This window comes from Eubalaena glacialis, chromosome 3 (assembly GCF_028564815.1).
Source record: "Eubalaena glacialis isolate mEubGla1 chromosome 3, mEubGla1.1.hap2.+ XY, whole genome shotgun sequence".
In the NCBI taxonomy this organism is placed as follows: Eukaryota; Metazoa; Chordata; class Mammalia; order Artiodactyla; family Balaenidae; genus Eubalaena; species Eubalaena glacialis.
Window position 1 is genome coordinate 92065561 of NC_083718.1, and position 72089 is coordinate 92137649.

The window sequence follows — 72089 nt, forward strand, 5'->3', positions numbered from 1 at the left end:
TTTCTTCAGATACATTCTCTGCCCCTTTCTCCCTCTCTTCTCCTTCTTGGACCTCTATAATGTGAATATTAGTCCACTGGATGTTTTCCTATAAGTCCCTTAAGCCACTGTTTCTTTTTTTTTTGTCTTTTGTTTTTTTTCTATTTGCTGCTCTGATTGGGTAGGTTCCACTGTCCTGTCTTTGAGTTCACTGATCCTTTCTTTACTTCGTCTAGTCTGCTGTTGAACCCCTCTAGTGTTTTTTTCAGTTCAGTTATTGTATTCTTCAGCTCTGTGACTTCTATTTGGTACTTTCTCATATCTCTTTGTTGAAGTTCTCACTGTGCTCATCCATTCTTCTCCCAAGTTGGGTGAACATCTTTATGACCATTATTTTGAACTCTTTTCAGGTAAATCACTTATCTTTATTTCCTTAAGAACTTTTTCTGGGATTTTATCTTGTTCTTTCATTTGGAACATATTCCTCTGTTTCTTCATTTCCCTTGACTTTCTGTTGACTTTTATGCATTAGATAAAACAGTCACCTCTCCCAGTCTTGAAAGAGTGGCCTTGTGTAGGAGATGAACCTTATTGTTCAAACTTGCCCTAGCTCTCGGTTGTCTCTCAAATTTTTTGATTGCCTAAGCAGTCTATTTTTAGTGGCTCCCAGTAGTTAAGGGTATGCCAAGACCTGTCAGTGTCCCAAAGGAAAGGATCTCAGCACCTAGATTCAGGCTGACTGGAAGCCAGACCCGCAGGCAGCAGCTTTTAAAGTATGCAAATACTATACAGTCCTGTGGGACTACAAACATAAGTCCCACTGGCCATTAGAGCCAGGCGATGTGGATATGTCCTCTGGGTAGCCGTTGCAAAAATGGGGGTGCTGGATGATTGTATAAGTTCCTTTCTGGGAGAAACCAGTTACCTGGAACAAGGCAGAGGGAGAGCACAAAGATGGTCTCTATCGTCCCTCAAATGCACCTTAGTGGGCTCCTAGATGTGTGCCAGACCAGAAGTCTGCTTCTCAGGCTAAAGCTCCAGGACAAGAAAATAGGTCTCTTCCTCAGAGGGATTGGGTGTATATTTCAGTCTGCTGTTTGTGCTGTGCCCTGGGGTGGTAGCCAGCCAAACACATTCTCTCTGGTTGTTATAGGCCTGTGGGGCTCAAGGATGCAAGCCCTTCTGGCCATGAGAGCCAGGCAATCAAGGAGTGTCCCCTGGGCACCAGACCTAAAACCTGGGGCACCCGTCATGTGCAAAAGCTCCCCTCCAGGAGATACTGATGCTCTAAAGTATGCAGATGGAGAGTGTAAAGCCAGTGCCCCGTCTTCTGAGATCTCTGGAAAGGATTTCTGTAGGACCTTAGATGTGTGTCTAATTAGAACCCTCAGGCCACAGCTTATAGGCCTCTCTCATAGGAAGACTGGGCTCCTTGGACTGTTGCCTCATGCCGTGTCCCGGAGGTGGTGGCTGTTTGAATAAACTCTTTCTCCCTTGGTTACAGTTTTGTGGGACCCTTGAGCATAAGTCTCAATGGCCACCAGAGCCAGGTGGTTTAAAGGTGTTCCTTGGGTGGCAGCCACAAAAATCAGGGTGTTGGAGGAGGGTACAAGTTCCTTCCCGGGAGATACTAGCAAGCTGGAGCAAGGCAGAGGAAGAGCGCAGATGGTGCCTGCCAGCAGCCTTCATCCCTAGAAAGAACCCTGCAGGCCCTTAGGTGTGTGTTAAATTAGATGTCTGCCCTCAGGCTGATGCTTTAAGGCAAGCAAATACGCCTCTTTCACATAATCTGGATGCCTCTCAATCAGCTCCACGCTGTTCTCTGGGGTAAGTGAGTCCAAACATATGAGCCCTTTAAGAGCTGTTTCTCCATTCACTATAGCCTGTGAGTCTTGTGGACGCAAGCCCCGTTGGTTTTCCAAGCTAGACGTTTTGCGGACTTGTCTCTCAGATGCAGGTCTTAAAGTTGGGTTGCCTTTGCTCCTCAGGGAGAAGCTCTGGATTTTAGATTCCTTCCTGATTGTGGGTCATCACACTGAGGGTAGAGTTTACGGCCAGATTGTGTCTCAGCCTTTCCTCTCTGCTTCAATGTGCTTTGCCTGATGTGTAGGAGTTGCTCAGCTAGTTTTTAGGGGTTTTTTTCAGAGGAAATTGTTCCATATGTAGCTGTAGGTTCGGCATGTCCGTGGGAGGAGGCGAATTCAGGATCTTCCTACATCGTCCTCTTGAGCCGGAACCCGCCCTTCTCTTTAAATAGGGAGTGTTGGCCACTGTACTAAGTGCCAACTTCTCTTTTTAAGGCACTGAACTGAGCACCAGGGATAAAATGGAAAAGAACAGACCAGCTCCCAGACCTCATAGGGCTTATAGGTTAGCAGGCAAAAATGGATGTTAGATTAATTATTACATAATTGAGTAATAAATGATTAGAACTGTGAGTTCTATGAAGAAGCAGAGTACTACTAATCAACTACCTAATAGGAGATTCCAACCTAGTTGGAGGGTGGGAAGGGTTTCTTGTGAGATTATTTGAGGCTCAGGACAGGGATTTGGAAGCTCTGGAACCCAGGCAGGTCCGAGGACCTGTGTCTCTTTCAGTGTCTGTGTGTAGATCTCCTCACCTTGTTTACCTTCTTGTGTCACTTGCCGTGGTCTCCTAGTCCATTTCTGGCCATCCTAATTCCCTCCATGACTCGTTCTTAATACTCTCTGATTTCCAACTTCAGAGTCTTGAGAGATGGGGAGAGACCCTAACTCATAGATCTCTGGCAAGCCTGGGCATGGATTTCCTTTGGGTGGTATCAGTTCTGATCCAAAAACAGAGACTCAAGAGATGAGGGTGAAATGTTAAAAAATATGGCTGCTTGGGCAGCAGAAAAAAAGCCTGGTAATGAGCATGCTTTAATTCATTCAACAAGCACTGATTGTGCCAGATGTTGGGGCGGGTGTGGCCTGATCCATACACTCAGGAACTCTAGTTCCCTGATAAGGGAACAAACCAATAAACAGAGGCCTAGGGGCTAACAGTAAGGTGTGCAAAAACGAGGGCCCATTGAACCTTTCCCAAGGAACAAAGGCCTGAATAGTATCTGGAAAGGTGAGTCGATTAGTCAGGAGAATGCAGGTTGGGCCAAGGTTGGGTTGGAAGGGGGATGCCAAGGGGACTTGTAGGATGGCAGGGGAAGCAGTGTGGAGCACATTTGTACTGCCCAGGAGTTTGGATGGCTGAGCGGAGATGGGTTTCTGTGCTGAGATCAAGGGTGAAGACATGCACGGTGAGAGGCAGCCAAGTGGAGTTTGGAAGATGGCGTAGAGCAATGGTTCTTAGATTTTGACATGCATCAGAATCACCTGGAAGGCTTATTGAAACAGAGAACACTGGTTCTCTCCCCACTCCCCAGAGTTTCTGATTCAGTAGGTCTGAATTAGAATGTACTTTCTAACAAGTTCCCAGGTGATGCTGGCCTAGAGATGACACTTTGAGAGCTGCTGAATTAGAGGAAGGCAGAAAGTAAGGAGACCAGCCAGGAGGCTGTTGCTAATGCCCAGATGTGAAAGGCAGTGGTGGCAGAGGAAAGGATTTATAGTGCCAGCCACTGTGCTAATACCTTTACATATAATCTCACATAATCCTTTTAACAACTCTGAAACACCACCCTTATTCTCGAGTAAATGAAGCACAAAGAGACTAAATTCCGTGCCTGTGGTCAGTCAGTGACAGGGCCACTGTGTCCAGGGTGTTAAGACACAAAGCCCATGCTCTCAGCCACCAAACTGGAACCAGCAGTGGTTAGTGATTGGCAGGGTGGCAGGGCCACAGCAAGGTAGGGGAGAGAAGCCTCACATGACTTCCAGGGTTCTGAAGTGGCAACAGGGCGACAGATGTCTTTGCCTAGAGCATGTTCATTGTGAGGGACCTCAGACTCGGGTTTGTCACTGGGGTTAAGACTCTATAGTGTGCTGTGCTCTTTCTGAAAAAATACAGATGTCCAGGAGACAACTGGATTTATGGGTCTGGGGCTCAGGAGAGAGGACCAGATTGGAGAGTTGGAAAGCATCATGTAGGTGATCTGTTGTGAAACCCCAGGAAGAATATGAGGCGGGAGTGGGTGAGGACCTCCCTGAAGAAACGAGCAGCCAAGGGGCAGGTGGAGATGAGGGGAAAGGTGAGGAGAGGGCAGAGGTGATGTCAGAAAGACACGGCGGCTGTTTCAGGAGGCGTGTGATGGAGTCATAGGTGCTGCAGAGGCCAAGGAAGGACCGGGGAGTGCCCAGTGGATTAACAATCAGATCAGTGACCTCAACCAGGACAACTTCGGTGGACCAGTGTTAATGGGAGCCGGCAGGAGGAGGCAGAGGGATGAAGAAGTGATGGGCACTCTCCTTAGAAGCTTGTCCATCAAAGGAAGGAGGGTGAGAGCTAGAGATAAGGAAGCAGTAAGGACGTTGAAAATGGCAAGAGCTCAGATATCGACGTGGCCAAAGGGGCAGGTGGTCAAAGTGTCAGGAGGGCATCACAGAGGGTGACCAAGAGGGCATTACCCTGGGGATGTCTGGAGGGCATTGCAGGAGAGGGGAGGGTGGGATTCAAGGGGGCTCAGCTGCAGATTTGTGGGGTAGACTGTTTCCATTGTTCTGGAGCAAATTTTAGCTCCTCCTGACAGGGCTAAAGTTAGTGGGTGAATGTAAAGGGGTATGATGAGGCCCGGGCACTTACTCTTGCTGCCTGTAGGAAGCTTGGAAAAATCTGGCCCTTTGGGAGGCCTGGCTTTGGTGCCAGCTTTGCCTGCTGCTTATCTGCGGTCTCTAGATCAAACGTTTGGCTGTAAAACTTTTTATTCAAGGGATTGTCAAACAGAGAAAGGGCAGAGGTATTCGGGTGGAAAGAAGGCGGGAGGTTCCACTCTGCCTTTGTCCTGCTCTGCCTTCCCCGCCGTGTTCCCAGAAGTCCAGGGCTGCACAGAGGCCTGGCCAGAAAGCTATCCGGGGTCACCTCCAGAGTCTATGGTTTCAGGCTGCTTCAAATGCCTCTAAGTAGGGAATACCCATGACCTTCATCAGGGGTATGTTCACTCGTCAGCTGTCAGGCGTGCCAGGAAACAGACGTGTAGGGAGTAGAGAGGCCAGCAAGCCTCCGACAAGGCTGTGCCAGTCTAAGCACGTGGGGCAGCCTCATTCTTGCCCTCAGAGCTATGTCCTCAGGGAGGATCCAGTAACCACCAGCCCTGAGCCTGAGATCTCTGTTGGTTCTGAGCTTTATCCTAGTTTCCTTATGTTGGGCTGAACAAGTATCTCTTTAAAAATGACTTGCCTACAGGCATAGAGATCATCCTGGAAGAAAGGGCCCCGAGAAAGAAGGGAAGACTGGTGGGTTGGACTAAGAAGGCACAGACCACCTGGCCCTCCCAGTGCCCCTAGCAGGAGAGGCTGGGGGCAATGACTGGCTGGTATGTGGGCATCACCCGTTCCCTTCCCGTCTGCACAGCTTGGAAGTGAGCACAAGCGGCATGAGCAATGAATTCAGCTTTTCAGAGAAAAAATACCCGAACCCAATCTATGACCACCTGGCAGATCATGATCATTGGGGCCAGAAGTACTCCTCATCGCATTGGCTTGAAGCAAGGACAGCCTTGAAGTACAGGTGGGTAACAGCACGCAGGATGGATTACTGAGCGATGGGACTTGAGGGGGCCTTTTACACTAACTCTTCGCAAGCCGGAGGTATACTTGACCTTGAAGTAAACAGATCTTTCACCTTGTTTCTTAAGTAGCTTCTGGAACATAATCACTCTCTGAAATGGAGCTGTTCAATGCTAAATTAGGAACAAGTTACGTGGAAGGGAAGCACTTTGTGATGTCCCAACAGACTGGGGTATAGGTGGGTTTCTGCTTCTCAGACAAATCTGGGTCTAGAGACACTTGAGGCTGTCGTGGTGGTGGCGGTGATGATCTGAGAGACCACAGGTGGGGCTGTGACCAGGACGGGAAGAGGAGGCCCTCCCCTGAGGGTCTGAAAATCCTTCTCGTGACAGGTGTGTCCTTCAAGAAGCAGATGTGAAGGCAGCAGGGGGAGTTCCAGCCATACCACCCGCAGTAGCCCATGGGAAAATGGGGAGGTAAGCTCACCTACTCAGACCACAAAAGCACGGGCAGAAAGTTTCCCCTTAATCTGTGGTCCTTAAACTTGAATGTGAATCAGAATCACCTGGAGACTTATTAAACAGATTGCTGGTTAGCGTCTGGTTCAGTGGCCCTGGCTTTGCTGTGCTAACAAACAAGTTCCAAGTGATGCCGATGAAGCTCCTGGCCAGGGACTCGTGCGCTGGGAACCACGGCTCCAGACCGATCACACAAGAAAATCTGGACCGTGGAAGTGATGAGGGCATGAGACCAATTCCATTATAATAGCCATCTTTATTTGTAAAAATCCAGATATAAAATGTATTCTTTCAGTCTTTCCGAGTTTTCCTTTTTACAAAAACAAAAAGGCACATAAAAACCTTCCCCGATGTTGTTCCCACAGACGGATGTTTCTCAGGCAGCCCTCCCCCCTCCCCCCCCATATAGCTACATGCTTCATTCCGGGACATCTCGCTTCCCCACATGCTTTGGTGCTTTCCTACCAGGGTAGAATTCCGAATTCCGAGACTGAAGTACACAAAGAGGGGGTGGGTGGTGGGTGCAGAGTGTGTGGCGTGATGCTCCCCGGCGTGCAGGAGGGGGTCTAGTAGTAGGTCTCCTTCTCTACCCAGCCTGGGGGCCACAGAGAGAGACAGAGATAAGTGACAGTGAGTATTCCTCCTCGGGAGGGGGCAGAGGGAAAGACAGAAAGAATGGACCTCAGGGGAACAAAGCCAATGGGGGGTGGGGTGTTTAACCCAAATTCAGTCTGGGCCCTCAACTGTATTTATTTAAATGCTTTTAAGAGTAACGTGTTACTTGGAAAGATGGTTTAGATTTCTGACCAAGTTTCCACTGCATCCTATTTGGTTTGTATTTGGTCAGTTCTGAAACCTCAACTGAGATCTCCATTCTGAGGACGGGCTGTGACTCAAATCAGTTTACAGTTGGCTTCCAATGGACTTAGCCAAGCAGACTGATTGTGGAGGAGCGCAAACACTTCAAAGGAAACAGAGCAAAAGCCAGTAGACCCACAGGCGCCCCTCCGCAGCCCGCACCCCCAACTAAAAATGCCTGTACTTACCGCCAGGGCGTCGCCTGATGATGAGCTTTCGGACTTCGTCATACACGAAGATGAGAAGAGAGTAGGGGAAGGCACAGAACCACCAGGTAGGTCTGGAAATAGAATCAAGTGACAATTTATCTGCGTACGCACAACTCAAAGGATAAAGACTGCACATCAGCATAGTGATAATGAAATAATCAGCCTGAAAGTAGAAGCCAAGTACAGTCATGGGTAGCTGGCCGAGCATTAACACAGAACACATGATAAAAACAGCCCGCTGCTGTGTGCTCAGGGCCCGGAGAGGCAGAAGAAAGCAGACTGCCACCTTCAGTTGGGTTTTCCTTGAGAACTGGTTTGTAGGTCAGCTTAGATTTTTTTTTGTTGATGATTCCAGAGCGACTGGACATTTTCTTTCTTCCGTTTTTAAAGTATTTAAGAAGCTCACTCAAGTTTATCTGTCTGATGTCCTGGCATCTGAAGATAAAGAACTGCCGGTGTGGGTCACAACCAGTTTAATCATCCCCTGAATGTGGTCTCTGACGGTGGGGCTTGGGACAGTCAGGAGTGCGTTGAGTCCCAGGCCTGGGGAATAAGAAGCTGAACCCTAGCAGAGATCCGAGGCCTTTGGGGGCCCAGGGGCTGCTGCCACAGTCCCCAGCCTGGAGACAGGCTCCCTAGGCGGCCTCCAAAGGAGGCTGACGCTTTCTTGACTACCAGCTTCCCGCAGCAACCACTGGAGGAAGACTGTCCCAGGACAGAGCTCTGGCATCTCTCCTCCTCCTCTTCCTGTCTCGTGTGTCCTCCACATGCTAGAAGATGACCTCGTTTGACCTGGGGACCCTTGTAACTAAGCCACCTTCCACACTGGATAGAACCTATTGGGAACAAGTTCTCTAGTCATAGCAAAAGATGCCCTGAGGCACCACCAGCCTGTTGTAGGCTGAGATTTTGTAGAGATTTTCCATTTTGGCCTTTTAGAGAGCTCTGATCCTCCTAGCCTCCTCTTAACAAACAATGGCCCAAGATGATAGAATTCAGCTTGGATAAGACTTGCCCCTGTTGTGTGCCAGCTCTGTGCAGGCGGCTGGAGACACAAAGTCAAAAAAGATGTCATGGTCCATGCTCTGAAAATAACAATCTATGCAAGCAGAAGTGACTGACAACAATGGCAAAGGAGGGGTGCAGCTGCACACGCCCGGGAGGGTGAGATCACATGCGGACAAGTCCTGAGAAAACCAATCTTGAGGAACTATCGGGATTGATGGGGTGAGAAGGGAACAGCCTTCCCAAATATGTAGGCAGAAGAGAAGTACTGAATTCACCTAACATAAGCCTGGATGGGTATAAGGCTAGGAAGACAGGCTGGCACAGTAGCAAGACCCTGGATGCCAGGCTCCCCTTGCACCACAGATGGGCAGTCAGGGAAGCCAACAGGCTTTGGTTACTTTTGGGATGAGATCAGTGAGAGGAGGTGAGGGGCAACAGGCTAGTCGAGAGAGTCCAGATGGGTCTGAGCGAGCACGGGAAGACTGATGGTTAGATCAAAAGCTTGACTCGTAGGGTCCCGTTTTCTGTGGTTTAGCATATTTTAATAGGTTGCAGCTGCCTAACCTCAACCAGTTAGCAGACACCACAAACACACTCAATGCTTCAAAACACTACTGGAGTTTGTGGCAAATCCTATATGTGAAAATTCAGGTCTATATCAAAAGTGCAGTCATTCACCATGTTTAAGGCCAGTCTGGTTCTGGCCAAAGACTAGTGGTCAGCCTCCTCCGGTCCTCCGCCCATGATCTCCTAACAAACACTACCCGTGCTCGACTGGAAAGTAAAAGGACCTCAGATCTGCTCCACCATTGTCCTTCGAGAGCAGAAGAGTCAGAGGCCCACAAAGGTGAGCCGCTTGCCATGCGACGCAGTGACTGGGTGAGCCAATCAAGACTGGAACCTGTGTCCCCAAACTCCAGGATATCCTCCGCTGGCCTCAAGACGACGGGGCTGAGGCCATGGGGGACCTGAGTGCTCAGTGCAGTTGGCTGGCGAGCAAGCCCAAGGGCCAGAGCTCGGCTGGCCCTAGTGACGGCAAGTCCTAAGCACAGTCTGTGGATTTGCTGGTCTGCATTACTGAGTCAGCCTTTCCTCATTTTCCAATCCAGAGGAACTCTTGTACACATCACCAAAGAGTTCCCAAAATAACAGCTACTAACGTGTGTCACGAGAGGAAAAGCCACACTTACTATTTCCCACTTTCTGGAGCTAGAAGAGGATGGACTTACTTGAGGGGATACATCCTCAGGGCAACACCCATTCCAGGGCAGTAGGAAAGGAAAGCAGCAAGGGCCGTCTCTTCGAAGAGGCCAAATATTAAGATCTTGTTCCTAAAAAAACAAGGAGTGGGGAAAAGTTTAAAAACACAAACAGAAGTGTATCTTCTAATGCTACGTGTCAAATGGCAGGTCGATGTCTTTATGTATTATTAGTTGTACTTAGGAACCTGATTGAGGTCAGATGAAAAAACCTAGAAAACATTTTGCTTCCTCAATTTGCTCCGCAAATAAGTTTCCAGAAACTCTGCCCTGTGTGTCAGGTGCTGGGCTTTTGGCAAAGGGTTTAGACGTCACCAGACCCCTTCTTTGAGCCAGGACCCCTGACTGTGCCCTACTCACTTCATCCCCTGCTGGAAGACAGAATTCCTCCTGGTCTTGCAGATGACCAAGTCGGCCCACTGCACCACCACGATGCTGACAAAGAAGGCTGTGTGGCAGGTGAACTCCACGATCTTCCTCTGTTCGTAGGTCTGAAATGCGTAAGGCAGACAGATGAGCCTGTGTGTCCGGAGGCCGTGTGGCCCCATCCCCTGCGGCTGGAGGAGCTCCGTTCGGCACTGGTCAGGCGGGCAGCCCTCACTCACCCACTGCTGCCCGTAGCTATCTTCCACGTCGTTGATCCAGCGGTCATCCCAGTCTACTCGGATGCCCAGCAGGTGAGTCGGGAGGAAGCCGTTCTCAGCCATAATCACAAAGTAAGTGAAGAAGCCCCCCAGGGCCTGGATCATACCTGAGAGGTTGGAAAGACAACTTAAACGCCAGGGCCTGGAGGAAGGTCTTGATCACTCACAGGCTATGACCGGTGGGACGGACGACCCGGGACACACTCCTTGCTCATGCCTGCTCCACTGTGAGTCACTTTTTAGAGCTTAAAAGACGGTGCCCGGGCCTTGCTCTTAAACACCCATCTCTATTACTCGATCATCTGCTTCTATCAGGGCACGACCCTTGGGGGTAAAAATCCATTTCCCCACATTTTAATTTCTGAAATATTATGACTTTCCCTCCCATGTCTCAAAACTTTTACACGTCGCCTTTCTGCCAGCCACTGTGGAAATCATGAATGTGGCACTTTCTGACCCCATCTTTCTCCTCCCCCACTTTCAGGATCGTTCTCCCCAGGATCCAATCCAATCACTATGCCCTCAACTTCTTGGGGTGGGATTTCATCCCACGCTCTGGACATAGTCTTCCTCCTGCTCAAAATCAGAGGTCTTTCTGGCCATCAGCCAATTACTTTGTTGTCAGCAACTGTCAAATCAATCTTTTCCATATTTCCATAATGTACTAATCTGTCCCATTTTACCCAAGTGTTCACAGCGATGCAACCCATTACTCCAGAAGAACAAGTTGCTGATGGTGGCTTCACCAAGTTTTCCTAAAGGCAGAGGATTTAGGATCAAAGGGTATTTTCACTGCCCACCACCTAGACCATGTGTTAGCTGGTCATGCGCCACTGGTGGAACAGAAATCAAGCACTGGGGGTGGGGAGAGTGGGCGTGCAGAGGAGCCACTTGGCGGTGACCTATCAGCCAAACCTGCAAACTCTGGACAGTGAGTTAGGGTTTGCAGAGTCAAATGAGTGACAGACACTAAGTTTCCCCAGGAAAAGCCGCCTTTGAGTTAATAGTGCAGCTCCCAGGAACTGCGCCTGGCACTGGAAAGGCTCTGTAAGCAGGGGCGTCCTCAGTTCTAAGGCAGACGAGCTCAGTCGCAGGTGCCCAGTCTAAAGAACCACGGTTTCTTGGCAGACAGCAAAAGATTTATTCTCACTTGGAAGGGAATCTAAAAACAATCCCCAGTCTCACCCTAGGTCATGGCTCATCCTAGATTTGAAAGTCACCCAACATTTGAAGTCTCAGAAGGCAGACACCACCCCTACAGATACTTTAAATCTGCTGGCTCACCAATCTGTCCGTAGGCCATGCTGATCAGCCGCTCGTTCACGAGTTTGTCCGTTTGGGGGTTTCTGGGCTGTCTCTTCATGATGTCGCTCTCAGCCTGCTCATAAGCCAGGGAGATGGCAGGAACCTGGGGAGGAGGGGCGAGAAGGGATTTCAAGTTATCAGGAACCAGCAAGCTGATGTTGTGAACCTTTTGTTTTAAAATTCTTGCCCTCCCTTTAAAAAATGTTTTTCATGACATGAGATATTACGAGTCCCACTTTCAAAAACAAAAGGGGCAAAGTTATATAAAGAAATGTCACTACCGAGCATTTCTTTTCCTTACAGTGGCCACGGGGACCCAGAGAGCACAGCGGTGAGTGCTAATGCCACACCTTAACACTGTGATGTGTGGAAGCCGTGACAGTCACTCACCATGTCTGTCCCCAAGTCGATGCAGAGGATGGTGACAGTCCCCAGGGGTAGTGGAATGTTTGCAATAATAAATATCAGGAAGGGGGTGATCTCTGGAATGTTACTGGTGAGGGTGTAGGCAATGGATTTCTTCAAGTTATCAAAAATCAGACGACCTACGAAAGCAAAAGATTGCTTTTACTGTAGAGCTTAATGAGAGGGACCAGATACTGCACACATCCCTTAAGCGTACAGAAACTGACACGGCTCGGCAGCATCTGAATGAGGTTTTGGTGGTCGCTTTACATGCAGCACTCTCACCTTCCTCTACCCCAGTCACAATTGAGGCAAAGTTGTCATCCAGGAGAATCATGTCGGCAGCTTGCTTAGACACGTCTGAGCCAGCAATCCCCATGGCAACCCCGATGTCAGCCTTCTTCAAAGCCGGAGAGTCATTGACACCGTCGCCAGTTACAGCCACGATGGCGCCCTGCCAGAAAAAGGAGGGATGTGGGTTAGGAATCGTGTAGTCTAGCGATGGGTATAAGGGAGGTGCAGCCTCCAGTCGCCTCTCAGGACAGACACTGCTCCTTTCCCACTGAGACTCTATAGAGACGCGGAACCGTCTCAGCCGGGAATGCACACAGCCACAGCCAGAATCCAGGAGTGACAACAAACGTGTCCCCCACCTTGTTCACAAGGGCTACTCAAAGTCATGACTTGGGTGAGTGGCACTTTGGAAAGCCCCGTTCCTTTATGCATCCCCCCACCCCCAGGTCTTTCCCAGGTATGGGATGCGAGTCTCCTGGACATTCACATCCCCAGTGTACACATTAGGACCCTGCTCTGCTATTCCAGGCGAGTGCCGAAGCTCCGACTCTGGGCCACAGCGAAGACCTGTACAGTGGAGTACGTGTCTCGGCTGAACCGTGATCCAGCCACCACCCTTCTCTCTATGCCTGGAGCATCTTACTAGCACATGTACACTGAGACTGAGAGAAACGGGCTCATGTTTCCACCACTGTTGCTTTGTTTTTTGTTTTTACTGGAACTGCCATCACCGAGGTCAGTAGCGCCTGAAAGAGCCTGGCCCCGGCTGTGCGCTGACCTGTCTCTGGCAGCCTTCCACAATGATGAGCTTCTGCTGCGGAGAGGTCCTGGCAAACACGATCTCTGTGTGGTACTTCAGAATGTCATCCAGCTGCTCGGAAGTCATGTCCTTCAGATCACTGCCATGTACCACGCAGGCCTTGGCATCCCTACCATTAGGACCGAAAGACAAGTCACCCGTCTCTTCACCAGCACGATGCTCATCCCCAAGAAGGAATGTTGCCACACTACGCAGAACACTGCGTAAACACCACAAAGCCAGAGGGAACTGTCCCCATTATGTATTATCTGTGCAGTGTTTTACAGGTGACAAAGCATTTTCATGTATCTCATTCAAGACTCACAATAATCACTGGGCAGGCCTGTCTCTCATCTTCCTTTCCCCATCTTTGTAAGACGCATTGAAATAACATAACTAAGTTTTAGGCGGTGACAGAGCTGATGAAACACCAAACCCAAAGTAGGGTCTGGCTGGGGGTGGGGGGGGGGGTGGCCCTAAACCTTAACAAAACATTAAAAACAAAGTTGTCTCAAGTTATCTATTTTACTTTATTACCAAAATCTCCCTTTCTGGCCTGAGCTACCTGGACAATTGTGCCTTGCCCATTTTATCTTGTTAGTGTGGACCTGAAAACGACAAGGTGCTGGGCGCAGGGCAGTATGGCGCAGTGGTTAACAGTGTGAACTCAGAAGCTAGACTGCCAAGTGTGCTGCGTGACTCAGCGTCAGCCTCCCTGCTCTGCAAGGTGGGAGTATCACCTACCTTCGCGGGTACTGTAGCAAGTGCTTAGAGCGGTAGGCACCATCTAAGTGTTGCTTATGGTGACCGCTCCTATTGAAAACCCTCCCTAGGAACAACAAGGCTGTTTTCTGGTACTGGAGGGGCATCCCTAACCTGGAGCAAGCCTAGAAGAAAACTGTGTAGAACCAAGCTGAAGATGCCCAACTACCAGCATCTGCACATTCAAGGCAACAGTGCTCTGACCTTCCTGCCTTACCTGGGGTTCACCTGGCTCACTGGGATGTTGAGGCGGGCAGCGATGTCTTCTACGGTCTCGTTTCCTTCCGAGATGATGCCCACACCTTTGGCAATGGCTTTGGCTGTGATTGGATGGTCTCCGGTGACCATGATGACCTGTGACAAGGAAGAGGACAATTTATTGAACGCAGCTGCCAAGAAAATGACCTTGAGAAGTCTTACAAGTACGCAAGAGTAAGTGTCAAGGATGACTCGGCTTGGAATATCAAAGGGAAAGAAATGCAAATATAAAACCGATAAACATGAACTAGCCCAAAATACAGACATGAGTTCACAGAAGACACAAAGCAATACCCAGTTTTTATCTTGGCACACAATCACACAGAATAAACAGTATCTTTTTCCTTTTACACCATCACAGAAAAATACTCAAATTTACTGAAACCGACAAAAAAAATGATAAAAATCTGATGCTGGTGAGTAAAGGGTCAGCATCCTGAAACTGGCCTAATTTGGAGGGAAAGCAGTAAGTAACAAGAATTCAAATCAGTCACTGCTCTTTTTGACCCCAGATTATATTTAGAATACAGTCGAGGTGGTAGAAGAATAATTTTTACAAAGCTTTTCAGGGCAGTAGTACTCATGAGAATGAGAAAGCGGAGAATCAAACAGCCAGCAACAAGGGAGACTACACGAACTACACTGAACCACACTGTATCAGCGTACCTGAACAGTACTCTGCAACTTAAGACCAATACAGAGTACGCCAAACATTCCTTCCAAAACCAGTTCACTGAAAACACAGAACACATGCCATTCACTGCATGAAGCGTATTAATTTAGAACAAGGCAAATATTTCAAAATAACACTCTATGACATAAATCACAGCAAGATCCTTTTTGACCCACCTCCTAGAGAAATGGAAATAAAAACAAAAATAAACAAATGGGACCTAATACAACTTAAAAGCTTTTGCACAGCAAAGGAAATCATAAACAAGACAAAAAGACAACCCTCAGAATGGGAGAAAATATTTGCAAACGAAGCAACTGACAGAGGATTAATCTCCAAAATATACAAGCAGCTCATGCAGCTCAATATCAAAAAAACAAACAACCCAATCCAAAAATGGGCAGAAGACCTAAACAGACATTTCTCCAAAGAAGACATACAGATGGCCAACAAACACATGAAAGGATGATCAACATCACTAATCATTAGAGAAATGCAAATCAAAACTACAGTGAGGTATCACCTCACACCAGTCAGAATGGCCATCATGAAAAAATCTACAAACAATAAATGCTGGAGAGGGTGTCGAGAAAAGGGGACCCTCTTGCACTGCTGGTGCGAATGTAAATTGATACAGCCACTATGGAGAACAGTACGGAGGTTCCTTAAAAAACTAAAAATAGAACTACCATACTACCCAGCAATCCCATTACTGGGCATATACCCTGAGAAAACCATAATTCAAAAAGAGTCATGTACCACAATGTTCACTGCAGCTCTATTTACAATAGCCAGGACATGGAAGCATCCTAAGTGTCCATTGACAGATGAACGGATAAAGACGATGTGGCACATATATACAATGGAATATTACTCAGCCATGAAAAGAAACGAAATTGAGTTATTTGTAGTGAGGTGCACGGACCTAGAGTCTGTCATGCAGAGTGAAGTGAGTCAGAAAGAGAAAAACAAATACCATATGCTAACACATATATATGGAATCTAAAAAAAAAAAAAAAAAGGTTCTGAAGAACCCAGGGGCAGGACAGGAATAAAGACACAGACGTAGAGAATGGACTTGAGGACACGGGGAGGGGGAAGGGTAAGCTGAGACGAAGTGAGAGAGTGGCATGGACATATATACCCTACCAAATCTAAAATAGATAGCTAGTGGGAAGCAGCCGCATAGCACAGGGAGATGAGCTCGGTGCTTTGTGACCGCCTAGAGGGGTGGGATAGGGAGGGTGGGAGGGAGACGCAAGAGGGAGGGGATATGGGGATATATGTATCTGTATAGCTGATTCACTTTGTTATAAAGCAGAAACTAACACACCATTGTAAAGCAATTATACTCCAATAAAGATGTTAAAAAAAAAAAAGTGCCAATATAACTTTGTTGAATTTGTTAAACCATACTACTTTTAAAATAAATTTATTTAAAAAAACAAACTTACCAAGTCTTCTGCTCTTTTTAATGTGCTACATTACATTTCCCTTAAAAAGTTGATTTTTTTTTTTTTTTCAATCCCTCATCTGCAGTTTACACCAACATCTTAATACCATTTGGTCTTCTCTGGTGGTAACTAAAAAGCTTTGGAGATGAGAAATTGATACTCCGGGTGAGAAACACCAGCTGCCACATGGACCCCACAAGGCAACGTCACTAAGTAGGGCGCCCCGAGCTGCTGAGAGGTGATGCCAAAAAGGGGGGCGGGGCATTACCTTAATTCCAGCACTTCGACATTTGCCCACGGCATCAGGGACGGCAGCCCGTGGTGGGTCGATCATGGAGATGAGCCCCACGAAGCAGAGATTATCAACAGGGAAATTCACGTCATCGGTGTCAAACTGGAAGCCTTCGGGAAACTGTTCATCTGGCAGGAAAAGGTGGCAGAAACCTGCAGGAGGGCGGGGAGCCTGTGAGGACTTCTAGTGACAGAGGCGGCAGCAGGACAGCGGCTTATTATTCACTTAGTTTGGAAGGTTTTTTTAAAGTCTACTTTTATAACCAAGTGAGTTGTATCGAACGTTTATGAATGACACAGAATGCCTGGAAGAAAAACTATGCAAAAGACAGAATCCATCACTAAGCCTCAGAGGAAGAGGCTTTGTTCACTGTAGAGCAGACTGACTCTGGCACCAGGGTTTCCGGCTCCTAGACCTGCCCACTCAGTTACTGAGACGTGGCACATCGTGTAATTATTTGTCTCCACTTCCGTCTCTGGGAAAAATCAAGGCCACATCTCTGCTCACTGTTCATCTAACCAAAGGACACTGCTGAGCACCCACGTGGGCCATCGTGCCAGCTTCTTTGAGGATAAATGCAGATCAGACACGTTCTGCCCAAGGGGTTTATATCTAGTATTATTGTTCACACAAGAATCAGGATATTTAAGATGTTTCTTTCAATGTTGTGTGAAGGTTACAGTGGACTTTAAAGTGGTATCAAGTGGAGCTCATATAAGAGAGGCTGCTTCTACTTTGGGGTGGGAGGTGCAGAAACAAAAATCACTTAAGAGCGAACTTTCAGTTGGATAGAGACCTAAGACACCTCAAGTTAGACGAGAGCAGGTAAGAACATGAGTAAGGAACCACTTCTAAGTTACCCAAACTAAGAACAGAAGAATTACATCAATAATGACTTTTTATCTGTCAACCTACAAGATTATAAATGCCACTTTCTCAGTGACACAGTGGGTGAATATACTTCTAATCCGAGGTGGCTGACAGAGCAGGAAGGACAGGTGGCATCCTGGGCCCCGAGTTTACCGTTCATCTAATTTATGAGCTGGCACACAAGTGCCCGTGTAAATTCACAGCCATTCTGTGGCAGTCAGGAAGTGGCTTTATTCTAGATGCCCGAAGGAATTAATTTTCATTTCATTAAGTTTACAGATCATGGGCACAGCAACAAAAGCCAGATAATAAAACTCTTTTCCCCTCTTTTTTTGAGCAAACAGAACTGACCAGCATGAGACCAAATGTCAAAGTCCGAGTCAGAAGCAAACCAGCAGCATTTTGCCGCCCAGTGTCTCCAGCGCTTATTGTTTTCAAAACAATAGGGGGCAAATAAAGGGAAGTTAAGGAGAAACAGAGGTTAACCCAGTAACTTGCAATCGTCTCCCGGACTTGCTTGCGGCCCTGTTGCCAGGCTATCTGCATACCGAGCACGCGCTCTCCGAGGCCGCCCAGCTCCAGGTAGGCGTTCTGAAAGGCGTCCTTCAGCTCCTCGTCCAGGGGCTGCTCCTTGCCGTGGATGAGGATGGAGCTGCAGCGGTCCAGGATCCTTTCCGGAGCACCTTTCATCACCAGCAGGTGCCGGGGCTCAGCCGTGTTGAGGTTCTTGTGGATGGACAACTGTGAAGGATGGTGGAGATGCAAACGTTGGATGGCTGGGCCGGGCAGCCCAGGGAGGGAATTTTTTTCTTTTTTTGGCCGCGTCGCGCAGCTTGTGGGATCTTAGTTCCCCGACCAGGGATGGAACCCAGGCCCTCGTTAGTGAAAGGGTGGAGTCCTAACCACTGGACCACCAGGGAAGTCCCTAGTAGTTGTTTTCTAAAATATCCAAGATCCCCTATTTCTGAACTTTGAAGTGTCTCACACCTTGTAACACACTTTGAATGCTACAGAAGCAGCAAATGTGGTGAGGTGCTCATACATCCCTGACATGTGTTCATGTACACAATTTTCCCGAAGAAAATTCAGAAAAGGGACTGGCACACATGAGTGCACCTGCAGCCCTACCCAGCCCCCTCTCCAAACACCCACACCCACTCCAACCGACAAATGAGAATTCAAAAGGGCCCGGACAACATATTAGAAGAGGCTTCATTTATCCTACTAATACTCAGATAAATTCGGATTTTCGATACGGAGTCAGGGTAAGATGGAAAGTTAAAGCATTCATAAAGAGTGTGACTCATTCGTTTTTAGAAAGCATTTCAGCGTGGAAAATTCCAAAAGGGAAGATGGATCTTTTTCCAGCGTATGTCCTTCTCTTCTGTCCCCTCGGGCCCCCCCCACAAGGTCCCCAGACCCTCAGACCTGGTACTTGTTGGTGGAGTTGAAGGGTATCTCGACGATCTTGGTGTATCTCTCTCTCATCTCCTTCACAGAACCGCAGCACACCTCAATGCACTTCAGGAGCGCGGACTCGGACGCATCGCCTGCAACGGCCCGCTGCGAACAGAGACGCCTCTGTTAGTCACCCTGAAAGCGCTCTACCCAGGCATCGCTGAAAGCCAGAGAAGACTCAGAATGTCTTCCCACCCGTCAGGAGGAGAGGGGAGCTGGGCGAGGAGGAGCACAGTTGTGGCGAGTGACCACGGCGTCACAGCCCCTAAATTCCAACCTCCTCCTTGCCAGCCTCCCGCCCCACCCAGAGGCCCCCCTCCCCCCACAAACCGGCACGAGAAGGCGTCACCTACGCTTGGGAGAAGCACAAGACACTCTTCCAACCTACTCCGGCCTTTTTTACCTTCCCTGGGCCTGCTGAGAAGTCTCAAAGCCAACCATTCCCAACCACCTATTTCTAGTTATGAATCTGAAAATACAGAATGAGAATGTAAATATTTACGGTCCCCTTCACTGCCCTGCAATTTAAAAAAGAAAACGCCTTGGGTTCTCAGGACGGAGGGCAAGCTGTCTGTGTCAAGGGCAAAACAGGACTTTACATTCTAAACTAATTCAATTGTGCAGGACTGTCTGGGCCTGAATGATGCGAATTGAAAGCTATTATTAGCTCCAACGGTAATGTAATCAGCCACCATTTTAGTTAATGCATACATTTTCGGTAACATATACTTTGTGTGATACACTGTATCACTTATATTTTGACATACTAAAAACATTTTCGGCTACAGCCAACTTTTACACAGATAAACATTTTAGAACTTTGGCATGCCAGGCCGCATGTGCAGATAGCAAGTTAATGCTCACTTAACAAATACAGTAGCCCTGTTTAATAAGAAATGTGGCCAGGTTTGGTAAGAAGCATGAAATAAGTGGGATCAGTTTAATAAAGGCCAGTTACTAAAGCAGAATAGGGCTGCATGCCTTTTTTTTTTTTTTTTTTTTTTTTGATAATGCCATTAATATAACATGGCCCCAACCCCCTGAAATAACTTCTCATGCTACCTTTCTGGAGCTTTGAAATGAGCAAAGACTGGATACTTATGGGTCCCTGTGCTCAAAGCCTAGAAAATTTCCACTTTGAGGGAAGAAAAGCGATGAAGCTGGCATCTCAAGTTTTATCCCAAGATCAACAACATCTTCCTCAAAACAACATCAATTCAATGCCAAGAGAATCTCCTTTAAAGAATAAAGGAATCCTATCTTCACAACAGAAGCCATCTCAGTTCCATCGGAGCCACATTCTCTTCGACAACCCAGTTTCTACCCAGAACCACCACAGGCAGCTTCGGGGAGAGGGAGCCGCCCAGAGGGCCCCGTGCAGCTCCTCTTGTACGCAAGGACCTTGTGCAGCTCGTGACCTTTCTGGGACCAAGTCTTTACTGGGCCACACAGAAAAATCTCTCAGTCATTTCAAATTTCATGCGAATTCCACGAGGCTACGCTTGGCTTATTTCTGCATCATTAGTAGCCAACTAAGAACAAATAAGATAAGAGAAATAGCTGAGCTATTTTAAGAAAATAAATGGCTTAAGGGATTGACTGGAATCTGCTGTATCCTAATAGGCAAATGCCTATTAATTTGCCTAATTTGCAAATTTGCCTAATAGGCAAATTATTAAGTCACAAAAGTAGCCCTCACTGTCTGCTAGGTTAGGTGATCACCACATAAACTCAAGAGTAGTAAAGCTGGATTTTACTAATTAGGTTTTTCACCAGTAAAGATTGCCTCCCACCTCCCCCAACTCCTCTTTGGTCAGTTTTTACTGTATATTCCCCCTTTACTGACCTATATTGACCGCAGGTTACTGAAAGTAGTTTGGGGTCTACAGGCAACACAACTCAAGTTACACATAGCAAAGCATCCCATGGACCATTCCAAGTGTCCCAGTTACTCTACAGCCCCCAAAAGTCACGTGCTATTTAAAGAGAACCCTCAGGTGGTGGTTTTTGGGTGGCATCTGCACACCTCGAAGGCAACCTTAACAGAACTGCTGAGCCTACCTTCAGGATAGGCAGGTTCTCCTGGTTAGCCTGAAACACGGCCCTGTTACAAAGCCCTGCAATTCTGGACAGAGCGAGCCAGGTGGCCGAGGTCTTGTCGAATGAGACACCTGGTGGAAGCAAAAAGAGAGGAAAATAATGCGCTAGCTTTGTACTAAGGGCCCACAGAAATGTGAGGTGACACGTCTCATTTCCCAATGAACGAAACTAGTCAGGTTTTAGGCATTTTCCAACCATGTTTGTACTGGCATGCAAACAAAACCCCAGAAGACAAAAAACCCAAACCATCTAAAACCCTGACTCTTTACCAAATGATAAAAAGCAAGCAAGCAGGTGAGGCTCAGGTGTGGGCCGGGCCCTGGTCTTACCACTCTGATTCTCCGTTGTGTCGGCCTCGTGGATTTGATTGTCGAACCACATGTGGGCCACCGTCATCCGGTTCTGGGTCAGAGTTCCGGTTTTGTCTGAGCAGATGGTGGACGTGGACCCCAAGGTCTCCACAGCCTCCAGGTTCTTCACTAAGCAGTTCTTCCTGGCCATGCGCTTGGCGGTCAGGGTCAGGCACACCTAAAGCGTTGGAGCCGGATTACTTCAAACTCAACCAGGCGGCCATTCCATACTAACTCTCGTTAGTGAAATAGGCTACCCCCTAACATGGGAGAAATTTGTCTAAAACTAAATCTCTCCAAGCTTCCTCTGAAGTTGGAGGAAATAATAATGGTAACGTGTATATGGGGCTTCCCCCACCCCCCTCCAAAAAGCAGACTATTAAGAAAAGTGAAAATAGCCAGGATTTACCATAGTCTGTTTTCCCTACTTACCCCCAAGTTCTTCTCCTTTCTGTGCTACACTGTTCTGGATCATGTGATAAAATTCAAGGAAAAAAAAAGTATGCTTCTGGGTTACTATCTTCCGTATAAAAACATGCTGAGGTCTTTTCACTGTCTAACCCTACCAGGTGGCTCTGAAGAAAACCCACACACAAACACATGCAAAAAAAACCTAAGTTGGCAGCCCCCGCAGTCCCTGAGGAAAGGGTAGCGGATGAGTCTCACAATCAGGCAGGCCGTCAGAGTGAGCGAGCATCGCCTTCCCCAAGCCTCTTACCGTGACGGTGGCCAGCAAACCTTCTGGCACGTTGGCTACAATGATGCCGATGAGGAAGATGACGGCCTCAAGCCAGGTGTACTCAAGGATCAGAGAAAGGATGAAGAACGACATGCCCAGGAACACGGCCACACCCGTGATGATGTGGATAAAATGTTCAATTTCCGCAGCGATGGGAGTCTGGCCCCCTTCCAGCCCAGAAGCGAGCGTGGCGATTCTGCCCATCACGGTGCGATCCCCCGTGTACACGACAATGCCACGTGCAGTACCTTAAAAGGAGGAGGAGGGGGAATTGTACTAAATTTTACCAATGAAGCCACAGAATCTCCACAATTACCTGGCAGCGTTTAAAACAAAGAGACAGAAACACACATGTATTTAAGGGCCAGTTCCTTGGTGGTATACACTGTCTGTTTTAAACTATAGGGACTTTGGCACAGGGATTTCTCTCCATTAGCAGGACAGCAGCTCCAAACCGCATGCTAGCTTAGCACTGCCAACAGAAGAGGCACGCAAGAGGTGGAGGGAAGAGGGAAAAAACAGCCCCAAGGCTTCCTGGGTCTTCCTGCCAGCAAGTCAATTGCTTCTGCCCTGTGCCTAACTGAAGTGGTCAGAAATGGGGCCAGTAAGACAAAAAGAGAAATTGTGGCCGTGGGTCTTTTTGGTGGTGGTTGTTAATGCCCAAGATAAATGCCATGCCGTGCTGAAGAGTGCTTCAAGACGGGCTACCTTCAACGCAGTTGGTTGAAAAAAAGGCAATGTTCCGTGTCTCCAGGGGGTTTTCATTGGTGAAATCCGGAGACCTGGTCTGCGGTTCTGATTCTCCAGTGAGTGAGGAGTTATCCACCTGCCCGTGAGAAAAGTAAGACGCGCCACGTGAGCAGCACAAGCCTCATCCCGGGCTACTGGACCACTCAACTCACTCTGTCCGGAACTACGGAGACTCTGTTTAAACCTACCTTGCAGCCGTTCGCAGAGATGATTCTGAGATCAGCAGGGATTCGATCCCCTCCTTTCACTTCCACCAGATCCCCAACGACAACTTCTTCTGCATTTATGCTCATTTTTTCACCATTTCGAATCACGAGGGCTTGCTTTGGAAGGAGAATACAGTTTACACCATTCCATCAGATAAAAACGAATACCAGCAAGAAGGTAGTGTCAAAATTACCGAATGATCTGTAATCCTAATTATCTGAATGTATAGCAAAGATATTAATCTGTTTACTTATACAAGTTAACAAAAGCTTGCTCAAGTTATCTAAGAGGCAGTCCGCATGTTGCCATCGTGCTGTGTACGTCCAGAGGGAAGACACTCACTTTTTGGGGGTATAAGAAAAACAGATCTGGTTTTGGGCGTGGGGAGAAGGCATCCCCCCCTCTCTTTGATGGAGCCACTGAATATTTGGAAAACCTTAGCTTCACACCAGCTCACATTCTTGGGGCTGTCAAGTCACCTGATGGGGAAGGACAAAGCGGCAGGTACCTGAGGAACCATGTTTTTGAAGGACTCCATGATCTTTGAGCTTTTAGCTTCTTGATAGTAGGAGAAACACCCAGTTATGATGACGACGGCGGACAGCACCACACCAAGATACAGCTGGGACAGAACAAACAAGTCAGGATGCATGGCTCTTAGTAAAGAATTGGGAACATTCAGTTAACTTTCGACTGAATAAAAACCAGACTTTTAACAGAGATCAAGGCCTCAGAAATACAGAACTCGTGTCTTCATATTTATCTTCCGAGAGACGGTGTACAAGAGTGTCAGAAATGGAGTCACACTGACGCTTGGTCACTAGCTTGACACACTTTGGGAAATATTCTACATGAATCAGTTTCTCCTGCTTTATTAAAGAAAGGTATTTTCAAAACAACTTGTGACTTCTGAAGAATGGCTACCAAACATTTCTGGACGTTGTGTAATGTTCCAATATTAAAAGCTGTGCTCTGCCACTCAGTGGCAGCAAGACCTGAGCCAGGGCCTGAGCAGAGCTGCTTGTTCACAGCAACAACATGCAGGGCGGATGCCCAGCTTGGAAGAACATCTACACACAGGGCAGGAGATGGGAGAGAGAACTTGAAACGAAGAAGGAAGAACGGATGGGCCTTGAAGGCAATCGTTGCTGATGCTACTTTTTCCCAGTGTTTAAAACCATCAAGTAACCAGTGGTAACTGAAAATAAGTAGATGGCAAAGACAGAGGATACTTTATGCATACCTAATAACTCAAATTAGAAACTATGGCACTCACATTATCATTTTGAGGTTCCTCTTCTGTAGCAGCTTGGATGCCATAGGCCAAGAAACAAAGAATTGCTCCAATCCACAGTAACATTGAGAACCCCCCGAACAGCTGCCGACAGAACTTGACCCATTCGGGGGTCGTGGGAGGGGGAGTGAGGGCATTGGGACCGTCTCGAGCCAGGATCTCAGCAGCTCGGGCAGTTGTTAAGCCCTGAGAAACAGAGCAACATAAATAAGACAAACTGCTTCAGGACTTACAAGCTAATACAGCCACTGGACAGCTGGGAAGCTGCAATAAAAGAGTTGGGGAGAAAACTAAATGTCCCAGGGCAATGTAGAAGCTGGAAAATTCTGATGATTCCCCGCCTAACCCCCGCCCACGTCCGTCCGCAATGGTTCAGGCAAACAACAGCCCAAGTTTCCTGAGGAACCTACAACACCCAAACTAAAATTCTTTTAAAATTGATCCACGGACAGACTGGAATCTGCTCCGGTCTCTTCCGAGTTTTAGATAAGGGATTCATGTCTCTTCCAAGTTTTAGATAAGGGATTCATGTCAAACTGCATTTTTACCAAAAAGATATCAATCTTAACTAATCGATTCAGTTTTGCAAATTAAGAGCTTAAGAGTTTCCTATGTATTGAATCTGTCAGGGAAGGGGAAGGAAAAAAAAAAATCACTCTATAAATATCAAAGGAGGAAAAAAAAAATCTCTGTCAGAATCCAACCTGTTATTGGGTTAACTTGCCAAGCTTCAGTATAGAACTTTATTCTCTGGATGGCAATTAAAATACTTGTCTGGCAGGGAAGGGTTCACACATGTGCATATTTGAGCTAACCCCCTGGACACCTGTCAGTTGAAAAGTATTCACTGGAAGAAGCATCCACTGTACTGGGGCCCTGCTGTTTTCTAATGGGCCTTAAAACCAAGATGCAATGACAACAGACAAGAGACACGAGGCTCCCGCCATGAGGGGAAAATGTGATTACTTTCATCATAGAATACCAACTCATAAAAAAGACAGAAAACACATTTTTGCCTGAAATGTGTATATATATTTTGTTTTCATGTTATTTTTAATATTGCAGTTAACTAGGGAGTATAGGGAAAGGGATAAAGAACATCAAATGGTTCAAGGAAAACAAGGACTTATTTAGGACCCTCCTCTGCCTCAAGTTCGTGATGTGATCCCTGGACAGAATCACCACCACCACCACCAGCCATCTGAGCTGTCTCTACTTGTTGAGCACTGAATCAATCCAGTGCTACCAATTAATTGTTTAATTCTCACCACAACCCGTTTTACAAGTAAGAAAACAGACCCACAGCATTTGAATAAGTAACTTAGGGTCCAAAAGAACATACTTCATAGGAATCTAATGAAAACTTCAGTGAGATAACCCATGTGATGTGCTCAGAGAGGAACTGCCTGCTGGGTCTTAAGAGTCAGGCCTCCTCTCAGAGCTTAAGGCCCCCAGACTTCTCAGAACTTCTTGATAATTTATTGAAACAATAGCTACATATTAGCTGGCACTCTAGTCATTCCTGAGACTTTTTAGTGACTGTCTAGAAAATAACAAACTCCACCCCTGCGCCTGTTTACTTTTATATTGTTTGTGGCACAGTTAATATCAAAATCCCCTCGATAACAAGGATACACAATACATACTTTATTTAAAGGTTTCTTTGAGCTGTTTAAAAAACAAGTTTCAAATAAATGATAGAATAAACCAAAGGCTCTGACATACAGCAATGAGCTAGCTGATAAAAGTGCAAAAATCTGAATCGTTCAAGATTCAACTAGTTGAAATAATCAACTCAATTTAACAAATGTAGAAGAATAAAGGGAAGATTTGTAATCACAAGGTCAGGGGATGAGCATGGCTTTGGAGCTTTTCAGTTTCAAATCCTGGGACTCCCACCTATGGGCTGTCACCTGCTACAAGATGGGGAAAATAACGTGTACTTCCAAAACGTTTCAAGGGAAACAAAATAGTAAAACAGCATACAAGAGCCCAGGCTCTGGGACTTCCCTGGTGGTCCAGTGGTTAAGACTTGGCCTTCCAATGCAGGGGATATGGGTTTGAGCTCTGGTCGGAGAGCTAAGATCCTACATGCCTTGCGGCCAAAAAACCAAAACGTAAAACAGAAGCAATGTTGTAACAAATTCAATTAAGACTTAAAAAAGAAAAAAATTGGTCCACATGAAAAATCTTTACAAAAAAAAAAAAAGGGCCCAAGCTTTGTGCACGTCATGTAGCAGACACTCAGATGGTGGCTGTCATTGTTCTCCTTGAGTCCCTAAGGTTAGGCTTGTGATACTGGGGAAAACGGGATAGGGGAAATCAGGATTCTATACAACAAATTAGAACATACTCGGCTCAAGTCCGTTCCGTATTTGCGATGAAGCTCATCAAGGCTAAGTTTATGGTCATCCTAAGGGAAGACAGAAGGAAAAGAATTAAACACTGTACCATTACAAAAAAAAAGATTTAAAAAAGCATCAATATCACCACTCCTCACTATCATTAGGCTCAGAAGACAAGTTTTTCTTCAGTGCACAAGTTAGTATACTTTCACCATCGCCCAATGGCTTGGCAACCACACAGCTAGCTACTGAATGGTCTTCACTGGAGAATGGCCCAAGCTGTGTGACGGGAGCCCGACTGCCTGCCACCTATCATCAGAGAAACCCGACAGTCTTAGAGACCTACTAGACCTCATCTACCTTCTCTGATGACCAGGCAGATTATAGACAGGTTGCATCTGTGGACGCCTCCGCAGCCTGCAGAGGTTGGAAGTTCCCCGTGTTCAGTAGGATGCAGAAACACAAAAGCAAAGGCCCACGATAATTATCAACCACAGTTCCTCTGTGGACCTTTGGTTATGCCAGAGTGTTGAGTAACTTGTCCAACCCTCTAACGGCTTTTATAATGAAATTTTTCCATAGCAACCTCTACAATTCAGTAAAATCTGTACGACTGCTATAATCTCTTTACTTTGAAAACGAAGCAAGTCTCTGACTGGGGGGAGGGGTACCATACACTCAAAGGATGTAGGATACAATTAATTTTTAAGACGAACAAAGAGCAACCTTCCTCCTAGTACTTACCATAGAAACTTCTTTCTTCAGCTCGTCCATATCCCTCTCTTTCTTGGCCTTCTTTTTGTCGCCATGCTCTGAAACAGCTGCGGGTTCATATTTATCACGTCCAACCTATAGAGGAATGTGGGAAACGTGCGGTTGTGAATTCGGAACAGCATTTCGAAACTCAAGATTGTGGAGAAAGGATTTTCAGCAGTTTTAGGAGAGCCATCATTTTGAACAGCCACTGGGCTAATATCCATGGAAATATATGTTCTAATGCTGCATACTCAACAGCAGTCTAGGATTAATACTGCCATCATTAGCTCAGGTCAGGCCATCTGCACCCTAGGGCATTAAGACCAATGGGAAAGTCCTGTCAGGCCTCAGAATGGCCCCGCCCGTTGCTTCCATTTGGGGTAAATGGGGGGAGAGGGTTGTGTTGTCAACATTTCCATGCCATGGCCCTCCATCTTCCCCACTGAAAGAATGAAACTATCTTCACATCACTAACTTAGAGTACAGCATAGTACTTATGCACTTGGATTCTGAATCAGACAGGTTCATACCCTGGGCTCCACCACTTAATAGCTGTGTGTCCTTGGGCAAGTCACTAATTCTGAAATTCTTCAGTTCTCTTCCCTAGAATGGAGATAATGGCGCCTACCTCCTTAGAGGTTTGAGAGGATTAAATGATATATACACCTAAATGCGAATGACTTTTACTATGATGTTTAAATTCTTATCTTTGCAAAGAAGTCACTATGTATCAACTTTAAATATCTTTAGGGTTTGCCTTAAGAGCACTGACCTTTTCATCTTATTAAAAAAAAGTCAGCCCAAGGATCCTTCAAATTCCTCAAGTTAAAGACAAAAAAGGGAGTCCCCACCCCAATCTGCAGCCTGAGAATAAAGCCCCCAAATGAAAGTCCCTGGAAATGTTTTGACATAAGCAGGATGTAGGAAAAGCATGTGCATTATCACACATACCGCAGGACCCACCTACGCCTCTTGAAAACTGGAACAATTTTTAGAGAAAACGTTGATTCCACAGTTTAAATTTAGATTGTTCCACTCCCCCACCTCCTGCTGAAAATGCCTGAGCGCAGCTACACAGAGCCTGAACTTGGTGCTCCCAAGGGTAGTGGTCCCTGGAGAGAAGACGCCCCTCACTCCAGAGGCCCCCAGCCCACACACTGCCACTATCACCTAAGAAGGGCAAAGAAAGGCAATTATATTAGCAATTTTCTCACAGTGGAGGCTATGTGGTGCTATTTGTATTCATTTGTGGCTCTCCCTTAATCACTTCTGATTTTCAGGAGTACCCCACCAGCTACTAAAGCAACAAGTAGAAACACTGTCTAGATTAAAATTGTACTGTGCTGGGCTTCCCTGGTGGCGCAGTGGTTGAGAATCTGCCTGCCAATGCAGGGGACACGGGTTCGAGCCCTGGTCTGGGAAGATCCCACATGCCGCGAAGCAACTAGGCCCGTGAGCCACAATTACTGAGCCTGCGCGCCTGGAGCCTGTGCTCTGCTACAAGAGAGGCCGCGATAGTGAGAGGCCCGCGCACCGCGATGAAGAGTGGCCCCCGCTTGCCGCAACTGGAGAAAGCCCTCGCACAGAAACGAAGACCCAACACAGCCATTAATTAATTAATTAATTAATTAAATTAAAAAAAAATTGTACTGTGCTGAATATAAAATAAATTTAAAAAATCAAAGCATATAGGTGTCTTTCAGTCATAGCTGATATGGTTGCAAATAAATACAATATTCACTTGAATTTGAAAATCCCCTCTTAAGACTCTAAAGAGATCCTGGCCCCAGGTTAGTTAGTGTTGCCAAAACATAGAGACATGTACAGTATTCACATTGCTCAACTTGTGTGGTCACATTTACAGTGTTCCCTGCCCATTAACTTTTTCAGAGTGTTCTTTAGTTTCTGTATCTTATCTGCTACAAATGGAGCAAGTCTAAAGATAGTCAACATTCTCCACATTCTCTCCACTATGGAGCAACCACGTTGGTGAGAGGCTCTCTGGGAGAGCCCTGGGGCCAGACTTAAAATGCAACATCATCACACACACTGGAAGCAAACAGACAAACAAAACAAAGGACGGGGCTCCCACCAGAGAGGAACTAAAGTGGGACTTCCTTCATATATTCAATAAGGAAGCACAACACTGAAAACTCATGTTAAAGACATTGACTAGGGATCTCTAAAAGACTCACATGGAGCGTTTGTATTGATTTTTTAAATCCAGTTCACAAATTCTCGTTAAGCAAGTTGAGTATCATTAAAACATATTTAATTTCAATATATGAAAATCAGAGTTAAAAGCCCTCTGCCTCACCATCTGTAGGCTTTGATTATTCTCCGACTTTCAATATTTTCCACTCCAAAAGAGGGGGAGAGAATTATTGGAGCAGGCTAGACCTTGGACATGTTCCACAGTTTTATCCCCATTTACAAAACAGATCTCCTGCCTGAAGCTTCTCAGTTACCAATGGTTAAGGTAGCTGGAAATCAAGATTCCCTAATAACCCTCCCCATTCTTCATCCCTTCACAGCATAAAAGGGGTGGTGGTTTAAAACAGGACATCTGTGAAAGAGACAGGGGAAGTGCTAACAAGTGATATTTCTTCTCCTTCAAGATTTTGTTTCACTAGGCAATGTCCAGAAGACCAGGCAGCTTATGCAATTCAGTGTTTCCCTACAAGTAAAACAATAATACTAGCTTATCTTGATGGGAACCAAGTATTATTCAAGTCCCTACCAATCTCAATTACTAGTTTCAAAGCAGAAAAAAAATCTGTGTGGTTTTTGGGGTGGGGTGCGGTGGTGCAGGGTAGGACAGGAAACTACCTAAAATTGGGTAGACAGCATTTTCTTTATTATTTCTTTTAAAAGCATTTGGGAAAAACAAAGGTCATGAAAAGGGGAATGATAATATGGTCTCCCGCATCTACTGCGATGACCTGCCCACTCCTCTGGGCACTGGGCACACAATTCCCACTGTTTCCATTAGGAAATGCAGGTCAGTTCTCCTTCCTCCACGGAAGACGGGCAGTGACCGGGCTCCCTGCGACAGCACCCTTGGGCACCGCTGTGCCGTCTCTGAGGAAGGGTACGATGGAGGCTCAAGGCCACTGTCATACCACCCCCCCAAAAGGGCCACTTGTGAACATTCGTTTTTCCCATTCTAATTTAGGAAGTGGGAGGTCACAACAAGGGCAGGGGCTTGCCCAGTGTGACACAGCCTAAAATAAAGAGTGTCATTACTTCGCCCTGTGCTTCCCGGTTCACTATGAGTTTTGCCACCAGTTGATCTGGGTAGAGGGAAAGGGTGCTCAGGAGATGGGGTGAGAAAATTCTTGACAGGAGGAACCAAGGTTGAAACCTGGAGCAAGGTGTGCTTGTTTATTATTTATTTTTTTAAGTTGTTTCAAACTAGTTTATTTAGGGGTTCCATTTTCACTCCTCAATGGATGTTATGCATTTCTCAGATGCTTCTTCACTCATGAGTTCATCTAGTTCTGAAGGGTTACTGAGTGTCATCTTGATCAGCCAACCATCTTCATAACAAGATCTGTTGACAAGCCCTGGATTTTCTGCAAAAGCTTCATTCATTTCAGTGACTTCTCCTGATAGAGGAGAATAGAGTTCACTAGCAGCTTTTTAACTTTCCAAAGCACCAAACTCCTCATTTGTTCAATTCTGTCCCAACTTCAGGGAGACTACAGTCAGTAAACATCTCCCAAAGCTTCCTGTGCAAAATTGCTGATTCCCACTATTCTAACACGATTTTCTGTTGTCATCCATTCACGTTTGTCTGTGAATTTACGCACAGAGTGGGGCTGGTGTGCAGCGTCGTCGGGAAGGTGCCCACCCTCAGCCCCCAGGGTTGAGGCCCCAACGTTCACTTTTTTAAAAACATAGACCAAACCCTTACAATGAGCAAGGCCTGCTAGGGCTGGAGATGCTCCTTCCTCTTCTTCAGCAATTAACAATTTAAAGGGGGTGGAGTGGGAAGCGGATATGACAGGTGCAGAGAAACATCCCAAAAATTTTTCCAAAGGCACACAAAGAAGGTGCAATGAGTTTAGGAGACAAGCTTCCATCCTAGAGGTGAGTCACTTGACGTCTGCATAAGCTGAAGCTGCCCCGAGGCCTCTGGACCCATCTCAACTGGCCCCCATCAGGCCTTAGAGGCTTTCTCAACTGTGCAGTGATGTCTGGCCACAGTTCCCACCACATCAGCACAATGCCCTGTGGCCAGCCGAGAGGTCAGAGGTCTTCAGACTTCAGAAACTGCTGCTGATAACGTCTGGAGGGTACTTGGAAGCAGAGATGTCCACACCCTTTGGACAAGACTATGGATGGTACTTTTAAGTCACTCCCAAGTCATTCTAGCTCTGCCATGTGCCAGCTAGACGACCCTGAACAGTCAGCCTCAGTTTCCTCATTGCCTAAAATGGGAATAACACTTGGTGTTAACTACTAAAGACTCTAGAGAGGCATTCTGATAGTCAGAAGAATCAAGGGGCTGCCATCAAATCCAAAAACAAAACACCTAAAAACAGCACTGTTTCCAAAACTGACAAAGCTGTGGACTATCAAGAGGGGCCAGAAGGAGGGTAAAAGTAACTGCCCCCAATGCAGTGCATTTCAAAGCTGGCCAAGAGGGTTGTAGAAAGGATACCTCTGAACCCAATTTGGCAAATTCCACCTTAGCAGGAAGTTGGAGGGATGGTCTCCGATCCTCACTGGTTGCCTAGAGGCACTGCCTAGTCTGGGCTACATCTTTCCTTTATGTAAAAAGGGGGGCACGGGTAGGCTTTCCAGTCTCCCTGGGATGATATATTATTAATCATTATCAAATACAAATGTGTATGTGAAGGTACTCTGCAAAGCACTACACAAAGGTTATTATAACTTGGTTTTAATGAACATGTAAATCACTGCCACTCGTCACTTACTATGAAAAGTCCTTATGAATTAAAAAAAAAAAAACACACCTCGTTTGGGGCCTTTTTTATTTCATCGTCAATTGAAACTCATAAAGATATAAGACATGACCAATCCCAGTTCATCACACCTCCGATGGCTCCTAAATGATTAAGTAGTTTAGTTTATGTACAAGGGATTTTCCAGCCAGGGAGCTGAGGCTGGAGACGGCTGGGGCTGAAAGAGGACGGCACTGCCGTGACACTGCAGGGCTCTGCAGCCCAGAGCAGCTTTTAGGGCAGAGAAGGAAGAGGATGTGACCCGAGGGACAGACACCTGGCCTTCACAGTCCTTCTCTCACTCACCTAAACCTGCCGCGAGCTGGGGAATATCAAGTAGCCAAGCCAAAGCAGTGGGTCTCTTTGTGAGCCCAGCTCAGTCCCTCCAAACTTGGGCTGCAGCCCATCAGCCAGCAGGGGGCAAAGAAAACAGCTCCAGCTCTAGCCAGAGGGTTCCCTCAGCCCAAAATGAACAAGGCTTAACCTTCCTCCCCAATCTGCCTGCATGTGAAATTTCAACGGGCCTGCCAGCCCACCCTACCTGCGATAGTCAGTATACATCCGTGACCATTCAAAACGATTCTAAAACATCTAAATAATCACTATACTTTAGATGTACGACCTCTTTAAAAATGTGCTTTTTCAGTTATCTAAAATAAAAAAACTTGTCTTTTCAATGGGGTTTTCTACCTCTACATTAGGTACCTGGGTTATGAAAAGTTAAAATGTTCTGCCTGTTTCCCCCCATTTGCTGCCCTCCTCATGCCTTTTTTCATTTTGTCAGACCACTCTTTAGCTAGTGCTACTCAAAAGAAGTTGTTGGTTTGAGAGACCCTGGCTTAATAACCAGCACAAGCATTAAAAGGGGACTGAATCAATTTCCAGTAAGTCCAGATCACTCCTCAATTGGTACCTTGAAGCCTAGGGTGGGAAGTAAAACAGCTGCAGGGCTGAAGAGGACAAAGGCAGTGACAGGCCCTAGAGAAATGCCACCTGAGTTGAAACCAATAAAACCAATATGGCACCATGGAAGCATCATGTGGAGGATAAAGGAAAAACACAAGAAGATAACACCCCAAAGTGCGTGAGGCCCTGCCCTCACCATGATGACAAACTGGAAAGATAAACCAAGCACCAAGTCCCAATAACCCACAAAACCTTAACACACTGATTATCAGGCCCCCAAACAATACAGGTCCCAAAGACAAAAACACAACCCATCAAGGATCAACTTTTCAGATCACCAACCAAAAACATCTAACAGCTGTTACTGAACAGGGTTTGAATAAAACCAGGTACAGAGATAATTAATGTTCAGATATAATCCATTGTAAAGTCACAAAGGAACTAAGGAATGGGGTCCAGTGGCCAAAATTCCCTTGGCTCAGGATCCAAATGAAACCAGAGAGAAAAACTGCAGGGTGGGTTGGGGGGGGTAGAGTGGGGTGCTTCTATTCTCACTGACAGAATCTGCTATCTGAAACATTAGTCAAATAAATGTGAAGAACTGCTTGTGGATTCCTGACGACAGATTTAAGCACAACTAAGGAGGTGACTCATATACAAAGAACAGTCTCTCTATGACTACAGCCAAAGAATACACTTCCTCTCACACATATTCGATTCACAGCAACGTGAGAAAGTTCAGACCTGACTTGGTTATGGCTCCTTTTCCAAAAATATATAAACTAAGGAGAGTTTTAAAAAAATAGTGGATTTTAAAATTCTCTGTCCTTCACATTATCACTTACTGGACACGTATAATTTCAGCGGAATCCAGAATTGGACAGCTCTGGCAGGGGTGGGGAAACATTCTGCCCAGTGTTTTGCTGGCCAAAAGCAGCAACTCTGATTACCGTGAGCCCATCTGATCTGACACTCGTGTTTCTTCTTCTGGCCTGCTGGCTGGCAGAGCGCCCTGGGCGACTAGAAGAAGGCACCATAGCACAAATGTTCACCCTCCTGTCCCTCACAGAGGGCTGAAAAGCCCATTTTATTTCGCAAGACTTTGACCAAGACTCTAAAAGTGTAAAGCCTTTTACTTGGAAAGTGAAAGTAAATGAGAACTCGAAGATGCCGTTCAATAGCATCCCAGCAGTGTCCAATGACACTTCCACTCAGCTTCCCTTTGGAAGGTAATTCATAGTATTCAATACTTCCCATTCTTTTCAATCTTCAGTATTTTTTTTTCAGGTGAAAGAAAAACTGTTTTCTAGTTTTGAAAAGACTTAAGACTGACGAACAGCAAAAACCCATAGTTTATAAAGATTAGATCTCTCAACGCCAAATGCTTTACAACCCCAACAACAGCTGCCACTCACACTTGCCCTGTACCCTCTCTAAACGGAACACAGGTGACTTTCACGTGGGTGAATATTCTACCTAAGGGCCAGATGAGAAACTGACACTTCAGGGCTTTAAAAAACTTTCTGTTTTAAATAAAGAAACTAATTTTACTTACTTTTCCATACAAAATCCTTCGAAAACTTTAAGGAAAACTATTTTCCTTAAAGCCTCTTTCATTCTTAAGTTTGGATATACTATGTGAAAGAACATAGCCTGGACTTCGCTGGTGGCAGTGGTTAAGAATCCGTCTGGGGACACGGGTTCAAGCCCTGGTCCGGGAAGATCCCACATGCCACAGAGCAACTAAGCCCGTGCACCACAACAACTGAGCCTGTGCTCTATAGAGCCCGCGAGCCACAACTACTGAGCCTGTGCGCCACAACTACTGAAGCCCGCATGCCTACAGCCCGTGCTCCACAGCAAGAGAAGCCACCACAATGAGAAGCCCGCGCACCGGCACGAAGAGTAGCCCCCGCTCGCTCGCCGCAACTAGAGAAAGACCGCGCGCAGCAACGAAGACCCAATGCAGCCAAAAAAAAAAAAAAAAAAAAGGAACATAGCCTGACTGAACAGAAAGTCACTTATCTGTTCATTTGTTGCTAAAATAATCAGAAAACAATGCTTTAGAAGGGTTCTGGGATGGAGAATGGATGGGTACCCAGTCTATTGGGCTTTATAATGTTGAATTCACTTTTTAAGTGCAATTTAGGAATAACACTTTCAGGGGTCTGGATATTTTAAGTTTTATTCCTCCCCTGAATAAACATTTCACTGGATTTTTAAAAGTTCCTCGCCCTCTTTTGGGGACGGGGGTTGTCAGGCTTAGCCTACTCTCAATCTTCTCAGACTTATGATGCAGACCTCCCCCTTTCCTACCCTCCCACCCAAAGGTGAGTCACCAGAGTGTTACAAACTTACTGGCAGAGAAAACTACAAATTAACAAACAGTAAGTTACCCAAAGAGAATACACCCTCAGAGCAGGGTACAGAAAGGCGAGGGGGGTGGGGGGGTGTTCGTCACTCATACACTGAACACTTGACGGGGGCAAACGGTGTGATGCATCCCCGACCTTCTTCTCTGTCCCTAGGGCTAGTCACCAGTTCCTCCCGTAACCACTCCACTTGCTCGGACCAGGCCTGGGCAACCTTCCACTCTGAGGACGCTGCCGTGCGATGTTTTCAGTCTAAAGTACTAGCTTTATAGCAGCCAGAGGGAATTTAGTCACACTTTCGAGCTGAGCTCCCAAAGGGCAGCTGATAGTGCTACCATACAACCAGGATTTCTGCTGACATCTGTATCCCTTGTGCAACCTTCACCTGCACCTTTTTCCAGGCTCCTCTTTAAATCACTACCCATAAGCTATGGTTTCTTTTCTACGTAACTAAGTTAATGTTCAAACAATGGAGAACTGCAATGAAGGACCAGGTGACATCTCCCCTCCCCTCATCTTTTGTAAACTTGAGAAAAAAGAAAGTTTTTTGCGTACCTTTGGTGAGCTAAAGGATTGTGGGTGGTAGGCCTAGCTGTGGATTTAAGCCAAGTGACTGGCAAAAACACCCAGTATGAAAAAAAGGACAAAATCCTATTTCATCCAGGAATGATTCAGCAGGAGCTGTTCTTCCATTTCTTTACCAAAAGCTTAGGAGATCGATTTTTAAGGAGAAATAAAATCACCTGAAATATCGTCAAAACCTGGGCTCCCAACAGTAATGGGAAGGGGAGGGGAAGAAATTAACAATGACCTTAAAAATTAGCTGCCAGCACTGGCTTCCTGGTTAACCAATTATCAGCAGGGCTTTAGTCACCACTCCACCCACATTTTAATCCCCATGTGGAAAAATCCCAACATTTGAGCATAAAATATCCTTCTGAACATTTGGACTATCACGGTAAGTCACTGGGGACAAAGGGGTAACTTTATCCCAGGGGACTCACACACACCCCCCACACACCACCCCCCCTTGTTTAATTTATCAGAGTACCCAAAATACTAACTACAACCCAGCAGATAAGCAGCATATCAGCCTGTGTTAACCAGTTACAATTCAATTTTGTGTTTGCCAGCCACAAGGCATTTTATTAAAAATCCATAAGGCATCTAGGTTGAACCTCCACGACCCAGGTATGTTGCTTTCTTTACCACCACTGTGCATGTGTGTGGTTACGAAAGGGAAATATAGATCTATGGACATAACTTAGTTATTCAAACATCTCTCTGGTCCATTAATCCAGCCTCACAAACACCCCAGTTTCATTGGAAAAATAACTTGAGAGTTCTGCGTATCAGGCAGTGTTAAGGAGTGAGTGAGTATTCAGGCTGGGAGACCACAGGCTGTTCACGAATCAGGGACGTCTGGTGTGTCACTAATCAACCATTTGACCTTGAGCAAATCACTTCACCTTCCTAGGCCCAGGGTACATATCTACGATCTCTACAGCCCCCCAGTCAGTAATGTGAGGCTCAAGAAATAAACTTTTTTTGAGGGGAAAGAGACAAAGAAATGAGCTTTAAAGAACTTGTTTACTGGAATGACTTAGGGTTTGATGGTGTGGTACAAGCACAGGCCACTAACCCAGTTTTCATCCTGAAAGTACAGAGGCTGGCACTCAGCTCTTTTCAGCTACTTGACCTGAGCCAGGCCCTCCACATTTTGTGCTTTTAGAAGATGCAAGTTGTGCGTTCCCACTTCTCCTTACTTTCTCGACCAATGACCTCCTTCAATGACCTCCTTCAAAATCCATTTAGAGTCCCCAAAGAATGCACCGTCCCTCTTCGCCCATCACTCACTCCACACCGAGGAGCCCTCAGAACCTTCAAAGACCTACTAACCGCCAAGGCACTGTGCGAGCCCTGGACACAATGGAGCGGATTCTCTCCTACCAGTATTCTCATGACCTGGTCATTTTATCCCATCAACTGATACTTCTGATTGTTCTTTGGTATAAACTTTTCTCGACTAGACTTTGGCCCCGTTGGGGTCTGGCACCCAGTCTCTTGCCGTGGCTACGGGTTATCACAGCTCCAAGTTACAGAAATGCAGGAACCAGCCGTCGTTCTGGTATCCCCGCAGCGCTCGCCTCTCCTGCCCAGGGGACCCCCTCGTTCCTTCGGGAACCCCTCTTCCGCAGGTCGGCACTCCTACCGCGTACTGCCCCGGCTTCCCGTCCTTTTTCGTGTTTATAGTACCCGGAGACCCTGGTGGATCAGCCCGTGCTCCTTCGTGGCTCATCCCTCCAAAAAATCTACACACACCCTCCCCACCATTAAGATAACCATTCCAGTTGCTCCAGCTGCCCCGGGCGCATCCCATGTTTATGGAAAGGAGCCCATTAAAGCTCTCAAAAGTATACCTTAAAGGCCATCCTAGGGCAAAGACACACCCTTTCTGGCACCAGCCTGCCCGACCGGCTCCACAGTAAGGGGAAGCCAGTTTTTTCCTTCAGCGGAGGGCGGCCGCCTCTGCGGGCAACTGGCTAAGCCCGGCGCCTCCAGAAGGAGCCTGGGACCCTAAGGCCGCCCCCGCGTCGCAAGTCCCCCAGCGCCGGGCCGGAGCCGCGGCGGGAACGGCAGCCCGGGAAGGGGCCGAGCAGAGCGCCCCAGGGGAAGGGGAGGAGCACGCCTTTCCTCTGGGCAAGAAGGGCGGAGAAAAAAAGGAAGGCAAGAGACGCGAGGTGAGGGCGGGCGGAGGGAGGGAGGGAGGGAAGGAGCGGGTTGGGGATGCGGCCGGGGGCCCGCTCCTTGCCGGGGCCGCCCAGCAGCCGTCCTCCCTTCTCCTCCCGGGCCCGCGGCTCCCGAGCGCCGCCTCCAGGAGCCCCGGACCCCGGGCGCGCTCGGACTCGAGGGCCCGCAGCCCCTCTCCAGGGTCTGCGCGCTGCCCGGCGCTGCCGCCCTCCGTCCCCCCGGCGCTCCCTTCCCCCGCCCGCCCCTCATTACTGCGCTTCCTCCATTTCCAAAGTGCGTCGTCTTTTAAGCCTCGCCGCTCTGCCAACCCATTCCGCGCCCCGCCGCTTCCTCCTCCTCCGCCTCCCGCTGGCTGTGGTCGCCCTCCTGACTTCCTCCTCTTCCTCCTCCTCCCCTCCAGGGCTCCCCGTGCCCCTCCCCTGGCTCCCCGGACACTCACCCCCTTCCCCATACTGGCGGTGGTCTGTGCCCCGCGCCGGGTCCTGTTGCTTGAGAATCAGAGAGAAAAGAAGAGAGCGGCTCCCGGCCGAGAAAGCGCGACCGGGGGAGCGGAGAGAAGGGAGCTAGGGCTGCCGCGGGGCGGGAAGGAGGGTAGACGGCCGGCGGCTCGGGCCGATGCCTTTTCTGCCGCCGCTGCCGGGGCTGCTACCGCTGCTGCTGCCACGTGTCCGCCTCCTCCCGCCGCTGCTCTGAGCCCCAGACCCCGCCGCAGCTCAAGCCCGTGCCTCCTCCTCTCTTCCTAAAATATGCAACCTGCGTGCTAGCCCCGCCCACGCCGCGGCACGTCACCGTTACCGGAGCAACCTGACACCGGCCGGGGCCTGGCTCCGCCCCCGCCCCAAGCCCCACCCCCAGGCCGGGGCCGCGCCGGCTGCGGCCGGTCGCGGCTCCCGGCAGGAGGGCGCCGGGCCCTGGGGCGCGCGTGCCCACGTCCCGGGAGGCCGCGGCCGCGCCACTCCCGGGCGCGCCGGCTGGCTGGGCAGCGGGGACTCGGCGGCCATGCAGCTCCCGCGCCCCCCTCCCGCCGCCCTGCGTGACCGGCCTGCTTTGGAGGGCACGCAAGGTCCTCAGTGGGTGCGGGGACGTCCACGGAACTGGGTCCCCGAATCTCCGCGGACCCGGGGCAGAAACCTTGCGCGGAGGGGCCTTTCTGGGCATCGGAAAGCTCTTCTGGGACTAAGGGAAGCACCGGGATGGGGGTGAGGGGTCGGATGTGCCTGCAGCCAGCACCCGCAGGAGGGACTGCGCCCCCCTGCGGAGTCCAGGCCCCCGCGCCCACCTGCGATGGCCTCCCCGGCCAGCCTCTTGGTGCCCTCCAGAATGCCTCCTGTGGTCTTGGGATCCCCGTTATCCATATCCCCACAGGGCCTGAGCTGGCCTTGCCGGAGGTCCCAAGTGCCTTCTCCCTCCTTTGCTTCAAGACCCCCAAATGATAATCCAAAGGGCCTGCTGTGAATTCATTCCCGCTACTGTGTGAATGAAAGCTGCTTCTCCAGTTTGGGGATTCATTTTGGGGGGGGAGGAATAACTGAAACCTAAGGGAATGCATATCCTTAGCAAAAGGGGCTCCTCCTCCGAGGAGATGTTTGAGAGCCTGTCTCATGCCTCTCCTTGCCCCCCACCTGGCACAGCAGGGCCTCTTTCACCGCAGCCTTTGGTGCTGTGAGGGACCTGGGCCTGGAGTGTGGTGAGGAGTCCAGGAACCCCCCCAGAGGGCCCTGGCCTGGCTGCACTGTGTGGCTTTCTCCCATTACGGCTTCTGCAGAGGCTGCAATGGCTGAAGGTCTCCTACAGTTAAAAAGCGAAGTATTATTAACAATGTTTTGGGGAAGTCAAGCATACTCTGGGAAAGCACGATTTGCAGGAGAAAGTCACTCCATGTCTCTGGGAATTCCGACTAGAAACAAGGAAAACATTAACTTCCTAAGCAAGTTAAAACCGGCCCTATCAACTCCAAGTATTAATTTAACATGAGTGAAGATGTGAAACTTGAAAGAAACGGGAAGGAGGGAAGGAGAAGAAAGAAAAACAAAGGGGGAAAAAGTAGCAACTGTGTTATCAGTTAGACCATTAGCCTAAGTCTTGTTCCTTCTTAGAAGAAACTGTTTCTTTCCTCTTGCCCAAGAATGCATTAAGGGCTGGTGCCTCCTCCAGCGACCTTCAAGCTTGGTTAAATCAGTGCGGGCCCTGAAGACCAGAGGAATTGCCAACTGAATTCAAATTCGTGACTGCTGGGGAAAGAACCCCCAAATCCAGAACAGAGTTCCCAATGCTGCTAATTCAACAGAAGGAATTTATGAAGAGTTATCAGGGCTCTGTCTCCAAGGGTCTAGGAAATGCTTTATTTACATGCTCTACATCCACCATTACCGCTAACCTGTAGGAGGCTTTTGCTTGCTAAAGATCTCTCAGCTTGTTTGAGATTCATTATCCCTTGGGCCCTGGTCTGAATGGAAAAAGCACAGCGAGAACAACAACAAAATGTAGAAAGCAAAAGTCTGAACAATGTAGGTTTCTCCTGCTAGCGGATCACCTTTTCCTCCCTTCATAAGTAAAATTATCATTTTTTTTTTTCCCATTCAACAACATAAACCTGATAAATCAAGGCATTTCCCTTGGTCTCTACAGCTGTTCATTTGGTAGCTGAAGATTACCGAAGGTCCTTTCAGGAGGACCTCAAAGTTCTAGCTATATGCCAGAGAGGGGAAAAGGCATACAAATAAGAAATATTAAAATCCAAAATTTGCTTTCACCTCCACATAGCACTTTTACATATAAAATCCGCTAGAATTCTCACAAGTCCGAAAGGTAAAGGGCTTTAGCCGCATTTTCCAGCGTGGGAAACTGGAGGTTTGAGGACTTTCTTCTAACAAGGCCACTCAGCTAGCAATGGGGGAGCCTGGCCTCAAAATTGCAAGATGGGAACCCATCTTCCTGCTTGTAAAATGTGGTCTCTGAGCATAGCACCAAGGAAGTTTTGGTGGAAGAATACTAATTGCTTTCAACATGGCTGTCCTCACAAATACAGAGAGAGGGTTTCCATGTGCCTCTCCTCTCGGCAAGAGCCTTTTCTGCCTATTCCTACTCTTCATCGGTCTACTGTGTGCATCATCGTGAGGCAGAGAACCATTTCTTTTATAAAAATGACTGATATAGATCAACAAACACTCCTCCACCACTGTTCTGGCCCACCTGATCCCACCTCTAGAGGCAAATCCCATTCCATTTTCAAGTCATTTGATAATCCATTTTTCATTGCAGTCCTGTTGAAAGAAACATAATTCGACAAAAACGGGTCAGAATATCAGAAAGGGCCTTGCTATTACTCCTCTAAAGTTGATGTTTCTACAAATGCTACAGCCAAGTGTTATGGTCTAGGCATTTCTGGGCAATTTTCAGGGGTGTTTTTAGGGGTAAAGTTTATTGTCCGGTGGTGAGGACAAATTTTAAGAGGTGAAGGGAAAAAACATGATAAGGAAGCCGGAGCTGAAAACTTTTTATGGGAAAGAATGATGTAAAGAACGCCTGCCGGGTTGTACTATGGAGCCCTGAACACGCCTATAAAATTAAGACAAAGGGACATTGTGGCCAGAATTGAGGTGCAGAAGTCTTAGATGCGAGAGAGATGCTTTGGGACATAGGTGACCAAAGGGGGAAATATCCTTTTTGGGAGACAGGCTTCTTTCCTCCTCTTGGGAGAGGTTTCTGAATGGAACCTTGGAGAGCAAACATTCCCCTTATTTTACATGAAGAAACTGAGGCCCAGGGATTGATTGGCACTGGATAGTCCCAGGACACTGGCAGAACTATTGTGCATCTTTTCAAACTCCCAGAGCAGTGCTGAGGATAAAAGAAACTTCCAGAAGAGAAGGTGGGGCAAATTCTGCCTCTCTATTCTATCTACCTCTTATTCTATCAGCTCTTATTAAGCTCCTAGCTTGGGAAACAATTAAACTGATTGGTCCAGAGACTCAGCATTTACAGCCCTCAAGGCTGCCAAGTGTGGATGGCTTTGAGGAGGATTTGACACACCACGGAGGGTTGGCCCAGTCATTGTGAATAGTCAGCAGATGTCTGAAAAATATGATGCAAGTCAGTATTTTGAGCCAAGTGTGCTAGCACTTTGAGTAAGTACTTGCTGAAATGAATAAACATGCCATTGCAATTAAGGGCTTTAGAATAAGAGTTGGAACCTACATGAAGTTAGCATTTTCCATTGCAAGCAAACATTTGCGAGATCAATGAGCTAGGGATCTGGAAGGACAGAAGTCTCCTTGGCCCAGCTTGCACTAAAGGTTGCATGGAAACAATCTTAAGTATGCATCTTTATCTTTTACCATTCCCTTGGTACCCCAGGAAGCCACTTAGCTGCCACTATCACTGTATTAAAGCCAACCCTTGTCACCATTCCAAAGTTCCTCCTAGCCAATGTCTATCCCGCCATTGCAAATCTCTTTTTTCCTGTCTAGCAGCAGACATATTACCTACCTCCTGCTTTAAAAGCACAGTTCTAGGCCGACCACTGACCATCAGAAATCTGTCAGCTAAAGAATTCTGACCCCTGAAACTTTTCCTCCCTGACTCAGTTTTCCAGGCATCTCTTACCTCCCTGTAAAAGCTCTTTAGTATGCTTGTAAACATATTTTCTTCTGTTAATGATTTTTGAAGCCCTTAGGTTTTGCCTCTGGATATTTAGAAAAGTCAACGTTTTCTTGGTCCCTGTCTTGGAGGCTGTTATTAAACACACAGAGTCAAGTCCTCAGTCTTTTCCTCAGCATTCCTTTAATACAACTGCCACTTAAATAATTTGCTCTTATTAATAGCAGTCTTTGTAAATGGGACAATTATAAAGTTGTTCCCCAGGTGTTTTACACGGAGTCCTGAAATTCAGAGTCAGGTTGAGTCTTCTTTTCTAGCACTCTCCCCGCAGTACGCTGCTACTCCCCTCACCCCAGTTCAAAACGTTATTAAATGTTACAATATCATGGAATGTAAAAACTCATCCCTTGTAAAACTCATGTAAAAACCCATCCCTTGTTCTCTATAAATCAACAACCACTGGGGCATTGCAAACAAAAATTAAATGGCAACAAACAAGGGATCTGGAACTTAAAATAGTCTATTGCCAGAGTCCTATCTGCGCCCAGGCAGTAGAGACGTGGCTTCAGGCAGGCTTACAAGCCAGCATGGGCAAGCTGAAGGCAGAGAAGAGGCAGCAGATAACTGTCATCGAACTCTTCTTGTTCTCAGGGGAATACAGCATGAGCACTAAGGAAATGAGTGCTACCATTGGGGTAGATAGATTTGCTATTCTTGGCCTTTAAATCTTGCATGGAAAAACAATCGAGAAAGTTCTGTGAAAGCTGGTTCCACTGAGAACAGCACTCTTCCATAGATGACTTTGCACTAAAATTGGGTTTCAGGGACTGTGCAGATTTTCCCTTCAGCGGAGTGAAAAGCCACCATAATAGGAGAGAATATAAAACCATCCAAAAGTTGTGTGGTTCATTTACAAGAGTCTGGGAGTTTTTGTAGAAAGTAACCCAAAAGTAGGTCAGATACGAAAATAGTAACCAGCTCAATTCATTTTTAACAGCTTAGGTTTTACTCCGGAGTCTGCCATTTGGTTGATGGGTAACCTCTACATGTGGACTCTTACTGATAAGCCCCTAAGAAAGTCCCCTCTCTTTCTTCCCTTCTCCAACCCCTACCTCTGGCACTCTACACTGTTTAACAGAAGTAAGAGCTAGTTCATGCAAAAAACAAACAAAACAAAAAACAAAACAAAACAGAAAAACCCCAAGAATAGCCATTACTGGGCATCTACTCTGAGCCTAACATGGTGTTTGGTGCTGGCATAAAATGACAACTAAGATGCATTCTCTACCCTCAAAGAGTTCACCATTTGGCATAGAGAAAGACACGCAAAGAGATGTTAGCAGCACAGTGAGAGGTGCTATATCTATGCAGCGTATCATGGGGGCATAAAGGAAGAAGTGGTCAGTTCGGCCTGCGGAGCTGGAAAGGCTCCCTTGGCTGGATCTTGAAAGATGGATGGGAGTTCATTAAGTGGAGCCTTGTGCGGGTGCATGTGCGTATGTGTTTGTGTAGCGGGGGTTGGTTGCAAGCAAAAGCAGCAGCATGGGTAAGACCCTCAGCACCTAAACAAACTTAGTCTGTTGGAAGACTGGCCGGTAGTTTAAAATCGCTAGAGCGTAGGCTGTGAGAGAGAACGCAGCAGGAGATAAGCCTGGAGAGGTGAGCAGGGTCCAGATTGTGGAGGACTTGGATGCCCATTCTAAGGGCTTGGACTTTATCCTGTAGGCCACAGGGAGACACTGCAGGATTTTAAGCAGGGAGGTGGCATGATCAGATTTGTGCTTTGGAAATATTCCGCTGGTAGTACCAGAATCGTGGGATAAGCTTTCACAATCAGTGCATTTACCAAAGCTCTTCTGATGGTATTATTGATTTCAGAATCCCAAGACATCCACGTTTCCCCATATAGCTTTGAGATGGCATGTTAATTTTATTTTCTTCCTCTTTTGTGTACACACATGCGCGTGTTGATCCCCATTATAATCCCAATCATGCACCGCTTCTCCCAAACAGAGGATTTCAAGTGGCTGGACACGGTGGAAAACTGGGATTTGGACATAATTTTAACAATCTGTTAGTATACGAATCTCTGACCTTGGAAGATGGTTCAATTTGCTGGGACGGTACCAGCAGTTTACCCAGTTTTCCTAATATTTTTTTGCTATGCCGAATTCCAAAGAGACCAAGGACTTTGTTGGCTTCCACTTCTCCCAGAGACCAGTTCTTGATGCAGTTCCACTGACTAAAGAAAATTTAAGCTGCCTGGCTCCCCATCTCACATATAAGGACCAGCAATCTCAAGGATAGTGACGATAGAGTAAGAGGCCAAATGAATGAATAATTTGGCTTCCGTGGTCGAGACAGTTCAAATAAAAGATGTCCCTGTGTCGACAAATTTCAGCTCTTTATTTCTTTGACAACTCTCTGTTGATTTGACACTTCGCGTCTGGTAGTGGGCATGGCAGTAGAGGCAGGGTGGAGATGCTGGTGGGGTGGTGATGACGGAGGTGGTGGGGAGGGGCGGCAATGATGCTAAAGGGGGTGGACCCAAAACAGTTGATCCAATAACAGGATCCCAATCGAATAATTCCTTCAAGCAATTGCATCTTCCTCCTCACATGAAGCTTTTGAGTCTATTTTATCTGTAACCATATCACCGGGCTGCCGTGAGAGTCAATTGACATGACACTCTTAAGGAAACATCAAGCCTGTCGCATAGTAACTGTTCAAAAAGTGTAAGGAATGATCTTGTCTTGATTTCAAATTCCTACTCAGCCTGGGAGGAACAAGGTTCAAGGAAGGATGAAGGCATCCATGAAAAATTTGTCTAGAGGAGGAGGGAGTGAGAACAGAGTCTGCTTTTTGCTGGCTTTCCTCTCCCCCCACCAACCTCCTGTATCCAACAGCGGGCCTGTCTGCGGATACACAGCCAGCTTGTAGCAGAAACCAGAGTACAGAGTGCAGGAGCTAGGTGAGCAAGGGTAAGGCAACACTCCACCTATCTGAACTGGTCTAGTTATCACCAAACCACAGGTGAGAACCAGGGAAATAAGCCCTGCACTAAAGCATTGCAGCACTGGCCTCATGGAGAAATTTTCACCTTCAGAATAAGAAGCTTGACTATCCATGTTCCGGACTGCAGGGGTTGATACAGTACAACCTCCTTGGGAAAAAGAAAGCATTGTCTCCAAGTGCAACTTAAAACCATCAAAGCCTTTTCTTATTTTTTCCTTTTCACTTAAAAAAACAAAAAACAAAACAAAAGAAAGAAAGAAAGAAAGAAAGAAAGATACCATCTGCTAATGCAGTTGCTAATTGGCAAGGGAGAGTTCTTCCTCTTCCTAAGAACAGGCCCAAGAGAATGCTGTGTTTTGGGGCCATCACTCCCGATCCTGGAAAAAGCAGCTGAGTGAGTCTGCCAGGCACCATGCGGCAGGCTGGAGCTGCAGGGAGCTAGGGGGGCCCCGGGATCCACTTCCCTCTCATGCCTTTAACCTCATCAACCAGAGTGCTCAAACTCAATGTATTCTCTTCCCCCTTTGCTTTTATCATGATGGAAGAAAAAAAAAAAAAAAAGGTGATGTTAAAGTTTTGAATTAAGAAACAGTTGCCATCTGGGTAATTGAATTCTGCTTGAAGTAGCCCACCTGGTTCTCATCAGTGGCTCCTGACAGGTATGGAAGTGTCAGCTGAAGTCTTGCATTGACTTCTAAACGCAAGCTCGTCGTGGTCCACGCACAATACAGAAACCTTAATTCCTGAATAGCGAAAGCAGTTTTCTATCAGGTTACCTCAATGCATGGTAGATTTCTTAGGTAGACTCTAAATGCAGACATTTAGAATGAAAGCAGTCATGTTGGGCTCATCCATTCCTGGTCATATGCTGCCTTAAAAAAACAAAAAATGAGAAGCCAGTTTTCTTTGTCTTCCTGTTTGGACATCCACGTGATAGAAATATGTATGACTGAAATCACCTTGCTCTCTTAGAGGATTCAGGAGGCTGTTTCCAACTCCTCAAATAGTGGAAAGAGGGGTGGGCAGCCTGGGAGGAATATCAGGTGTCCATCTATGGGTTGGATGCCATGCCCTGCCCTTCTCAGCAGGCTTCACGGTTGCCAGCCACTCCTGTTCCCCAAAGGGAGGCACCATCAGGCAGCACGCGTGGGGTTGCTGTCCCGTTCCCTGACCTGAGATGCCCGCGTGCCAGGAAAAGAGTCACTAGCTTTGCATACAACTCACAGCCTCACCTTCTGTTTTCATGCACAGCAGAGCTGGTGTCAAGCAGGATGGTTAGCGAGGACAAGATATAAAAGGAAACGGAATGCTGGGAACTTGGGTGGTCTTGAGCTAGTCCTTGTACTTTCCTTCAAGTCTGTTTCCCTGTATCTGAAATGTCTACAACTGAGTACAATTAGGAGCCGCACTCAGGCAGCATGGGATGCTTGAGTGGGGAGGGGAGCTCTGCATTGGACAGAAATCTCGCTCGCAGGCAGTTTGGGTTTTACAAGGGACACTGAGCTTATGAAATGAGAATTCTACACCACAGATAACCTGGTCTGCTCTCCCCTTTTACAGAGGAATTGAGTCTGTGAGGCTGCATGTGCTCTTCCCAGGGTCACAAACCACCTGCTTAATGTCAAATCGAGACCCCAGCCCCTTCTCTTTCCACTACACCGTGCTGTTTCCTTAGCTTTAGGACAACTCGGAAACATCTACTTAAGGACAGAGATGTTTTGCTTCCAGACCAAGAACTGAGGGTTATCCAAAACATGCAATTTAAAGGATCAGCTTTTTGAAAATAGAATTTTCCATGATGTTCTGGGTACTCATATAGTTTCATCTTAAAAATCTCGCTCGACCTCTTTTCACTCATGTCTCAATGGAGCTACGTCTGAATACACACACACATACACACACACACACACACACAGACAAATACACACACTATTGTTCTGAATTTGAGAGAATTCAAGGAAGCCTTGAATGGTGTCAAGGTAAAATTAAATTAAAATCTCTTGCAGGGGTCCCAGGCTCAGGACGAGACTCCTCTAACTCCTTTCCTGGGAAGCCTGCTCTCTGTCCAATGACAGTTTCCTGGACTCTGCATCACACCTGTATGGGGTTTCGTCGAGCTGCTGGGTGACAAGCTCCACTCCATGGCCATCTTGGCTCCAACATCCTCAGACTTTTCTCTTCCTTCTGCCAACTGATGGAGGAGCACGCTGAAGAGAACATGGAGGGCAGTAGCATGGGGGCAAGGGCCTGGGAGTGGAGCTGGGGTAAGGCTTGGGCAGATAGTGGAGGCCGAGGGGGGAGTCCGAGGCAGCCAGAGCAGCCTCCAGTAGCCTGGTCCAACTCCCAGCAGGCTCCCTTCTGCTTCCTTGGCCTGGCTCAGATCTCTTTTCTTAATCCAATAAAGGGGCACTTGCCTAAATTTGAAAAGGTGCCATAAGATTATTTCATCCACCATATCCTGTCCTGAAGCAGTTAAGCTCCAATTTCCCCTTCAAAACTAGTTTCTGTCTGATAGGGCTCTTTTGATATTGATCTAGAATCACTAGTATTTTATAGCCTCTGAGGCATTATTGTCTCTTTACTCTCCTGTTTCTTGCCAAATGGACAGTGTCTCAGATTTCCTTGTTCCTTCGCCCACTCTTGTTTCTCTCTCTGCTGCTACAGCATCCAGCTACCCGCAGCCCTGCCTTTCCACAGAGCAGCCTCTCCTCCTGGCTCCTCTGAAAATTCTAATCAGAAGAACTCCGTCTACCCGCATCTGGATCATGCTTAATGTACAGAAAATCAGATCCCCACACTTTGGAATAGTGGTGGTGGACGGTGAAGTACTGCTTCTAGATCCTTTTGCAGGGGGGCTGGTGGGACCTATAAGCCCCAGTGCCCTGGGGGCAAGAGTTGCTGGTATAGCAGCAAAATTCCTACCTTTTTCAATGCAGGGATCAGAGATTTCTTTGGTAACCTTATTTTCCTATTTAAAGCTGCCCTTCTTACCATAAATCATACCCCACTGATAATAAAAGGTTGCCTTTTTCTGGTAGAACCACATTGTGATTTTGCCTGGGTGTTGCCCACAGCCTCTAAAAACATCAAGAAAACAGATCTGGTGAAATATTGAACATTTTCACCCTAAGGCTGGGAATGAGTGACTGTTACCCATTATCACCACTTCTACCATCATAACAGAAGTCCTGAGACCAGCTGTTCAGCCCATGCCTCTAGCAACTTTCCCCTCCACTCAGTGGCAGGCTATTCCTACAACTCAGCTGTAGCTCACAACCTCCTGTTTTTCCATCACTGGTGGACTGCATGTTTCTATGGCAGCCACACCTCCAAAGAAGTCCGAATCTCAGCCCCTTTTAAGGGGGTCCTTTTAAGTTTCCAAGTATCTTCACATTCGCTATCCCTCTGCCCCAGAGGTCACAGCTGCTCTCTGCAGTGGCTCCTTCTGTACCCCTTAGAGGCATCTTCTACCCTTTTGAATAGTTACTCACCTTTTTACTAGTTGTAAAAGATTTTTTATATTAAAATTTGTCTGTTCAAAGTACTGGTCTGGTTTTCAGCAATTCACTGGACCCTGACTGATACAAGACCTAAATAAATGCAGGAATAAATAATGTTCATGGATTGGAAGACTCACTATTGCAAAGAAGTCATTCTCCCTAAACTGAGCTATAGATTTAAGAAAACACACCTCTCCTAGGTGCTTCTTTTGAAGGTACTGGGGTGTTAGGCAAATATAAAATATCCAAAATTACTTGGTTGTTGCTGCAGTACATTTCTGGAAACCACATGGAAAGTCCTAAATCTGATCTTACCCATGGAATCTGTGTTCTAATTGGATGTTGCATTCTTGACCAAAGACTTGGCATCAGATAAATCAGAGATACTAAATATGTCATAGAGGCAAAGATTCAGAGCTTAAATTAGTAGTTCTCAACCCTGGATGAGCATTAGAATTATCAAGGAAGATTTAAAAAACAAACAAACAAATCAGTGCCTGGGCCCCCGCTGGCACCCAGTTGAAGCCAAATCTTTATAGGTGAGCCCAGGTCATCAATATTTTTTGTTTGTTTATCAAGAGCCATGACCAAAGGAAAGAAATAGCTGTCATTTGGCACTTCAAAAAAAAAAAAAAAGAGCCACCTGAAAGCAAATCATAAAATTTATTGCTTCTCCAAGTGGAAATTTAGAGATCCCACACTGATGAATGAGTCATCGCACATGGTAATAAGACATTGCGTATTGCACCTACCGTCCACCAAGTCTGAATGTGATCTAGTGCCCTCAAGGTACAATGTTCTAAGGCTGATGGTCAATGAGTTAATGAGTGTTTAGAAAGATTCCAAGGCAAGTGTAATATCACTGTATGAGGAATTTGCCTAGGAGACTCTGGAAAAGAATACACACAGTCCCTGTTCTTAAGAGGTGTTCAAGGTGAGAAGAGCACGATGATTCGAAAGTTAGGCTTCCAGTAATTTACAACATGGAATGTTGGCCTTTGCTGATGATAGCATTTCTATCTGAAATGATCTCAACCACGTAGATCCAGTTATTTGGAAATTGTGGTAATCCAGAGATACATTTCAGAATTTTTCCCTTCCCTTGGCAAAAGGCTGGAGAGGGCTGACCCAGGGAAGGGGAGCCTCTGCTCAGCCTCGGGGTCTCCTCCAGGTGCTGTCAGTGCAGAGAGGAAGGCAGTCCCCGAGAGCCAGCCACCAAGAGGCTCCGAGGAGAGACCAGCCCTGGAGCTTATACAAACCCAAGAGGTTGGCTTCTCTTGTTATTTTTTTAATTAAAAAAATTTTTTTGGCTGCGTTGGGTCTTCGTTGCTGCGTGCAGGCTTTCTCTAGTTGCAGCGAGCGGGGGCTACTCTTCGCTGCGGTGAGCGTGCTTCTCATTTGCGGTGGCTTCTCTTGTTTTGGAGCTCGGGCTCTAGGCGTGCGGGCTTCAGTAGTTGCAGCACGTGGGCTCGGTAGTTGCAGAACATGGGCCCTAGAGCGCGTGGGCTTCAGTAGTTGTGGCGCACGGGCTTAGCTGCTCTGCGGCATGTGGAATCCTCCCGGACAAGGGATCAATCCCGTGTCCCCTGCATTGGCAGGAGGATTCTTAAACTGCGCCACCAGGGAAGTCCTGGCTTCTCTTTTAGATTCCAGTTCTCTGTCATGAATTATGTGATTTGAAGCAGGGCACTTCATGACACCTCAGTATATCCACTTTAAAATAGAAAAATTGTATCTATTCCCTATCTACCTCTAAAGATAATTTAAAGACAAATTAAATTCTATTGAAAAGATATCTGAGCATTTTAATAATTTTTTTTCTGATTATAAGAGTGACATTTATCGAACAGAATATGGAAATTACAGAGAAATAGTTATATAATTAAGAAAATAAAACTCAGCCATAATCACACTCATAATCCCACAATCACTATTTTAAACAAAACACAGATGAAGAACATTCTCTATATGCAGTTTTCTATCCTGTTTTTTAATATAAGATTATATAATGAACATTACCATATATCTTAAAATTTTCTTTAAAAGTACTATTTAATGGCTACATAATATTCCATTTCATGGCAATAGCATGATTTGCTTATTCATGGTGAGATATACAACATGAATATTTTAAAAATATAAGGGAAAGTTAATAATCCAAGAAATTTTGGTTACTATTATTTATAACAGTATATTTGGAGATTTAAAAAATATACAGATAACAGTTGGAAACAATCTCAGAAGCACAGAAAATGAGATTTATAAAACACAATCAAGAGCAATTTTATTTTTAAAGGTCAATTTGCTTACAAAGGACACAGAGAACATGCAATAATTGCCTATAACTACATTTCCATTGACTTCTGAGTGGTAATTTTATCTCTAATACCCCCTACTGGTTTGCCTTATGGTTGTAGTGTTATCATTTTCTTTTAGAAAAGAATTGTGATTTCATTAGAAATCTGCCACCTTTCAGTCCTATGCTCTTCATTCTTTCTCTCAAAAAATAAAATGAGAGGGGTAGGAACAAAGGAAAAAAAGAATAACTGATTATTGCTTTATGTAAATCCTTCCTCCCCCCCTCCCACCACCATATGCAATGAATAGAGGCTGGAGAAGCCCAAGAGAATAAGGACATATCCTCAAACTTTCTTTTAAGAACTTTGTAACTTGTTGCATTACTCATTCATCCAAGACCATTGCCATAGGCTCTACATCTCAGATTACTTAGTTTATCTGAAAGATAAAGTCAGGAATGTGTGGATTTCCTGGAACCAAGGGGTTAAGTCAAGTCAGGGCCAATGTGTGTTTATCCTTCTTAATGCTCGAATTCCAGGCAGATCAATTCCAAGTACTTCTTGAGATAGCACTTAATTGAGTAGTTGCTTATTATAGCAAGTTCCATCCAGCAACTCCACTTCCTGCCACAAAGGTCAGCTGATGCCCATGTGTGATGTGAGGAGACAAGAAGGAGCTATCGCTCCATTTCTGATAGATCTGGGCTCCCTTCATTCATTCAAAAAGCATTCACTGAGAGTCCACTCTGCATGGCACCAGTCTAAGCACACTAACAAGACAGACCAGGTCCCTGCTCTTGTGGAGTTTCTAGCCTAGTGGAAAAGATGAACAATAACAAAGCAAAAAGAGGGATTCCTATTTGTTTCAACTATGCTTTAAACACCTGCAACATCTGCATTTGAATACGGATAACTCTAGGTATTTGGGATTCTGCTCAAACTATCTCTTTGCAGAAGAGTATCTCATCACCCACAGCAGCTTCCTCCTACACCTAAAAGACCAGATTTTCAGAGTAAATGTTTTCTGGACTTCTTTAGAAAGCCCAGGGCCAGTGGTGGTCTTCACGGGATGGAGGCTTCTCCTTTTAGCCACAAATTTTAAAAACCTCTGATGAAAGCATTTGGTTTCTGGAGACACAATTATAAATTGTCTTTGATGTCCTTGGCTGGTGTAAATGTGGTAGGAATTTTTAATTGTTGGGAACAGTTTTTGGAGTTCATAATTCTTTCCTGTCATTGCTCTTCTTTTGGCTATAGCTGATTTAAGTATTTTTTGCCTTTAGATTCAAATAGCAGGTATTGCTTCTACATGCCAAATTCTGTGCAAGATACATCTATTTCTTCTTTGAATTTTTGTAATAACTTCATTAGTCCTGTGCTAGGAATGGGGAAGGAGAGACTCAGAGGGATTAGGGACTACTTCAAAGTCAGAGATAGAGGAAGGATTACACTCAAGCATTCAGATTCCAAGTCCACTGTGTGCCCCTGAGGCTGAAGCTGTCTCCTTCTGTCTATGCGCGTATATACACAGCACTGAGCTAGATCTTGAGGAAAGTAATGTGAAATGCAATGGGCAGGTACCCATCTTAATGAAGATTATGATCTCATTGGGGCCACTAGCCACCAAAGAAACATTAGGTTAGAGACATTGAATGTGTATTTGAATATATTAAATATACCCTCAGCTATTGGCTGCCTCTCCTCAAATACAACCGTGAAGAGACCAAAGGAGTATAAATAGAAAATATAATATTAATTTATAAAATTATATCTATCAATATGATATAATTTACATATACTGTAAGTCCAATCAAAATCACAGCAGGAATTTCTGGGATTATGATAAACTGATTTTAAATTTTATATTGAAGAGTAAGGATCTTGAGTAACTAAGCAACTTTGAAAAAGAAGGACAAAGGGAAGGAACAATTCTACTTGAAAATGAGACATTTGAGAAAGACATAGTAACTAAAGTTATAAGATTTAGGTGCAGAACAAGAAAATATATCAGTGGAAAGAATAAAGAGTCTCAAAATGAAACTATGCATCTATGAGAAATATATGATAAAGACAAGTGTGTGGTAAAAGCATAGACTATTTAGAAAATTTGGGAGAAAATGATCTTACTATATGGAGAAAAATAAACTTGAATCCCTAACTTGACCCATTTTAAAAAGCCCTCAAAATGTGAAAGTAAAACTATAAAGCTAATAGAAGAAAATATTGGGGAATATCTGTTAGCCCTTGGATGGTAGAGACATTGCTAAATAAAACCTCATAAGTTTGAGGTGACAAGAAATAAATTGATGAATTTGACAATAATAAAAAATGAAAGACTTGAGTTCAATGAAGGACATCATAGACAAAGTTAACAGTGACAGGTGGCTGGTGACAGCGTAGAAGATATTTGCAATACCTAAAATCTTTAAGGTATTAACGGCCAGCATGTACAGGGAATTAGTGCAAGTCAGCAATAAAAAGGTAGAAACAAAGGACAATGGATATGCAAAAGCATGTCACAGAAGAGGAATCAGGAGTGGCTAATAACCATACAAGGAGATAAATGTTCAACCTGACCAGCAATCAGAGAAGAACCATACTGAGCATCACTGAGATGTTACTTCACATCATCAGACTGGCAAAAACTCTGAAGTCTGACAATACCAAGTGCTGGTGAGAATGACTTGAAACAAACCTTTGCACCACTGGTGTGGGAAGGTCAACCACTGCAGCTCTTGTAAGGAACAATCTGGCAATTGTTATTGAAGTTATGTAGGCATGATCCTATGACTCAGCAATCGCCCTCCTGGGTACATACCTCAGAGAAACAGTCCATAAGGAGAAACTGCAACTTTCTCTCTATGGACAGTTTCTCTGACCAGCATAGAGACCACTGCAAGTACAGTCAACTTACATGGACATTCATGGAAGTGTTTTGGAGGCAACCTGAGGGTCCATCATGAAGAATACAGGTAAGTACACTTTGTATGTGCATTTGATAGAATAGTATGCAACAGGCAGAAGTGTTATACTAGATTTACATGTAGCACATGGATATCTCTCAAAAACATGTTGGAGGATTAAAGTAAGAATTAAAATAAGATTTGTAACACAATATTATTTATGTAATTTAAAAACATAGACATATAAACAGTTTTTTATGGATGCACATTTATCTAAACAAACATATACGAGTCAGACTGGAAGGACACACATTAAATGCACCAGAGGGGGTGCTGGAGAAGGAAAGGAAGTGGAAATTGAAGAAGAGAGTAAAAGGGAGAAAATAAAACAAAGATAAACCATGAAGGATATACTTTGGACTGAGGAGAATGAGGAATTCTGTTCTGCATAGGAACTGCAGAGAAGGGAAAAGATCAGAGTGGTTTGGGAAGACCCAAAAGACTTTTCAAGAAAGATGTAGGATGTGAGTGGGTTAGGGGTAAAGCAATTAGTGCATAAAGTGGCAACAAATTACGTCCAGCATTTCCAGAAAAAAAATTCCCATTAAAAATGAAATCAGAAAGACTCAAAATATAATAGAGTACCCTATATATGAAATGTCTGCACTTCAGTGACATTGTATATCTTTCTCTTCTCATTTTCAAAAACATAAATTCAGGGACTTCCCTGGTGGTCCAGTGGTAGAGAAACCACCTCCCAATGCAGGGGATGTGGGTTTGACCCCAGTCGTGGAACTAAGATCCCACATGCCACGGGGCAACTAAGCCCGCGTGCCACAACTACTGAGCTTGCGTACCTCAACAAGAAAGCCCATGCGCTCTGGAACCTGTGCACCACAACTACAGAGCCCACACACCCTGGAGCCCGTGCGCCACAACTAGAGAGAGAAAACCTGCACGCCACAACTAGAGAGAAGCCCACACGCCACAACAAGGACCCAAGTCAGCCAATAAATAAATAAATAAATAAATAAAATATTTTAAAAACCCATAAATTCATTAAAAGTGGCTACTACTATGAAGCAAAGTTGAATGTCAGTGCTTACTTTTAACAACTTTTCATATATTAGAGATATGTTCCTGTGTTGAAAAATAAAAATGTAGATTTTTATTAATCTCCTATATTAGTTTTATTTTTGAGGTACTTATTTTTTTAAACAAATTTCATGCACTGGAATTGAGTCTTAATATTGCTTATGGAAGGTATGAATTCATTTTGATTCTGAAAAGACAAAAATGTAATGATTTTTTAAAATCTCCCGTTTTTAGATATTTTGACATAAAAAATGAGGTTGCCAGGTAAGTAAAGTCTGTCATCTGACAGACAATATAAAATATTTTTACAGGTGGCAACATTAGGTCTACACTGACAAGATAAAATTCAACAGGGATAAATGTCAGCTCCAGCATTTAAGCTCAATAAAATCAATTACTCAAATAGAGAATGGGAGAAACCCAGCTCCACGATAATCAGTGAGAACAGGATCTGGGGGCTTTAGTTAAGTGCAGGCTTAATTTGAGGCTATAATATGATGTGCCTTCTACAAAAGTTGCTCAATATTTGCCTGCATTAGTAAAAGTGCAGCTTGTAAGTCATAGGCATCCACACTTACTGTACTCTATGCTGGTCAGACGTCATCCGGATGATTATATCCAATGCTAGATACCAAGTCTTTTTAAATGATAGTTTTGTTTGTTATAAAGATAATACATATTGAAAGAAAGATTTACAAGTGGTCAATAAGCACAGGAGAAGACTCAATATCATTAGTCATTAAGAAATGTAAATCAAAATCATAACAAAATACCACTTCACAACCACTGGAATAGCTATAATAAAAATGATGGACAATCACAAGTGTGCGAGAATGTGGAGAAATCAAAACATTTATAACTTGCTGGTGGAAATGTAAAATGGTGCACTTACTTTGGGAAAACATTTTGACAGTTTCTTAAAAAGTTAAATATAGGACTTCCCTGGTGGTGCAGTGGTTAAGAATCCGCCTGTCAATGCAGGGGACACAGTTTGATCCCTGGTCCAGGAAGATACCACACGCCGTGGAGCAAATAAGCCCATGTGCCACAACTACTGAAGCCTGTGCACCTAGAGCCCGTGCTCCACACAAGAGAAGCCACTGCAATGAGAAGCACATGCACCACAATGAAAAGTAGCCCCAGCTCTCAGCAACTAGAGAAAGCCTGTGCACAGCAACAAAGACCCAACGCAGCAAAAAAAAAAAAAAAAAAAAAACTACGTGCTGCCCCAATGCCTCTTTAAAAGCAACAAAAAAATGTTAAATATAAATAGACTTATCATATGACCCAGCAATTTAACTCCTAGGTATTTATCCAAGAGAAGTAAAAATATCTATCCACACAAAAACTTGTTTACAGAGATACACATAGCAATATTATTTACAATACTTAAAAAATGGAAACAACCGAATTTCCATCAACTAATGAATGAATTTTTTTTAAAAAGGTGAGGTGATGAATATATTAATTAACCTGAGTGTGATAATCATTTCACAAACTATATATACGTCAAATCACCATATTGTACACTTTAAATATATACTATTTCATTTGTCAATTATACTTCATTAAAGCTGAAAAATTAATTGAAAAACCTTGTGAATGGATAAATAGTACAGTATATATCCATACAATGAAACACCATTTCGCAATAAAAAGGACCAAAGTACCAGTACATGCTACAACATAGGTGAACCTCAAAAACATGTCCAGTGAAAGAAGACAGACACAAAATACCACATATTGTATGATTTCACTTTCACAAAAAGTCCAAAAAAGGAAAATATTTAGAGACAGAAAGTAGATTAGTGTTTGCATAGGGTAGGAAGGGGAAATTGGGAGTGACTATAAATGGGCTTAAGATTTCTTTTTAAGATGATGGAAATGTTTTAAAATTAGATTGTTGTGATAGTTTACAGTTCTGTCAATATACTAAAATGCATTAAAGTATAGACTGGAAATGAGTGAACTTTACAGTATATAAATTATATCTCAGTAAGGTCACTGAAAAAGACAAAAAATATAATAAAAACTCAAGGAACATAAAAAATTAAGATAATTAAGAGAAAACTCTAAAGTCAGGCAATACCATGTGCTGGTGAGAATGACTTGAAAAAATTAACAGATTTCTGTAGAGCACGCCATCCAACAAGCACAGAACACATATTCTTCTCAAGTGCACATGGAATATTCTCCAGGATAACCATATGCTAGGCCATAAGGCAAGGCCATAATAAATTTAGAAGGACTGAAATTATACTAAGTATATTCTCTAGCCACAATAGAATGAAATTAGAAAGCAATAACAGAAAGAAATTTGGGAAATTCTTAAATATGTGGAAATTAAACAACAAACTCCTAAATTACCACTGGGTCAAAGAAGTTACAAAGGAATTTAGAAATACTTTGAGGTGAATAAAAATGAAAACATAACATACCAAAACTTAAGGATGCAGCTATAGTAGTGTTTAGAGGGAAACTTACACATGTAAAAAAGATCTCAAATCAATACCCTATCTTTTCACCTTAGAAACTAGAAAAAGAAGAGAAAACTAAACCCAAAGGAAACAGAAGGAAAGAAATAATAAAGATAGTGTGGAAAATAATGAAATAGAAAATAGAAAAGTATTAGAGAAAATAAACAAAACTGAAAATTGGTTTTTTGAAAAGATCAACAAAATTAGCAAATCTTTCGTTAGACTTACCAAGGGGGGAAAAAAGAGAGAAGACTCCAATTAATAAAATGAAAATGAAATGAAAGAGGGAACATCATTACCAACCTTACAGAAATATAAAGGATTATAAGGGAATACAATTGTATGCCAAAAAGTTAGATAATCTAAATGAGATGCACAAATTCCCAGAAAGACACAAACTACCAAAACTAACTCATGAAGAATTAGAAAATCTGAATAGACCTATAACAAGAGATTGAATCAGTTCAAAAACAAAACAAAACAAAAAACCCACAACACAATACAACAAAAAAAACCCAGCAACTACTTACAAAGGAAAACCCTAGCCTAAACTGGCTTCAATGACAAATTACACCAAAGGCTTAAAGAATTCTTAACATGAATCATTCATACACTCTTTCCAAAAGTAGATGAGAAAGGAACACTTTCAACTCATTCTATGAGGGTATTTCATTGATAAGGAAACCAAAGACAATACGAAAAGAGAAAGAGAATGAAAGAAAGACAGACAGACAGAAAGAAAGAAAGAAAGAAAGAAAGAAAGGAAGGAAGGAAGAAAGAAAGAAAGAAGGGAGGGAGGGAGGGAGGAAGGAAGGGAGAAAGAGAGAAAGAAAGAAAGAAAGAAAGAAAGAAAGAAAGAAAGAAAGAAAGAAAGAAAGAAAGAAAGAAAGGAAATGGTAGATCAATATATCTTATAAATATAAAAGCAAAAATCATTAATAAAATATTAGCAAACCAAATCCAATAATTTAAAAGGGATCATTACCAAGTGGGGTCTATCCCAGGAATGCAAGCCTGATTTAACACATGAAAACAAATTAATTTCATAGACTACAATAATAGAATAAAGGACATAAGCTACATGATCATCTCAATAGATGCTGAAAAAGCATTTGACAAAATCCAATACATTTCATGAAAAAAACATTCAACATACTAGGAATAGAAGGGACCTTCCTAAACCTGAAAAAAGACATCTATGTAACACTCATAGATAACATTATACTTAATGGCAAAAATTGAAAACTCTCTCTAAGATCAGGAACAAGACAAGGATGTCTATTCTCACCACTTCTGTTCAACATGAAGGTTTAAGCAAGAGCAATTAGGCGAGAAAAGGAAATAAAAGGTATCCAGATTGGAAGGAAGAAGTAAAACTATCTCTATTTGCAGATGTCATAATCTTGTATATAGAAAACCCACGGAATCCACAAAAATACTATTAGAACTAATAAGTGATATTGTAGGTAAAACATCAATATACAAATTGTATGTCTACATTAAATTGTATTTCTATACAGTAACAATGATCAATCCAAAAAATAAAATTAAGAAAATAATTCCAGGGGACTTCCCTGGTGGTGTAGTGGTTAAGACTCCATGCTCCCAATGCAGGGGGCCCGGGTTTGATCCCTGGTCAGGGAACTAGATCCCACATGCATGCCACAACTAAGAGTTCACATGCTGCATGCTGCAAATAAAGGAGCCAGTGAGCCACAATTAAGAAGCCCACCTGCTGCAACTAAGACTGGTGCAAATAAATAAATAAATAAATAAATAAAATAAATAAAATAATTTAAAAAAACAACCAGACAGGGACTTCCCTGGTTGTCCACTGGTTAAGATTCCACACTTCCAAAATATAAATAAATACTTAAAAAAATGAAAATAATTCCATTTACAATAGCATCAAGAAGTATAAAATACTTAGGAATAAATTTAACAAAAGGGGTATAAATGTAAATAGATGGAAAGGCATCCCAGGTTCATCAACTGGAAGACTTAATACTGTTAAGACGGCATACTCCCAAAATTGATCTTCAGATTCATCACAATCCTACTTAAGATCTCAGATGCCCTTGTGGTTTTTTGTTTGGTCTTGTTTTTTGTTTTTGTAGATATAAACAAATGCATTCTAAACTTCATATGGAAATGCAGGGCCAGTCACCGAGAATGGTCAAAGTGATCTTGAAAAAGAAGAACAAAGTTGTAGCACTCACATTTATCCATTTCCAAATTTACTACAGAGCTACAGTAATTAACACAGTGTGGTACTGGCACAAGGACAGACATATAGATCAGTGGAATAGAACTAAAAGTACAGAAATAAACCTCCACATTTATGATCCATTGATTTTCATCACAGATGCCAAGACAATTCAAGGGGAAAACACTAGTTTTTTCAAGAAATGGTACCTGGACAACTGGATATCCACATGCAAAAAAATGATGTTGGACCATTATCTCACACCATACACAAAAATTAACTCAAAATGGGTTACATGCCTAAAAGTGAGAACTAAAATTATAGTAGAAGACATACGTAAATTTTCATGGCCTTGAAGTAGACAATGATTTCTTATATAAAATTCCAAAGGAATAAACAACAAATAAAAAAACAGATAAATTTGATTTCATCAAAATTAAACACTTTGTTGCTTCAAATGGTGCAATCAAGGAAGTGAAAAGATAACCCACAGAATGGGAGAAAATACTTGCAAATCACTTGCCTGATAAGGGATCTGCACCTAGAATATACAAAGAAGTCTTACAATTCAATAATATAAAGACAAATGTGGGGGACCTTCAAGATGGCAGAGGAGTAAGACATGGAGATCATCTTCCTCCCCAGAAATACAGAAAAAATACATCTACATGTGGAACAACTCCTACAGAACATCTACGGAATGCTGGCAGAAGACCTCAGACTTCCCAAAAGGCAAGAAACTCCCCACGTACCTGGCCGTGTGGCTGACAGGGTCTTGGTGCTCTGGCCGGGTGTCAGGCCTGAGCCTCTGAGGTGGGACAGCCAAGTTCAGGACATTGGACCAACAGAGACCTCCATCTCAATGCTAAGACCCAGCTCCACTCAACGACCAGCAAGCTCCAGTGTTGGACACCCCATGCCAAACAACTAGCAAGACAGGAACACAAACCCACGCATTAGCAGAGAGGCTGCCTAAAATAATACTAAGTTCACACACACCCCAAAACACACCACTGGATGCAGTACTGCCTACCAGAAAGACAAGATCCAGCCTCATCCACCAGAACACAGGCACCAGTCCCCTCCACCAGGAAGCCTACACAACCCACTGAACCAACCTTACGCACTGGGGGCAGACACCAAAAACAACGGGAACTATGAACCTGCAGCCTGCGAAAAGGAGACCCCAAACACAGTAAGTTAAGCAAAATGAGAAGACAGAGAAACACACAGCAGATGAAGGAGCAAGGTAAAAACCCACCAGACTAAACAAATGAAGAGGAAATAGGCAGTCGACCTGAAAAAGAATTCAGAGTAATGATAGTAAAGATGATCCAAAATCTTGGGAATCGAATGGAGAAAATACAAGAAACCTTTAACAAGGACCTAGAAGAACTAAAGAGCAAAAAAAAATGATGAACAACACAATAAATGGAATTAAAAATTCTCTAGAAGGAATCAATAGCAGAATAACTGAGGCAGAAGGATGGAAAAGTGACCTGGAAGATAAAATAGTGGAAATAACTACCACAGAGCAGAATAAAGAAAAAAGAATGAAAAGAACTGAGGACAGTCTCAGAGACCTCTGGGACAACATTAAACGCACCAAAAGTCGAATTATAGGGGTCCTATAAGAAGAAGAGAAAAAGAAAGGGACTAAGAAAATATATGAAGAGATTATAGTTGAAAACTTCCCTAATATGGGAAAGGAGGAGTCAATCAAGTCCATGAAGCAAAAAGAGTCCCATACAGGATAAATCCAAGGAGAAACACGCCAAGACGCATATTAATCAAACTATCAAAAATTAAATACAAATAAAAAGTATTAAAAGCAGCAAGGGAAAAGCAACAAATAACATACAAGGGAATCCCCATAAGGTTAACAGCTGATCTTTCAGCAGAAACTCTGCAAGCCAGAAGGGAGGACATATTTAAAGTGATGAAAGCAAAAAACCTACAAACAAGATTACCCAGCAAGGATCTCATTCAGATTCAACAGAGAAATTAAAACCTTTACAGACAAGCAAAAGCTAAGAGAATTCAGCACCACCAAACCAGCATTACAACAAATGCTAAAGGAACTTCTCTAGGCAGAAAACACAAGAGAAGGAAAAGACCTACAATAACTAACCCAAAACAATTAAGAAAATGGTGGACTTCCCTGGTGGCGCAGTGGTTAAGAATCCGCCTGCCAATTCAGGGGACACGGGTTTGAGCCCTGGGCCGGGAAGATCCCACATGCCGTGGAGCAACTAAGCCCGTGTGCCACAACTATGGAGCCTGCACTCTAGAGCCCATGAGACACAACTACTGAGCCGGCGTACTGCAACTACTGAAGCCCATGTGCCTAGAGCCTGTGCTCTGCAACAAGAGAAGCCACCGCAACGAGGAGCCTGCGCACCACAATGAAGAGTAGTCCCCACTCGCCGCAACTTGAGAAAGCCCGTGCACAGCAACGAAGACCCAACACAGCCAAAAATAAATAAATAAATATTAAAAAAAAAAAAAAGAAAATGGTAATAGGAACATACATATAGATAACTACCTTAAATGTAAATGGATTAAATGCTCCAACCAAAAGACATACACTGGCTGAATGGATACAAAAACAAGACCCATATATATGCTGTCTACAAGAGATCCACTTCAGACCTAGGGACACATACAAACTGCAAGTGAGGGGATGGAAAAAGATATTCCATGAAAATGGAAATCAAAAGAATGCTGGAGTAGCAATTCTCATATCAGATAAAACAGACTTTAAAATAAAGACTATTACAAGAGACAAAGAAGGACACTACATAATGATAAAGGGATCAATCTAAAAAGAAGATATAACATAACAATTGTAAATATTTATGCACCCAACATAGGAGCACCTCAATACATAAGGCAAATACTAACAGCCATAAAGGGGGAAATTGACAGTAACACAATCATAGTAGGGGACTTTAACACCCCACTTTCACCAATGGACAGATCAACAAAAATGAAAATACATAAGGAAACACAAGCTTTAAATGACACATTAAACAAGATGGACTTAATTGATATTTATAGGACATTCCACCCAAAAACAACAGAATACACTTTCTTCTCAAGTGCTCATGGAATATTCTACAGGATAGATCATATCTTGGGTCACAAATCAAGCCTTGGTAAATTTAAGAAAATTGAAAATGTATCAAGTATCTTTTCCGACCACAATGCTATGAGACTAGATATCAATTACAGGGAAAAAACTGTAAAAAATAAAAACACATGGAGGCTACACTACTAAATAACCAAGAGATCACTGAGGAATTCAAAGAGGAAATCAAAAAATACCTAGAAACAAATGACAATGAAAACACGATGACCCAAAACCTATGGGATGCAACAAAAGCAGTTCTAAGAGGGAAGTTTATAGCAATACAATCCTACCTCAAAAAACAAGAAACATCTCAAATAAACAACCTAACCTTACACCTAAAGCAATTACAGAAAGAAGAACAAAAAAACCCACAAAGTTAGCAGAAGGAAAGAAATCATAAAGATCAGATCAGAAATAAATGAAAAAGAAATGAAGGAAATGATAGCAAAGATCAATAAAACTAAAAGCTGGTTCTTTGAGAAGATAAACAAAATTGATAAACCATTAGCCAGACTCATCAAGAAAAAAAGGGAGAAGACTCAAATCAACAGAATTAGAAATGAAAAAGGAGAAGTAACAACTGACACTGCAGAAATACAAAGGGATCATGAGAGATTACTACAAGCAATTATATGCCAATAAAATGGACAACCTGGAAAAAATGGACAAATTTTTAGAAAAGCACAACCTTCCGAGACTGAACCAGGAAAAAATAGAAAATATAAACAGAACAATCACAAGCACTGAAATTGAAACTGTGATTAAAAATCTTCCAACAAACAAAAGCCAGGACCAGATGGCTTCACAGGTGAATTCTATCAAACATTTAGAGAAGAGCTAACACCTATCCTTCTCAAACTCTTCCAAAATACAGCAGAGGGAGGAACACTCCCAAACTCATTCTATGAGGCCACCATCACCCTGATACCAAAACCAGACAAAGATGTCACAAAGAAAGAAAACTACAGGCCAATATCACTGATGAACATAGATGCAAAAGTCCTCAACAAAGTGCTAGCAAACAGAATCCAACAGCACATTAAAAGGATCATAGACCATGATCAAGTGGGGTTTATCCCAGGAATGCAAGGATTCTTCAATATATGCAAATCAATCAATGTGATAAACCATATTAACAAATTGAAGGAGAAAAACCATATGATCATCTCAATAGATGCAGAAAAAGCTTTCAACAAAATTCAACACCCATTTATGATAAAAACTCTCCAGAAAGTAGGCAGAGAGGGAACTTACCTCATCATATTAAAGGCCATATATGACAAACCCACAGCCAACATCATTCTCAATGGTGAAAAACTGAAACCATTTCCAATAAGATCAGGAGCAAGACAAGGTTGCTCACTCTCACCACTATTATTTAACATAGTTTTGGAAGTTTTAGCCACAGCAATCAGAGATGAAGAAGAAATAAATGGAATTCAAATCAGAAAAGGAGAAGTAAAACTACCACTGTCTGCAGATGACGTGATACTATACATAGAGAATCCTAAAGATGCTACCAGAAAACTACTAGAGCTAATCAATGAATTTGGTAAAGTAGCAGGATACAAAATTAATGCACAGAAATCTCTTGCATTCCTATACACTAATGATGAAAAATCTGAAAGAGAAATTAAGGAAACACTCCCATTTACCATTGCAACAAAAAGAATAAAATACCTAGGAATAAACCTACCTAAGGAGACAAAAGACCTGTATGCAGAAAACTATAAGACACTGATGAAGGAAATTAAAGATGATACAAACAGATGGAGTGATATTGGAAGAATCAACATTGTGAAAATGACTATACTACCCAAAGCAATCTACAGATTCAATGAAATCCCTATCAAACTACCAATGGCATTTTTCACAGAACTAGAACAAAAAATTTCACAATTTGTATGGAAACACAAAGGACCCCGAATAGCCAAAGCAATCTTGAGAAAGAAAAACGGAGCTGGAGGAATCAGGCTCTCGGACTTCAGACTATAGTACAAAGCTACAGTAATCAAGACAGTATGGTACTGGCACAAAAACAGAAATATAGATCAATGGAACAGGATAGAAAGCCCAGAGATAAACCCACACACATATGGTCACCTTATCTTTGATAAAGGAGGCAAGAATATACAATGGAGAAAAGACAGCTTCTTCAATAAGTAGTGCTGGGAAAACTGGACAGCTACATGTAAAAGAATGAAATTAGAACACTCCCTAACACCATACACAAAAATAAACTCAAAATGGATTAAAGATCTAAATGTAAGGGCAGGCAGTATAAAACCCTTAGAGGAAAACCTAGGCAGAACACTCTATGACATAAATCACAGCAAGATCGTTTTTGACCCACCTCCTAGAGAAATGGAAATAAAGACAAAAATAAACAAATGGGACCTAATGAAACTTAAAAACTTTTGCACAGCAAAGGAAACCATAAACAAGACGAAAAGACAACCCTCAGAATGAGAGAAAATATTTGCAAACGAAGCAACTGACAAAGGATTAATCTCCAAAATATATAAGCAGCTCAATATCAAAAAAACAAACAACCCAATCCAAAAATGGGCAGAAGACCTAAATAGACATTTCTCCAAAGGTGATATACAGATTGCCAGCAAACACATGAAAGGATGCTCAACATCACTAATCATTAGAGAAATGCAAATCAAAACTACAATGAAGTATCATCTCACACCGGTCAGAATGGCCATCATCAAAAAATCTACAAACAATAAATGCTGTAGAGGGTGCAGAGAAAAGGGGACCCTCTTGCACTGTTGGTGGGAATGTAAATTGATACAGCACTATGGAGAACAGTGTGGAGGTTCCGTAAAAAACTAAAAATAGAACTACCATATGACCCAGCAATCCCACTACTGGGCATATACCCTGAGAAAACCAGAATTCAAAAAGAGTCATGTACCACAATGTTCATTGCAGCACTATTTACAATAGCCAGGACATGGAAGCAACCTAAGTGTCCATCGACAGATGAACGGATAAAGAAGATGTGGCACATATATACAATGGAATATTACTCAGCCATAAAAAGAAATGAAATTGAGTTATTTGTAGTGAGGTGGATGGACCCAGATTCCATCATACAGAGTGAAGTAAGTCAGAAAGAGAAAAACAAATACAGTATGCTAACACATATATATGGAATCTAAAAAAAGAAAAAAAGGTTCTGAAGAACCTAGGGGCAGGACAGGAATAAAGACACAGACGTAGAGAATGGACTTGAGGACACAGGGAGGGGGAAGGGTAAGCTGGGAAGAAGTGAGAGAGTGGCATGAACATATATACACTACCAAATGTAAAATAGACAGCTAGTGGGAAGCAGCCACATAGCACAGGGAGATCAGTTCGGTGCTTTGTGACCACCTAGAGAGGTGGGATAGGGAGGGTGGGAGGGAGACGCAAGTGGGAGGGGATATGGGGATATACGTATACATATAGTTGATTCACTTTGTTATACAGCAGCATCTAACACAAAAATGTAAAGCAATTATACTCCAATAAAGATGTTAAAAAAAAAAAAAGACAAACGTGTCCATTAAAAATGTGCAAAGGGGGATTTCCCTGGTGGCCCAATGGTTAAGAATTCGCCTGCCAATGCAGGGGACACAGGTTCAATCCCTGGTCGGGGAAGATTCCCACATGCTGTGGAGCAACTAAGCCCATGCACCACCACTACTGAGCCTGCGCTCTTGAGCCCGCGTGCTGCAACTACTAAGCCCACGTGCTGCAACTACTGAAGCTTGCACACCTAGAGCCGGTGCTCCGCAACAAGAGAAGCCACCGCAATAAGACCACGCACTGCAACGAAGAGTAGCCCCTGCTTGCTGCAACTAGAGAAAGCCCGCGCGCAGCAATGAAGACCCAACGCAGCCAAAAAAAAGTAAGTAAAGTGTGCAAAGGATTTGAATAGACACTTCTTCAAAAAGATATACAAATGGCCATGGGGACTTCCCTAGCTGTCCAGTTGTTAAGACTCTGAGCTTCCACTGCAGGGGGTACGGGTTCAATCCCTGGTTGGGGAACTAAAATCCTGCATGCCACATGGTGTGGCCAAAAAAAAAAAAAGATATACAAATGGCCAGTAAGTACATGAAAAAATTCTCAACATCATTAGTCATTGGGGAAATGCAAATCAAAACCGCAAGATACCACTTTGCACCCACTGTTGATTCCTGTAATAAAAAGGACATAAAATAAAAATTGCTAGTGAGAATGAGGAGAAAGCAGACTCCTCACGCACTGCTGATTGGAATGTAACTTTGGAAAACAGTTTGTCAGTTCCTGAAAATGATGAACATAGAGTTACCATATGACTCAGCAATTTCACTCCTAGGTACATACTCCCCCCAAATTAAAACATAGCCACACAAAAACTTGTACACAAATGTTCATAGCAACCTTATTCAGAATATCGAAAAGTAGAAGTAACCCAAATGTTCATAAATTGACAAATGAATAAATTAAATATACGATCTATCCATCATGGAATACTATTTGGCAATAAAAAGGAATGCAGTACTGATACATGCTAACAACAGGGATAAACCTTGAAAACATTATGCTAAGTGAAAGAAGCCATTCAAAAAAAGGCCCCATATTATATGAGTTCATTTATATGAAAAGTCTAGAATAGGCAAATCTATACAGACTGAAAATAAATTAGTGGTTGTTTAGGACTAGGGGTGGACTGGGAGGATTAGGGGGTACTGGTGAGAAATTGTTAATGGATATAGTGTTTCCTTTTGGGGTGATGAAAATATTCTAAAATTGATGTTGGTGATGGTTGCAAAACTCTGTGAATACACTAAAAACCATTGAATTGAACACTTTTTTTTTTACTAAAATAAAAATTTCAATTAAAAAAAAAAGTAGAACCAAAATGTAGAAGTCAAAAACTTATGTTATTTCACTTTGAGAAAGAACTTTCCAGTAACTAGATCTATCTGAAAATGGAATGGGCTGTCTTTGAGTTGGCAAGCTCTCCGTGTAAGCAGTAAGTATTCAAGTGGAAGTTGATTATTGTCAGTTAAGAATCTCAACCCTTCCTTTCCAGATGTGCATGGTCCTGGAGCTGGCTACACAGCCTTTCATCTAAAGAAACCTCTTACCCAAAAAAGGTGTGACCAGGGTGTCTTCAATCTCACCCAAGGCTCTAGAAACTCAAACTCACTGGAGAATTCTGGGAGATTGTATAGACCATGCCTCAGAGTTATCCCAACTGAAGGATGAAAAAGTTGGGTTATTGATCTACCAACTTCCTTTTTCCTTTCCTTTTTTTTTTTTTCTTTTTGGCCACACTGTGCAGCTTGCGGGATCTTAGTTCCCTGACCAGGGATCAAACCTGGGCCCCTGCATTGGAAGCTCGGCGTCCTAACCACTAGACCGCCAGGGAATTCCCCCAACTTCCTTTCCATCGCTGGTTGAGGGCTGCTCTGGGGCATTAACTCTTTGGCAATTCCAGCTTGCCCTGTGTATGGGCCAAATCTATTCCTGAAGCCAGAACAGGCAGGGAGTTACCGGTGTTCACATAAATAGCCTATAAATAGGGTTTATTTATATTTATTTATTTATTTATATTTATTATAAATAAATACCCTATAAATAGGGTAAAGAGTGAGTGTCAGGGGCCAGCATCTGCTGCAACACCCAGTGTCTAACTATAGCCCAGATGCCTGTTCTGGGCACCAGACCCATAAAAGCAACTAGTTACTAGATTTCTCCACCTATATCCACGAGCAGGGAGATTGGACTCCAGCGGGGAGTAAAACAGCCCTGGTCTCTGCCTCTTACTATGCCTCCAAAGGCATCTCAAATGCAACCTGCCCAACAAAAGACTCATTGCTGCCTCCTCCAATCCATTCCTCTTTCTGTATTTCCTGTCTATGTAGATGGTGACTCAAGCCCCCAGCCCAGAGATCTTCCTTGACTTCTCTTTATCCCCAACATCCAATCATACTATGCTTGTCAGAGCCACCTTCCACCTTTTTGGACTTTTCTAAATCAGCTATGTTTTTATTTATTTATTTTATTTTATTATTTAAAAAAAAATTTTTTTAATAAATTTATTTATTTTTGGCTGCGTTGGGTCTTTTGTTGCTGTGTGCGGGCTTTCTCTAGTTGTGGCGAGTGGGGGGCTACTCTTAGTTTCAGTGTGCGGGCTTCTCATTATGGTGGCTTCTCTTGCTGCGGAGCATGGGATCTCGGTGCGCGGGCTTCAGTAGTTGTGGCTCGTGGGCTCAGTAGTCGTGGCTTGCAGGCTCTAGAGTGCAGGCTCAGTAGTTGTGGCACACGGGCTTAGTTGCTCCACATCATGTGGGATCTTCCCAGACCAGGGTTCGAACCCATGTCCCCTGCACTGGCAGGCAGATTCCTAACCATTGCGCCACCAGGGAAGTCCTCAGCTACGTTTTTAAAATATGTTATTTATTTAAATGGGAATGCAACTAAGCTAGAAAGGGGCCTTGATGATTTTCGTGATGGCTGTCAAGATGAGTTTCTATGGTTCAGTGATTGTATTGGGTTGGGCAAAATGTTCGTTCGGGTTTTTCCATAAGATGTTATAGAAAATCCCGAATGAAGTTTTTGGCCAGCCCGATACTTGTTGCCTTTGTTTTTCTGCCCAGCTAGGCTGGACGCCCCTTGAGTGCAGGCATAACACCTCACATTTTTTCTAACCTCCTGACTGAGCACAGGCCTGGGCACCAATCCCAGTAATGCTTGTGCATGCTGGCCTGCTCTCAGCATTAGGCACTGCAGGCACAGTGGCCTGGACCCACAAGCCTTTCAGAGGCCCATGAAAATGCTTTTTTTTTTAGTCAGAAAGAAGATGGACAGAGCATAATAAAAATAATGAATATATAGTAATGAATCCAGCCTGGATCATATTTGTCTTTATACCCACATAGTAGTGAAATACAATTGTTAATATCTTTTCGTTCTTTTTGTGGTCAAAGTGGCCCAGGATGGCAAGAGTGCCTGGGGCCCATGACAGGGATATTGCAGCCCTGGCTCTCAGGTCAGCATCACCTTCTCACCATGAAGCTGAAGCTTCTGGGCTTGTCAGGGGCTACACTAGCTGCATTACTGTTGCCCCTTTTTATTTATGCTTGAAAGAATAGCTCAGAGAACTGTGTATTCTGCCCTGTCCTACCTCCCTTTAAGACTCTAGGACAAAAATAGCCCCAAGGCCTTTTGGACTGGTTGAACTGAAGATAAGTTTAAATTTTAGAGGCTCTCAGCTTCTAACATAGGAGATAAGATGAAAAAAGAAATCCAGACAGTCTACTTTAGTTCTATCCCAATCAAACTTTCATTTCAAAGAACTATTTAAAGGACCTGACATATGTGAAACACAAAACTCTTTTTTAAAGCCTTCAGGGATATGACAAAGAGCCTGAAACGAGACCTTCTCCTTCCCACAGCCTTAGATACCCTGTGAGTGCCAAGGTATGGGCTGTGCAGGGAGAGCAGCTCTGTTTTGCCTGCTCTAAGGCCATCTGCGATACAAATTATGTGATTCCTGGACTTCCTGCAAGTTGCAAGCTGCAAGCATTTGCCCTGCAAATCAGGTGGAAATGAACAAAGGCAGCCTTGAAGGGGGATGTCTCAGAGGGCATTGCAGGCCACGGGGTGTGTGTAATGTGCGGTGGGTAAGGATGGGGTGGAACAGGTTGGAGAGGCAGAAAGTTGTTGCTAGGCAACCAGCCCGGGTGCCTTTGTAAATGTGGATATATTTTGTTTGAAGCAGCAGCTGGCAGCCACCACCTTCTTTTCTCTCCCTCCTCCTATTTATACCGAGAACATAGACCTGATCTAGAGCTCTCAGAGAGGTCCTGGGAAGATGGAGTAGGGGAGCTGGTTGGGGCTATAGGAGAAACATGCACATGAAAAGGCAAATGACTCTACAGTTCAGTATAGACCTGGATGTTGACACTTACCAACCAAGATCTTAGGCAAGTGTATTTAATCTCTCTGACATTCAGTTTCCCCGGTTGGAAACCTGGAGACATAACTCTCTAGCAGGAATATTGTGAAGATTAGAGAAAGTGCGTGCAGAGGACCCAGTACCCAGCACATAGTAGATGCTCAGTAATCGGCAGTAGAGTGTGAGAGCGTGGGCTCAGGCACCAGACTGCCTCGTCTCAGCCCTGCCACTTAGCTGTGTGACCGCAGGCATGTTTCTTAACCTTTTAGTGCCTTCACTTTTTTTCCATCTGTGAAATGGGGGATAATAATAGTACTTACTAACAGGGTTGTTTTGAGGATTAAATGCATTAATAGTACAAAGTGTTTAGAATAGCCTGATCCATAGTAAGCACTCAGTACATGTCAACGATGACTTGTAACACCATATGTACCATGTCTGAGTGCATCTGCAGACCAGGTGCTAGTGAAGCAAACTTGCAAGAGCTCATTTTTAAGGGGATTTTGATTTTGGCCAGCGGAGACCAAGGAGGAGGTGGGTACTTTGGTACCTTCAGAGCAGTATATGTGTTAATTAAGCAAGGACTATAGCAGAATGAGACTCTGATAAACTGTGTGACCTTGGGCAAATTACTTAAACTATTTTAGCTGTCAGAGACCATTTTGTAAAATGGGTATAATCAGGATCCCTA

The 72089-nt window shown here is 44.4% G+C and overlaps 1 protein-coding gene across 1 annotated transcript; it reads right to left on the reverse strand.

The window, feature by feature from the left end:
- Positions 1-6373: 6373 nt before the first annotated feature.
- On the reverse strand, positions 6374-38952 carry ATP1A1 (ATPase Na+/K+ transporting subunit alpha 1). The gene is made up of 23 exons (XM_061183636.1): positions 38665-38952; positions 27215-27319; positions 26479-26538; positions 24108-24311; positions 23340-23453; positions 22813-22947; positions 22583-22700; positions 21854-22122; positions 21115-21313; positions 20747-20856; positions 18656-18790; positions 17776-17968; positions 16334-16509; positions 13898-14034; positions 12898-13048; positions 12111-12279; positions 11811-11965; positions 11400-11523; positions 10077-10222; positions 9832-9962; positions 9442-9543; positions 7184-7275; positions 6374-6732 (listed from the first exon to the last, which is right to left on the reverse strand). Exons 1-23 carry the CDS (start codon positions 38674-38676, stop codon positions 6704-6706), a joined length of 3066 nt encoding a protein of 1021 aa, XP_061039619.1. The 5' UTR covers positions 38677-38952; the 3' UTR covers positions 6374-6703.
- Positions 38953-72089: the final 33137 nt, after the last annotated feature.

Coding starts and splice junctions, on each gene's coding strand:
- ATP1A1 (XM_061183636.1), bottom strand. Junction 20,857..21,114: donor CACAACGGAGAATCAGAGTG/GTAAGACCAGGG, acceptor TGCTTCCACCAG/GTGTCTCATTCGACAAGACC. Junction 10,223..11,399: donor CATGGCCTACGGACAGATTG/GTGAGCCAGCAG, acceptor CCAACCTCTCAG/GTATGATCCAGGCCCTGGGG.